The sequence below is a fragment of the Eubalaena glacialis genome, chromosome 5 (genome assembly GCF_028564815.1).
Source record: "Eubalaena glacialis isolate mEubGla1 chromosome 5, mEubGla1.1.hap2.+ XY, whole genome shotgun sequence".
Classification (NCBI taxonomy): domain Eukaryota; kingdom Metazoa; phylum Chordata; class Mammalia; order Artiodactyla; family Balaenidae; genus Eubalaena; species Eubalaena glacialis.
The window spans coordinates 98,557,149-98,629,237 of NC_083720.1; positions in this window are offsets into that span (position 1 = coordinate 98,557,149).

The following is a 72,089-nucleotide window of genomic DNA, read 5'->3' on the forward strand; positions in this document are numbered from 1 at the left end:
CAAGAGTGTCCAGCCTAATGTCTCATCCAGCTGTGGGTCTAGATATGGTCAATCCAGGTTGCATCAGAGCCCCTGAACGGATTTTGTAAGAATTTCTCTCTCTGTCACTGTCTTTGTTTTAGGGGTTTTTTTTTTAAGTAATTTATTTTTATAATGGGGTTTAGCTGCTTTTCACTGCTGTGTTGATGCCGCTTTACACCCTCTTGATTCACTTCCAGAGAGATATCAATACATAGGTTTTCAGATTCTTACTAGTCAGATATATTCTTGTGCGGTGAATAGGGGGTGTTGCGTCCAGTTCACTGAGCAGGGAGTAGGTCTTGTCTATTACATATTTGGCTTATGGAACGGTATCTGAGTTAATTTCAAACCCTTGTTTTATGCATCACCCCACCTGACCTTTCCCTTTAAGCAGCCATAGTGTGTTTTGTAAACGTGTGACTCTGTTCTGTTTTGTAATTCAGTTCAAGGGTAGCGATTTTGACATTCCCTCTGTAAGTGATATCTTAGGATAAGTGTCTTTTTCTGTGTGACTTATTTCACTTAGAGTCATCGTACCTAAATCCACTCATCATGCTGCTACTAGCCTTATGACATTGATTTCATGGCTGAGGGATATTCCATTGTGCATAAGTACCACAACTTCTTCCTGGGCTATTTAAGGTGTACCGAAGTGGAGGTTCTTGTAAACAGAGCAGCCCTACACTTTGGGGTGCCTGTGTCTTGTGGATTTTCAGTTTTCGCAATGTATATGCCCATGAGTGGAAGTGCCCTATGCTCTCTAAGCTGTGTTTATTCCATGTTTCAGGACACACCGTACACTTCTCCAGAGTGGCTGTTGGCAATTTACATCCCGCCCATCAGCGTAGCAAGGCTCCCATGTCTCCATGGCCTGTCTTGCATTTCTGGTTTTTACACTTTTTTCAGCATGGCCCTTTTGACCGATGGCACGCGAGACTTCTTTGTAGTGCCGATTTGCCTTTCCGGCTTGTTTGGTTGGCCAAAAAGGGCGTATGCGTTTTTTCCTGAATATATTCAGGAAAAAACGCATACGCCCTTTTTGGCCAAGGGCATCATTGTCGACGTTTCGCCGCTTTTCATGTGCTTTAAGGCGAGTCGAATCTACCTCCTGAAATCTGTTTGCTGCAATTCTGCCTTGCTTTCAAATCCTCTTCGTTGCCTTCCCTCAATATATTTGTGGACGAGAGTTATCCTTTATAACTCTGCAGGTTTGTGAATTGCAGTGCCCCTGAGCTCCATTTGTCAACTCGCTTGTTTGGGAGCTGGCCGCAAAAGCGCAGGATTGCTTCAGGCCCTATTCTGGTTCCGGGGGGGCAGGCTGAGCCTGTGGTTCATTCTTCTTCCTGATGGGAAAAGAGAGTGACCTGTGCCTGTCCCAACACCGAGAGCTCGTCTCTCATTGGTTCCCCCTCTTCCCGTTCATCCTCAGGACAAATTGCAACCTGTACGAAACAGGAGGTTAACGGTGCTGATTCTCCAAGTAGGGAGATTGTTAGTAAAGCGGCTGGAATGGCGAACCCGAGCACAAGGAGAGGAGAAGTGAGGTGCGTTTTAGAAACCTTTCCCGATCACACGGTGTACCATCTTCTGGGTTTCCCATGCATGTTTTCGTTGTAGGAAGATGCCCTTGAACCTGGAGATTTGGGACCCATGGGATGGGTAGCACGCAGTATTACTTTAAAGGGTCTGCGTTTGCTCACCCAACCTCACCAATCCTCTCAGCCCCAAGAGTGTCCAGCCTAATGTCTCATCCAGCTGTGGGTCTAGATATGGTCAATCCAGGTTGCATCAGAGCCCCTGAACGGATTTTGTAAGAATTTCTCTCTCTGTCACTGTCTTTGTTTTAGGGGTTTTTTTTTTAAGTAATTTATTTTTATAATGGGGTTTAGCTGCTTTTCACTGCTGTGTTGATGCCGCTTTACACCCTCTTGATTCACTTCCAGAGAGATATCAATACATAGGTTTTCAGATTCTTACTAGTCAGATATATTCTTGTGCGGTGAATAGGGGGTGTTGCGTCCAGTTCACTGAGCAGGGAGTAGGTCTTGTCTATTACATATTTGGCTTATGGAACGGTATCTGAGTTAATTTCAAACCCTTGTTTTATGCATCACCCCACCTGACCTTTCCCTTTAAGCAGCCATAGTGTGTTTTGTAAACGTGTGACTCTGTTCTGTTTTGTAATTCAGTTCAAGGGTAGCGATTTTGACATTCCCTCTGTAAGTGATATCTTAGGATAAGTGTCTTTTTCTGTGTGACTTATTTCACTTAGAGTCATCGTACCTAAATCCACTCATCATGCTGCTACTAGCCTTATGACATTGATTTCATGGCTGAGGGATATTCCATTGTGCATAAGTACCACAACTTCTTCCTGGGCTATTTAAGGTGTACCGAAGTGGAGGTTCTTGTAAACAGAGCAGCCCTACACTTTGGGGTGCCTGTGTCTTGTGGATTTTCAGTTTTCGCAATGTATATGCCCATGAGTGGAAGTGCCCTATGCTCTCTAAGCTGTGTTTATTCCATGTTTCAGGACACACCGTACACTTCTCCAGAGTGGCTGTTGGCAATTTACATCCCGCCCATCAGCGTAGCAAGGCTCCCATGTCTCCATGGCCTGTCCTGCATTTCTGGTTTTTACACTTTTTTCAGCATGGCCCTTTTGACCGATGGCAAGCGAGACTTCTTTGTAGTGCCGATTTGCCTTTCCGGCTTGCTTGGTTGGCCAAAAAGGGCGTATGCGTTTTTTCCTGAATATATTCAGGAAAAAACGCATACGCCCTTTTTGGCCAAGGGCATCATTGTCGACGTTTTGCCGCTTTTCATGGGCTTTAAAGGCGAGTCGAATCTACCTCCTGAAATCTGTTTGCTGCAATTCTGCCTTGCTTTCAAATCCTCTTCGTTGCCTTCCCTCAATATATTTGTGGACGAGAGTTATCCTTTATAACTCTGCAGGTTTGTGAATTGCAGTGCCCCTGAGCTCCATTTGTCAACTCGCATGTTTGGGAGCTAGCCGCAAAAGCGCAGGATTGCTTCAGGCCCTTTTCTGGTTCGGGGGGGCAGGCTGATCCTGTGGTTCATTCTTCTTCCTGATGGGAAATTAGAGTGACCTGTGCCTGTCCCAACACCGAGAGCTCGTCTCTCATTGGTTCCCCCTCTTCCCGTTTATCCTCAGGACAAATTGCAACCTGTACGAAACAGGAGGTTAACGGTGCTGATTCTCCAAGTAGGGAGATTGTTAGTAAAGCGGCTGGAATGGCGAACCCGAGCACAAGGAGAGGAGAAGTGAGGTGCGTTTTAGAAACCTTTCCCGATCACACGGTGTACCATCTTCTGGGTTTCCCATGCATGTTTTCGTTGTAGGAAGATGCCCTTGAACCTGGAGATTTGGGACCCATGGGATGGGTAGCACGCAGTATTACTTTAAAGGGTCTGCGTTTGCTCACCCAACCTCACCAATCCTCTCAGCCCCAAGAGTGTCCAGCCTAATGTCTCATCCAGCTGTGGGTCTAGATATGGTCAATCCAGGTTGCATCAGAGCCCCTGAACGGATTTTGTAAGAATTTCTCTCTCTGTCACTGTCTTTGTTTTAGGGGTTTTTTTTTTAAGTAATTTATTTTTATAATGGGGTTTAGCTGCTTTTCACTGCTGTGTTGATGCCGCTTTACACCCTCTTGATTCACTTCCAGAGAGATATCAATACATAGGTTTTCAGATTCTTACTAGTCAGATATATTCTTGTGCGGTGAATAGGGGGTGTTGCGTCCAGTTCACTGAGCAGGGAGTAGGTCTTGTCTATTACATATTTGGCTTATGGAACGGTATCTGAGTTAATTTCAAACCCTTGTTTTATGCATCACCCCACCTGACCTTTCCCTTTAAGCAGCCATAGTGTGTTTTGTAAACGTGTGACTCTGTTCTGTTTTGTAATTCAGTTCAAGGGTAGCGATTTTGACATTCCCTCTGTAAGTGATATCTTAGGATAAGTGTCTTTTTCTGTGTGACTTATTTCACTTAGAGTCATCGTACCTAAATCCACTCATCATGCTGCTACTAGCCTTATGACATTGATTTCATGGCTGAGGGATATTCCATTGTGCATAAGTACCACAACTTCTTCCTGGGCTATTTAAGGTGTACCGAAGTGGAGGTTCTTGTAAACAGAGCAGCCCTACACTTTGGGGTGCCTGTGTCTTGTGGATTTTCAGTTTTCGCAATGTATACGCCCATGAGTGGAAGTGCCCTATGCTCTCTAAGCTGTGTTTATTCCATGTTTCAGGACACACCGTACACTTCTCCAGAGTGGCTGTTGGCAATTTACATCCCGCCCATCAGCGTAGCAAGGCTCCCATGTCTCCATGGCCTGTCTTGCATTTCTGGTTTTTACACTTTTTTCAGCATGGCCCTTTTGACCGATGGCACGCGAGACTTCTTTGTAGTGCCGATTTGCCTTTCCGGCTTGCTTGGTTGGCCAAAAAGGGCGTATGCGTTTTTTCCTGAATATATTCAGGAAAAAACGCATACGCCCTTTTTGGCCAAGGGCATCATTGTCGACGTTTTGCCGCTTTTCATGGGCTTTAAAGGCGAGTCGAATCTACCTCCTGAAATCTGTTTGCTGCAATTCTGCCTTGCTTTCAAATCCTCTTCGTTGCCTTCCCTCAATATATTTGTGGACGAGAGTTATCCTTTATAACTCTGCAGGTTTGTGAATTGCAGTGCCCCTGAGCTCCATTTGTCAACTCGCTTGTTTGGGAGCTGGCCGCAAAAGCGCAGGATTGCTTCAGGCCCTATTCTGGTTCCGGGGGGGCAGGCTGAGCCTGTGGTTCATTCTTCTTCCTGATGGGAAAAGAGAGTGACCTGTGCCTGTCCCAACACCGAGAGCTCGTCTCTCATTGGTTCCCCCTCTTCCCGTTCATCCTCAGGACAAATTGCAACCTGTACGAAACAGGAGGTTAACGGTGCTGATTCTCCAAGTAGGGAGATTGTTAGTAAAGCGGCTGGAATGGCGAACCCGAGCACAAGGAGAGGAGAAGTGAGGTGCGTTTTAGAAACCTTTCCCGATCACACGGTGTACCATCTTCTGGGTTTCCCATGCATGTTTTCGTTGTAGGAAGATGCCCTTGAACCTGGAGATTTGGGACCCATGGGATGGGTAGCACGCAGTATTACTTTAAAGGGTCTGCATTTGCTCACCCAACCTCACCAATCCTCTCAGCCCCAAGAGTGTCCAGCCTAATGTCTCATCCAGCTGTGGGTCTAGATATGGTCAATCCAGGTTGCATCAGAGCCCCTGAACGGATTTTGTAAGAATTTCTCTCTCTGTCACTGTCTTTGTTTTAGGGGTTTTTTTTTTAAGTAATTTATTTTTATAATGGGGTTTAGCTGCTTTTCACTGCTGTGTTGATGCCGCTTTACACCCTCTTGATTCACTTCCAGAGAGATATCAATACATAGGTTTTCAGATTCTTACTAGTCAGATATATTCTTGTGCGGTGAATAGGGGGTGTTGCGTCCAGTTCACTGAGCAGGGAGTAGGTCTTGTCTATTACATAGTTGGCTTATGGAACGGTATCTGAGTTAATTTCAAACCCTTGTTTTATGCATCACCCCACCTGACCTTTCCCTTTAAGCAGCCATAGTGTGTTTTGTAAACGTGTGACTCTGTTCTGTTTTGTAATTCAGTTCAAGGGTAGCGATTTTGACATTCCCTCTGTAAGTGATATCTTAGGATAAGTGTCTTTTTCTGTGTGACTTATTTCACTTAGAGTCATCGTACCTAAATCCACTCATCATGCTGCTACTAGCCTTATGACATTGATTTCATGGCTGAGGGATATTCCATTGTGCATAAGTACCACAACTTCTTCCTGGGCTATTTAAGGTGTACCGAAGTGGAGGTTCTTGTAAACAGAGCAGCCCTACACTTTGGGGTGCCTGTGTCTTGTGGATTTTCAGTTTTCGCAATGTATATGCCCATGAGTGGAAGTGCCCTATGCTCTCTAAGCTGTGTTTATTCCATGTTTCAGGACACACCGTACACTTCTCCAGAGTGGCTGTTGGCAATTTACATCCCGCCCATCAGCGTAGCAAGGCTCCCATGTCTCCATGGCCTGTCCTGCATTTCTGGTTTTTACACTTTTTTCAGCATGGCCCTTTTGACCGATGGCAAGCGAGACTTCTTTGTAGTGCCGATTTGCCTTTCCGGCTTGCTTGGTTGGCCAAAAAGGGCGTATGCGTTTTTTCCTGAATATATTCAGGAAAAAACGCATACGCCCTTTTTGGCCAAGGGCATCATTGTCGACGTTTTGCCGCTTTTCATGGGCTTTAAAGGCGAGTCGAATCTACCTCCTGAAATCTGTTTGCTGCAATTCTGCCTTGCTTTCAAATCCTCTTCGTTGCCTTCCCTCAATATATTTGTGGACGAGAGTTATCCTTTATAACTCTGCAGGTTTGTGAATTGCAGTGCCCCTGAGCTCCATTTGTCAACTCGCATGTTTGGGAGCTAGCCGCAAAAGCGCAGGATTGCTTCAGGCCCTTTTCTGGTTCGGGGGGGCAGGCTGATCCTGTGGTTCATTCTTCTTCCTGATGGGAAATTAGAGTGACCTGTGCCTGTCCCAACACCGAGAGCTCGTCTCTCATTGGTTCCCCCTCTTCCCGTTTATCCTCAGGACAAATTGCAACCTGTACGAAACAGGAGGTTAACGGTGCTGATTCTCCAAGTAGGGAGATTGTTAGTAAAGCGGCTGGAATGGCGAACCCGAGCACAAGGAGAGGAGAAGTGAGGTGCGTTTTAGAAACCTTTCCCGATCACACGGTGTACCATCTTCTGGGTTTCCCATGCATGTTTTCGTTGTAGGAAGATGCCCTTGAACCTGGAGATTTGGGACCCATGGGATGGGTAGCACGCAGTATTACTTTAAAGGGTCTGCGTTTGCTCACCCAACCTCACCAATCCTCTCAGCCCCAAGAGTGTCCAGCCTAATGTCTCATCCAGCTGTGGGTCTAGATATGGTCAATCCAGGTTGCATCAGAGCCCCTGAACGGATTTTGTAAGAATTTCTCTCTCTGTCACTGTCTTTGTTTTAGGGTTTTTTTTTTTAAGTAATTTATTTTTATAATGGGGTTTAGCTGCTTTTCACTGCTGTGTTGATGCTGCTTTACACCCTCTTGATTCACTTCCAGAGAGATATCAATACATAGGTTTTCAGATTCTTACTAGTCAGATATATTCTTGTGCGGTGAATAGGGGGTGTTGCGTCCAGTTCACTGAGCAGGGAGTAGGTCTTGTCTATTACATATTTGGCTTATGGAACGGTATCTGAGCTAATTTCAAACCCTTGTTTTATGCATCACCCCACCTGACCTTTCCCGTTAAGCAGCCATCGTGTGTTTTGTAAACGTGTGACTCTGTTCTGTTTTGTAATTCAGTTCAAGGGTAGCGATTTTGACATTCCCTCTGTACGTGATATCTTAGGATAAGTGTCTTTTTTTGTGACTTATTTCACTTAGAGTCATCGTACCTAAATCCACTCATCATGCTGCTACTAGCCTTATGACATTGATTTCATGGCTGAGGGATATTCCATTGTGCATAAGTACCACAACTTCTTCCTGGGCTATTTAAGGTGTACCGAAGTGGAGGTTCTTGTAAACAGAGCAGCCCTACACATTGGGGTCCCTGTGTCTTGTGGATTTTCAGTTTTCGCAATGTATACGCCCATGAGTGGAAGTGCCCTATGCTCTCTAAGCTGTGTTTATTCCATGTTTCAGGACACACCGTACACTTCTCCAGAGTGGCTGTTGGCAATTTACATCCCGCCCATCAGCGTAGCAAGGCTCCCATGTCTCCATGGCCTGTCTTGCATTTCTGGTTTTTACACTTTTTTCAGCATGGCCCTTTTGACCGATGGCACGCGAGACTTCTTTGTAGTGCCGATTTGCCTTTCCGGCTTGCTTGGTTGGCCAAAAAGGGCGTATGCGTTTTTTCCTGAATATATTCAGGAAAAAACGCATACGCCCTTTTTGGCCAAGGGCATCATTGTCGACGTTTTGCCGCTTTTCATGGGCTTTAAAGGCGAGTCGAATCTACCTCCTGAAATCTGTTTGCTGCAATTCTGCCTTGCTTTCAAATCCTCTTCGTTGCCTTCCCTCAATATATTTGTGGACGAGAGTTATCCTTTATAACTCTGCAGGTTTGTGAATTGCAGTGCCCCTGAGCTCCATTTGTCAACTCGCTTGTTTGGGAGCTGGCCGCAAAAGCGCAGGATTGCTTCAGGCCCTATTCTGGTTCCGGGGGGGCAGGCTGAGCCTGTGGTTCATTCTTCTTCCTGATGGGAAAAGAGAGTGACCTGTGCCTGTCCCAACACCGAGAGCTCGTCTCTCATTGGTTCCCCCTCTTCCCGTTCATCCTCAGGACAAATTGCAACCTGTACGAAACAGGAGGTTAACGGTGCTGATTCTCCAAGTAGGGAGATTGTTAGTAAAGCGGCTGGAATGGCGAACCCGAGCACAAGGAGAGGAGAAGTGAGGTGCGTTTTAGAAACCTTTCCCGATCACACGGTGTACCATCTTCTGGGTTTCCCATGCATGTTTTCGTTGTAGGAAGATGCCCTTGAACCTGGAGATTTGGGACCCATGGGATGGGTAGCACGCAGTATTACTTTAAAGGGTCTGCGTTTGCTCACCCAACCTCACCAATCCTCTCAGCCCCAAGAGTGTCCAGCCTAATGTCTCATCCAGCTGTGGGTCTAGATATGGTCAATCCAGGTTGCATCAGAGCCCCTGAACGGATTTTGTAAGAATTTCTCTCTCTGTCACTGTCTTTGTTTTAGGGTTTTTTTTTTTAAGTAATTTATTTTTATAATGGGGTTTAGCTGCTTTTCACTGCTGTGTTGATGCCGCTTTACACCCTCTTGATTCACTTCCAGAGAGATATCAATACATAGGTTTTCAGATTCTTACTAGTCAGATATATTCTTGTGCGGTGAATAGGGGGTGTTGCGTCCAGTTCACTGAGCAGGGAGTAGGTCTTGTCTATTACATATTTGGCTTATGGAACGGTATCTGAGTTAATTTCAAACCCTTGTTTTATGCATCACCCCACCTGACCTTTCCCTTTAAGCAGCCATAGTGTGTTTTGTAAACGTGTGACTCTGTTCTGTTTTGTAATTCAGTTCAAGGGTAGCGATTTTGACATTCCCTCTGTAAGTGATATCTTAGGATAAGTGTCTTTTTCTGTGTGACTTATTTCACTTAGAGTCATCGTACCTAAATCCACTCATCATGCTGCTACTAGCCTTATGACATTGATTTCATGGCTGAGGGATATTCCATTGTGCATAAGTACCACAACTTCTTCCTGGGCTATTTAAGGTGTACCGAAGTGGAGGTTCTTGTAAACAGAGCAGCCCTACACTTTGGGGTGCCTGTGTCTTGTGGATTTTCAGTTTTCGCAATGTATACACCCATGAGTGGAAGTGCCCTATGCTCTCTAAGCTGTGTTTATTCCATGTTTCAGGACACACCGTACACTTCTCCAGAGTGGCTGTTGGCAATTTACATCCCGCCCATCAGCGTAGCAAGGCTCCCATGTCTCCATGGCCTGTCCTGCATTTCTGGTTTTTACACTTTTTTCAGCATGGCCCTTTTGACCGATGGCAAGCGAGACTTCTTTGTAGTGCCGATTTGCCTTTCCGGCTTGCTTGGTTGGCCAAAAAGGGCGTATGCGTTTTTTCCTGAATATATTCAGGAAAAAACGCATACGCCCTTTTTGGCCAAGGGCATCATTGTCGACGTTTTGCCGCTTTTCATGGGCTTTAAAGGCGAGTCGAATATACCTCCTGAAATCTGTTTGCTGCAATTCTGCCTTGCTTTCAAATCCTCTTCGTTGCCTTCCCTCAATATATTTGTGGACGAGAGTTATCCTTTATAACTCTGCAGGTTTGTGAATTGCAGTGCCCCTGAGCTCCATTTGTCAACTCGCATGTTTGGGAGCTAGCCGCAAAAGCGCAGGATTGCTTCAGGCCCTATTCTGGTTCGGGGGGGCAGGCTGAGCCTGTGGTTCATTCTTCTTCCTGATGGGAAATTAGAGTGACCTGTGCCTGTCCCAACACCGAGAGCTCGTCTCTCATTGGTTCCCCCTCTTCCCGTTTATCCTCAGGACAAATTGCAACCTGTACGAAACAGGAGGTTAACGGTGCTGATTCTCCAAGTAGGGAGATTGTTAGTAAAGCGGCTGGAATGGCGAACCCGAGCACAAGGAGAGGAGAAGTGAGGTGCGTTTTAGAAACCTTTCCCGATCACACGGTGTACCATCTTCTGGGTTTCCCATGCATGTTTTCGATGTAGGAAGATGCCCTTGAACCTGGAGATTTGGGACCCATGGGATGGGTAGCACGCAGTATTACTTTAAAGGGTCTGCGTTTGCTCACCCAACCTCACCAATCCTCTCAGCCCCAAGAGTGTCCAGCCTAATGTCTCATCCAGCTGTGGGTCTAGATATAGTCAATCCAGGTTGCATCAGAGCCCCTGAACGGATTTTGTAAGAATTTCTCTCTCTGTCACTGTCTTTGTTTTAGGGGGTTTTTTTTAAGTAATTTATTTTTATAATGGGGTTTAGCTGCTTTTCACTGCTGTGTTGATGCTGCTTTACACCCTCTTGATTCACTTCCAGAGAGATATCAATACATAGGTTTTCAGATTCTTACTAGTCAGATATATTCTTGTGCGGTGAATAGGGGGTGTTGCGTCCAGTTCACTGAGCAGGGAGTAGGTCTTGTCTATTACATATTTGGCTTATGGAACGGTATCTGAGCTAATTTCAAACCCTTGTTTTATGCATCACCCCACCTGACCTTTCCCGTTAAGCAGCCATCGTGTGTTTTGTAAACGTGTGACTCTGTTCTGTTTTGTAATTCAGTTCAAGGGTAGCGATTTTGACATTCCCTCTGTACGTGATATCTTAGGATAAGTGTCTTTTTTTGTGACTTATTTCACTTAGAGTCATCGTACCTAAATCCAGTCATCATGCTGCTACTAGCCTTATGACATTGATTTCATGGCTGAGGGATATTCCATTGTGCATAAGTACCACAACTTCTTCCTGGGCTATTTAAGGTGTACCGAAGTGGAGGTTCTTGTAAACAGAGCAGCCCTACACATTGGGGTCCCTGTGTCTTGTGGATTTTCAGTTTTCGCAATGTATATGCCCATGACTGGAAGTGCCCTATGCTCTCTAAGCTGTGTTTATTACATGTTTCAGGACACACCGTACACTTCTCCAGAGTGGCTGTTGGCAATTTACATCCCGCCCATCAGCGTAGCAAGGCTCCCATGTCTCCATGGCCTGTCCTGCATTTCTGGTTTTTACACTTTTTTCAGCATGGCCCTTTTGACCGATGGCACGCGAGACTTCTTTGTAGTGCCGATTTGCCTTTCCGGCTTGCTTGGTTGGCGAAAAAGGGCGTATGCGTTTTTTCCTGAATATATTCAGGAAAAAACGCATACGCCCTTTTTGGCCAAGGGCATCATTGTCGACGTTTTGCCGCTTTTCATGGGCTTTAAAGGCGAGTCGAATCTACCTCCTGAAATCTGTTTGCTGCAATTCTGCCTTGCTTTCAAATCCTCTTCGTTGCCTTCCCTCAATATATTTGTGGACGAGAGTTATCCTTTATAACTCTGCAGGTTTGTGAATTGCAGTGCCCCTGAGCTCCATTTGTCAACTCGCTTGTTTGGGAGCTGGCCGCAAAAGCGCAGGATTGCTTCAGGCCCTATTCTGGTTCCGGGGGGGCAGGCTGAGCCTGTGGTTCATTCTTCTTCCTGATGGGAAAAGAGAGTGACCTGTGCCTGTCCCAACACCGAGAGCTCGTCTCTCATTGGTTCCCCCTCTTCCCGTTCATCCTCAGGACAAATTGCAACCTGTACGAAACAGGAGGTTAACGGTGCTGATTCTCCAAGTAGGGAGATTGTTAGTAAAGCGGCTGGAATGGCGAACCCGAGCACAAGGAGAGGAGACGTGAGGTGCGTTTTAGAAACCTTTCCCGATCACACGGTGTACCATCTTCTGGGTTTCCCATGCATGTTTTCGTTGTAGGAAGATGCCCTTGAACCTGGAGATTTGGGACCCATGGGATGGGTAGCACGCAGTATTACTTTAAAGGGTCTGCGTTTGCTCACCCAACCTCACCAATCCTCTCAGCCCCAAGAGTGTCCAGCCTAATGTCTCATCCAGCTGTGGGTCTAGATATGGTCAATCCAGGTTGCATCAGAGCCCCTGAACGGATTTTGTAAGAATTTCTCTCTCTGTCACTGTCTTTGTTTTAGGGGTTTTTTTTTTAAGTAATTTATTTTTATAATGGGGTTTAGCTGCTTTTCACTGCTGTGTTGATGCCGCTTTACACCCTCTTGATTCACTTCCAGAGAGATATCAATACATAGGTTTTCAGATTCTTACTAGTCAGATATATTCTTGTGCGGTGAATAGGGGGTGTTGCGTCCAGTTCACTGAGCAGGGAGTAGGTCTTGTCTATTACATATTTGGCTTATGGAACGGTATCTGAGTTAATTTCAAACCCTTGTTTTATGCATCACCCCACCTGACCTTTCCCTTTAAGCAGCCATAGTGTGTTTTGTAAACGTGTGACTCTGTTCTGTTTTGTAATTCAGTTCAAGGGTAGCGATTTTGACATTCCCTCTGTAAGTGATATCTTAGGATAAGTGTCTTTTTCTGTGTGACTTATTTCACTTAGAGTCATCGTACCTAAATCCACTCATCATGCTGCTACTAGCCTTATGACATTGATTTCATGGCTGAGGGATATTCCATTGTGCATAAGTACCACAACTTCTTCCTGGGCTATTTAAGGTGTACCGAAGTGGAGGTTCTTGTAAACAGAGCAGCCCTACACTTTGGGGTGCCTGTGTCTTGTGGATTTTCAGTTTTCGCAATGTATATGCCCATGAGTGGAAGTGCCCTATGCTCTCTAAGCTGTGTTTATTCCATGTTTCAGGACACACCGTACACTTCTCCAGAGTGGCTGTTGGCAATTTACATCCCGCCCATCAGCGTAGCAAGGCTCCCATGTCTCCATGGCCTGTCCTGCATTTCTGGTTTTTACACTTTTTTCAGCATGGCCCTTTTGACCGATGGCAAGCGAGACTTCTTTGTAGTGCCGATTTGCCTTTCCGGCTTGCTTGGTTGGCCAAAAAGGGCGTATGCATTTTTTCCTGAATATATTCAGGAAAAAACGCATACGCCCTTTTTGGCCAAGGGCATCATTGTCGACGTTTTGCCGCTTTTCATGGGCTTTAAAGGCGAGTCGAATCTACCTCCTGAAATCTGTTTGCTGCAATTCTGCCTTGCTTTCAAATCCTCTTCGTTGCCTTCCCTCAATATATTTGTGGACGAGAGTTATCCTTTATAACTCTGCAGGTTTGTGAATTGCAGTGCCCCTGAGCTCCATTTGTCAACTCGCATGTTTGGGAGCTAGCCGCAAAAGCGCAGGATTGCTTCAGGCCCTTTTCTGGTTCGGGGGGGCAGGCTGATCCTGTGGTTCATTCTTCTTCCTGATGGGAAATTAGAGTGACCTGTGCCTGTCCCAACACCGAGAGCTCGTCTCTCATTGGTTCCCCCTCTTCCCGTTTATCCTCAGGACAAATTGCAACCTGTACGAAACAGGAGGTTAACGGTGCTGATTCTCCAAGTAGGGAGATTGTTAGTAAAGCGGCTGGAATGGCGAACCCGAGCACAAGGAGAGGAGAAGTGAGGTGCGTTTTAGAAACCTTTCCCGATCACACGGTGTACCATCTTCTGGGTTTCCCATGCATGTTTTCGTTGTAGGAAGATGCCCTTGAACCTGGAGATTTGGGACCCATGGGATGGGTAGCACGCAGTATTACTTTAAAGGGTCTGCGTTTGCTCACCCAACCTCACCAATCCTCTCAGCCCCAAGAGTGTCCAGCCTAATGTCTCATCCAGCTGTGGGTCTAGATATGGTCAATCCAGGTTGCATCAGAGCCCCTGAACGGATTTTGTAAGAATTTCTCTCTCTGTCACTGTCTTTGTTTTAGGGGTTTTTTTTTTAAGTAATTTATTTTTATAATGGGGTTTAGCTGCTTTTCACTGCTGTGTTGATGCTGCTTTACACCCTCTTGATTCACTTCCAGAGAGATATCAATACATAGGTTTTCAGATTCTTACTAGTCAGATATATTCTTGTGCGGTGAATAGGGGGTGTTGCGTCCAGTTCACTGAGCAGGGAGTAGGTCTTGTCTATTACATATTTGGCTTATGAAACGGTATCTGAGCTAATTTCAAACCCTTGTTTTATGCATCACCCCACCTGACCTTTCCCGTTAAGCAGCCATCGTGTGTTTTGTAAACGTGTGACTCTGTTCTGTTTTGTAATTCAGTTCAAGGGTAGCGATTTTGACATTCCCTCTGTACGTGATATCTTAGGATAAGTGTCTTTTTTTGTGACTTATTTCACTTAGAGTCATCGTACCTAAATCCACTCATCATGCTGCTACTAGCCTTATGACATTGATTTCATGGCTGAGGGATATTCCATTGTGCATAAGTACCACAACTTCTTCCTGGGCTATTTAAGGTGTACCGAAGTGGAGGTTCTTGTAAACAGAGCAGCCCTACACATTGGGGTCCCTGTGTCTTGTGGATTTTCAGTTTTCGCAATGTATACGCCCATGAGTGGAAGTGCCCTATGCTCTCTAAGCTGTGTTTATTACATGTTTCAGGACACACCGTACACTTCTCCAGAGTGGCTGTTGGCAATTTACATCCCGCCCATCAGCGTAGCAAGGCTCCCATGTCTCCATGGCCTGTCTTGCATTTCTGGTTTTTACACTTTTTTCAGCATGGCCCTTTTGACCGATGGCACGCGAGACTTCTTTGTAGTGCCGATTTGCCTTTCCGGCTTGCTTGGTTGGCCAAAAAGGGCGTATGCGTTTTTTCCTGAATATATTCAGGAAAAAACGCATACGCCCTTTTTGGCCAAGGGCATCATTGTCGACGTTTTGCCGCTTTTCATGGGCTTTAAAGGCGAGTCGAATCTACCTCCTGAAATCTGTTTGCTGCAATTCTGCCTTGCTTTCAAATCCTCTTCGTTGCCTTCCCTCAATATATTTGTGGACGAGAGTTATCCTTTATAACTCTGCAGGTTTGTGAATTGCAGTGCCCCTGAGCTCCATTTGTCAACTCGCTTGTTTGGGAGCTGGCCGCAAAAGCGCAGGATTGCTTCAGGCCCTATTCTGGTTCCGGGGGGGCAGGCTGAGCCTGTGGTTCATTCTTCTTCCTGATGGGAAAAGAGAGTGACCTGTGCCTGTCCCAACACCGAGAGCTCGTCTCTCATTGGTTCCCCCTCTTCCCGTTCATCCTCAGGACAAATTGCAACCTGTACGAAACAGGAGGTTAACGGTGCTGATTCTCCAAGTAGGGAGATTGTTAGTAAAGCGGCTGGAATGGCGAACCCGAGCACAAGGAGAGGAGACGTGAGGTGCGTTTTAGAAACCTTTCCCGATCACACGGTGTACCATCTTCTGGGTTTCCCATGCATGTTTTCGTTGTAGGAAGATGCCCTTGAACCTGGAGATTTGGGACCCATGGGATGGGTAGCACGCAGTATTACTTTAAAGGGTCTGCGTTTGCTCACCCAACCTCACCAATCCTCTCAGCCCCAAGAGTGTCCAGCCTAATGTCTCATCCAGCTGTGGGTCTAGATATGGTCAATCCAGGTTGCATCAGAGCCCCTGAACGGATTTTGTAAGAATTTCTCTCTCTGTCACTGTCTTTGTTTTAGGGGTTTTTTTTTTAAGTAATTTATTTTTATAATGGGGTTTAGCTGCTTTTCACTGCTGTGTTGATGCCGCTTTACACCCTCTTGATTCACTTCCAGAGAGATATCAATACATAGGTTTTCAGATTCTTACTAGTCAGATATATTCTTGTGCGGTGAATAGGGGGTGTTGCGTCCAGTTCACTGAGCAGGGAGTAGGTCTTGTCTATTACATATTTGGCTTATGGAACGGTATCTGAGTTAATTTCAAACCCTTGTTTTATGCATCACCCCACCTGACCTTTCCCTTTAAGCAGCCATAGTGTGTTTTGTAAACGTGTGACTCTGTTCTGTTTTGTAATTCAGTTCAAGGGTAGCGATTTTGACATTCCCTCTGTAAGTGATATCTTAGGATAAGTGTCTTTTTCTGTGTGACTTATTTCACTTAGAGTCATCGTACCTAAATCCACTCATCATGCTGCTACTAGCCTTATGACATTGATTTCATGGCTGAGGGATATTCCATTGTGCATAAGTACCACAACTTCTTCCTGGGCTATTTAAGGTGTACCGAAGTGGAGGTTCTTGTAAACAGAGCAGCCCTACACTTTGGGGTGCCTGTGTCTTGTGGATTTTCAGTTTTCGCAATGTATATGCCCATGAGTGGAAGTGCCCTATGCTCTCTAAGCTGTGTTTATTCCATGTTTCAGGACACACCGTACACTTCTCCAGAGTGGCTGTTGGCAATTTACATCCCGCCCATCAGCGTAGCAAGGCTCCCATGTCTCCATGGCCTGTCTTGCATTTCTGGTTTTTACACTTTTTTCAGCATGGCCCTTTTGACCGATGGCACGCGAGACTTCTTTGTAGTGCCGATTTGCCTTTCCGGCTTGTTTGGTTGGCCAAAAAGGGCGTATGCGTTTTTTCCTGAATATATTCAGGAAAAAACGCATACGCCCTTTTTGGCCAAGGGCATCATTGTCGACGTTTCGCCGCTTTTCATGTGCTTTAAGGCGAGTCGAATCTACCTCCTGAAATCTGTTTGCTGCAATTCTGCCTTGCTTTCAAATCCTCTTCGTTGCCTTCCCTCAATATATTTGTGGACGAGAGTTATCCTTTATAACTCTGCAGGTTTGTGAATTGCAGTGCCCCTGAGCTCCATTTGTCAACTCGCTTGTTTGGGAGCTGGCCGCAAAAGCGCAGGATTGCTTCAGGCCCTATTCTGGTTCCGGGGGGGCAGGCTGAGCCTGTGGTTCATTCTTCTTCCTGATGGGAAAAGAGAGTGACCTGTGCCTGTCCCAACACCGAGAGCTCGTCTCTCATTGGTTCCCCCTCTTCCCGTTCATCCTCAGGACAAATTGCAACCTGTACGAAACAGGAGGTTAACGGTGCTGATTCTCCAAGTAGGGAGATTGTTAGTAAAGCGGCTGGAATGGCGAACCCGAGCACAAGGAGAGGAGAAGTGAGGTGCGTTTTAGAAACCTTTCCCGATCACACGGTGTACCATCTTCTGGGTTTCCCATGCATGTTTTCGTTGTAGGAAGATGCCCTTGAACCTGGAGATTTGGGACCCATGGGATGGGTAGCACGCAGTATTACTTTAAAGGGTCTGCGTTTGCTCACCCAACCTCACCAATCCTCTCAGCCCCAAGAGTGTCCAGCCTAATGTCTCATCCAGCTGTGGGTCTAGATATGGTCAATCCAGGTTGCATCAGAGCCCCTGAACGGATTTTGTAAGAATTTCTCTCTCTGTCACTGTCTTTGTTTTAGGGGTTTTTTTTTTAAGTAATTTATTTTTATAATGGGGTTTAGCTGCTTTTCACTGCTGTGTTGATGCCGCTTTACACCCTCTTGATTCACTTCCAGAGAGATATCAATACATAGGTTTTCAGATTCTTACTAGTCAGATATATTCTTGTGCGGTGAATAGGGGGTGTTGCGTCCAGTTCACTGAGCAGGGAGTAGGTCTTGTCTATTACATATTTGGCTTATGGAACGGTATCTGAGTTAATTTCAAACCCTTGTTTTATGCATCACCCCACCTGACCTTTCCCTTTAAGCAGCCATAGTGTGTTTTGTAAACGTGTGACTCTGTTCTGTTTTGTAATTCAGTTCAAGGGTAGCGATTTTGACATTCCCTCTGTAAGTGATATCTTAGGATAAGTGTCTTTTTCTGTGTGACTTATTTCACTTAGAGTCATCGTACCTAAATCCACTCATCATGCTGCTACTAGCCTTATGACATTGATTTCATGGCTGAGGGATATTCCATTGTGCATAAGTACCACAACTTCTTCCTGGGCTATTTAAGGTGTACCGAAGTGGAGGTTCTTGTAAACAGAGCAGCCCTACACTTTGGGGTGCCTGTGTCTTGTGGATTTTCAGTTTTCGCAATGTATATGCCCATGAGTGGAAGTGCCCTATGCTCTCTAAGCTGTGTTTATTCCATGTTTCAGGACACACCGTACACTTCTCCAGAGTGGCTGTTGGCAATTTACATCCCGCCCATCAGCGTAGCAAGGCTCCCATGTCTCCATGGCCTGTCCTGCATTTCTGGTTTTTACACTTTTTTCAGCATGGCCCTTTTGACCGATGGCAAGCGAGACTTCTTTGTAGTGCCGATTTGCCTTTCCGGCTTGCTTGGTTGGCCAAAAAGGGCGTATGCGTTTTTTCCTGAATATATTCAGGAAAAAACGCATACGCCCTTTTTGGCCAAGGGCATCATTGTCGACGTTTTGCCGCTTTTCATGGGCTTTAAAGGCGAGTCGAATCTACCTCCTGAAATCTGTTTGCTGCAATTCTGCCTTGCTTTCAAATCCTCTTCGTTGCCTTCCCTCAATATATTTGTGGACGAGAGTTATCCTTTATAACTCTGCAGGTTTGTGAATTGCAGTGCCCCTGAGCTCCATTTGTCAACTCGCATGTTTGGGAGCTAGCCGCAAAAGCGCAGGATTGCTTCAGGCCCTTTTCTGGTTCGGGGGGGCAGGCTGATCCTGTGGTTCATTCTTCTTCCTGATGGGAAATTAGAGTGACCTGTGCCTGTCCCAACACCGAGAGCTCGTCTCTCATTGGTTCCCCCTCTTCCCGTTTATCCTCAGGACAAATTGCAACCTGTACGAAACAGGAGGTTAACGGTGCTGATTCTCCAAGTAGGGAGATTGTTAGTAAAGCGGCTGGAATGGCGAACCCGAGCACAAGGAGAGGAGAAGTGAGGTGCGTTTTAGAAACCTTTCCCGATCACACGGTGTACCATCTTCTGGGTTTCCCATGCATGTTTTCGTTGTAGGAAGATGCCCTTGAACCTGGAGATTTGGGACCCATGGGATGGGTAGCACGCAGTATTACTTTAAAGGGTCTGCGTTTGCTCACCCAACCTCACCAATCCTCTCAGCCCCAAGAGTGTCCAGCCTAATGTCTCATCCAGCTGTGGGTCTAGATATGGTCAATCCAGGTTGCATCAGAGCCCCTGAACGGATTTTGTAAGAATTTCTCTCTCTGTCACTGTCTTTGTTTTAGGGGTTTTTTTTTTAAGTAATTTATTTTTATAATGGGGTTTAGCTGCTTTTCACTGCTGTGTTGATGCCGCTTTACACCCTCTTGATTCACTTCCAGAGAGATATCAATACATAGGTTTTCAGATTCTTACTAGTCAGATATATTCTTGTGCGGTGAATAGGGGGTGTTGCGTCCAGTTCACTGAGCAGGGAGTAGGTCTTGTCTATTACATATTTGGCTTATGGAACGGTATCTGAGTTAATTTCAAACCCTTGTTTTATGCATCACCCCACCTGACCTTTCCCTTTAAGCAGCCATAGTGTGTTTTGTAAACGTGTGACTCTGTTCTGTTTTGTAATTCAGTTCAAGGGTAGCGATTTTGACATTCCCTCTGTAAGTGATATCTTAGGATAAGTGTCTTTTTCTGTGTGACTTATTTCACTTAGAGTCATCGTACCTAAATCCACTCATCATGCTGCTACTAGCCTTATGACATTGATTTCATGGCTGAGGGATATTCCATTGTGCATAAGTACCACAACTTCTTCCTGGGCTATTTAAGGTGTACCGAAGTGGAGGTTCTTGTAAACAGAGCAGCCCTACACTTTGGGGTGCCTGTGTCTTGTGGATTTTCAGTTTTCGCAATGTATACGCCCATGAGTGGAAGTGCCCTATGCTCTCTAAGCTGTGTTTATTCCATGTTTCAGGACACACCGTACACTTCTCCAGAGTGGCTGTTGGCAATTTACATCCCGCCCATCAGCGTAGCAAGGCTCCCATGTCTCCATGGCCTGTCTTGCATTTCTGGTTTTTACACTTTTTTCAGCATGGCCCTTTTGACCGATGGCACGCGAGACTTCTTTGTAGTGCCGATTTGCCTTTCCGGCTTGCTTGGTTGGCCAAAAAGGGCGTATGCGTTTTTTCCTGAATATATTCAGGAAAAAACGCATACGCCCTTTTTGGCCAAGGGCATCATTGTCGACGTTTTGCCGCTTTTCATGGGCTTTAAAGGCGAGTCGAATCTACCTCCTGAAATCTGTTTGCTGCAATTCTGCCTTGCTTTCAAATCCTCTTCGTTGCCTTCCCTCAATATATTTGTGGACGAGAGTTATCCTTTATAACTCTGCAGGTTTGTGAATTGCAGTGCCCCTGAGCTCCATTTGTCAACTCGCTTGTTTGGGAGCTGGCCGCAAAAGCGCAGGATTGCTTCAGGCCCTATTCTGGTTCCGGGGGGGCAGGCTGAGCCTGTGGTTCATTCTTCTTCCTGATGGGAAAAGAGAGTGACCTGTGCCTGTCCCAACACCGAGAGCTCGTCTCTCATTGGTTCCCCCTCTTCCCGTTCATCCTCAGGACAAATTGCAACCTGTACGAAACAGGAGGTTAACGGTGCTGATTCTCCAAGTAGGGAGATTGTTAGTAAAGCGGCTGGAATGGCGAACCCGAGCACAAGGAGAGGAGAAGTGAGGTGCGTTTTAGAAACCTTTCCCGATCACACGGTGTACCATCTTCTGGGTTTCCCATGCATGTTTTCGTTGTAGGAAGATGCCCTTGAACCTGGAGATTTGGGACCCATGGGATGGGTAGCACGCAGTATTACTTTAAAGGGTCTGCGTTTGCTCACCCAACCTCACCAATCCTCTCAGCCCCAAGAGTGTCCAGCCTAATGTCTCATCCAGCTGTGGGTCTAGATATGGTCAATCCAGGTTGCATCAGAGCCCCTGAACGGATTTTGTAAGAATTTCTCTCTCTGTCACTGTCTTTGTTTTAGGGGTTTTTTTTTTAAGTAATTTATTTTTATAATGGGGTTTAGCTGCTTTTCACTGCTGTGTTGATGCCGCTTTACACCCTCTTGATTCACTTCCAGAGAGATATCAATACATAGGTTTTCAGATTCTTACTAGTCAGATATATTCTTGTGCGGTGAATAGGGGGTGTTGCGTCCAGTTCACTGAGCAGGGAGTAGGTCTTGTCTATTACATATTTGGCTTATGGAACGGTATCTGAGTTAATTTCAAACCCTTGTTTTATGCATCACCCCACCTGACCTTTCCCTTTAAGCAGCCATAGTGTGTTTTGTAAACGTGTGACTCTGTTCTGTTTTGTAATTCAGTTCAAGGGTAGCGATTTTGACATTCCCTCTGTAAGTGATATCTTAGGATAAGTGTCTTTTTCTGTGTGACTTATTTCACTTAGAGTCATCGTACCTAAATCCACTCATCATGCTGCTACTAGCCTTATGACATTGATTTCATGGCTGAGGGATATTCCATTGTGCATAAGTACCACAACTTCTTCCTGGGCTATTTAAGGTGTACCGAAGTGGAGGTTCTTGTAAACAGAGCAGCCCTACACTTTGGGGTGCCTGTGTCTTGTGGATTTTCAGTTTTCGCAATGTATATGCCCATGAGTGGAAGTGCCCTATGCTCTCTAAGCTGTGTTTATTCCATGTTTCAGGACACACCGTACACTTCTCCAGAGTGGCTGTTGGCAATTTACATCCCGCCCATCAGCGTAGCAAGGCTCCCATGTCTCCATGGCCTGTCCTGCATTTCTGGTTTTTACACTTTTTTCAGCATGGCCCTTTTGACCGATGGCAAGCGAGACTTCTTTGTAGTGCCGATTTGCCTTTCCGGCTTGCTTGGTTGGCCAAAAAGGGCGTATGCGTTTTTTCCTGAATATATTCAGGAAAAAACGCATACGCCCTTTTTGGCCAAGGGCATCATTGTCGACGTTTTGCCGCTTTTCATGGGCTTTAAAGGCGAGTCGAATCTACCTCCTGAAATCTGTTTGCTGCAATTCTGCCTTGCTTTCAAATCCTCTTCGTTGCCTTCCCTCAATATATTTGTGGACGAGAGTTATCCTTTATAACTCTGCAGGTTTGTGAATTGCAGTGCCCCTGAGCTCCATTTGTCAACTCGCATGTTTGGGAGCTAGCCGCAAAAGCGCAGGATTGCTTCAGGCCCTTTTCTGGTTCGGGGGGGCAGGCTGATCCTGTGGTTCATTCTTCTTCCTGATGGGAAATTAGAGTGACCTGTGCCTGTCCCAACACCGAGAGCTCGTCTCTCATTGGTTCCCCCTCTTCCCGTTTATCCTCAGGACAAATTGCAACCTGTACGAAACAGGAGGTTAACGGTGCTGATTCTCCAAGTAGGGAGATTGTTAGTAAAGCGGCTGGAATGGCGAACCCGAGCACAAGGAGAGGAGAAGTGAGGTGCGTTTTAGAAACCTTTCCCGATCACACGGTGTACCATCTTCTGGGTTTCCCATGCATGTTTTCGTTGTAGGAAGATGCCCTTGAACCTGGAGATTTGGGACCCATGGGATGGGTAGCACGCAGTATTACTTTAAAGGGTCTGCGTTTGCTCACCCAACCTCACCAATCCTCTCAGCCCCAAGAGTGTCCAGCCTAATGTCTCATCCAGCTGTGGGTCTAGATATGGTCAATCCAGGTTGCATCAGAGCCCCTGAACGGATTTTGTAAGAATTTCTCTCTCTGTCACTGTCTTTGTTTTAGGGTTTTTTTTTTTAAGTAATTTATTTTTATAATGGGGTTTAGCTGCTTTTCACTGCTGTGTTGATGCTGCTTTACACCCTCTTGATTCACTTCCAGAGAGATATCAATACATAGGTTTTCAGATTCTTACTAGTCAGATATATTCTTGTGCGGTGAATAGGGGGTGTTGCGTCCAGTTCACTGAGCAGGGAGTAGGTCTTGTCTATTACATATTTGGCTTATGGAACGGTATCTGAGCTAATTTCAAACCCTTGTTTTATGCATCACCCCACCTGACCTTTCCCGTTAAGCAGCCATCGTGTGTTTTGTAAACGTGTGACTCTGTTCTGTTTTGTAATTCAGTTCAAGGGTAGCGATTTTGACATTCCCTCTGTACGTGATATCTTAGGATAAGTGTCTTTTTTTGTGACTTATTTCACTTAGAGTCATCGTACCTAAATCCACTCATCATGCTGCTACTAGCCTTATGACATTGATTTCATGGCTGAGGGATATTCCATTGTGCATAAGTACCACAACTTCTTCCTGGGCTATTTAAGGTGTACCGAAGTGGAGGTTCTTGTAAACAGAGCAGCCCTACACATTGGGGTCCCTGTGTCTTGTGGATTTTCAGTTTTCGCAATGTATACGCCCATGAGTGGAAGTGCCCTATGCTCTCTAAGCTGTGTTTATTACATGTTTCAGGACACACCGTACACTTCTCCAGAGTGGCTGTTGGCAATTTACATCCCGCCCATCAGCGTAGCAAGGCTCCCATGTCTCCATGGCCTGTCTTGCATTTCTGGTTTTTACACTTTTTTCAGCATGGCCCTTTTGACCGATGGCACGCGAGACTTCTTTGTAGTGCCGATTTGCCTTTCCGGCTTGCTTGGTTGGCCAAAAAGGGCGTATGCGTTTTTTCCTGAATATATTCAGGAAAAAACGCATACGCCCTTTTTGGCCAAGGGCATCATTGTCGACGTTTTGCCGCTTTTCATGGGCTTTAAAGGCGAGTCGAATCTACCTCCTGAAATCTGTTTGCTGCAATTCTGCCTTGCTTTCAAATCCTCTTCGTTGCCTTCCCTCAATATATTTGTGGACGAGAGTTATCCTTTATAACTCTGCAGGTTTGTGAATTGCAGTGCCCCTGAGCTCCATTTGTCAACTCGCTTGTTTGGGAGCTGGCCGCAAAAGCGCAGGATTGCTTCAGGCCCTATTCTGGTTCCGGGGGGGCAGGCTGAGCCTGTGGTTCATTCTTCTTCCTGATGGGAAAAGAGAGTGACCTGTGCCTGTCCCAACACCGAGAGCTCGTCTCTCATTGGTTCCCCCTCTTCCCGTTCATCCTCAGGACAAATTGCAACCTGTACGAAACAGGAGGTTAACGGTGCTGATTCTCCAAGTAGGGAGATTGTTAGTAAAGCGGCTGGAATGGCGAACCCGAGCACAAGGAGAGGAGAAGTGAGGTGCGTTTTAGAAACCTTTCCCGATCACACGGTGTACCATCTTCTGGGTTTCCCATGCATGTTTTCGTTGTAGGAAGATGCCCTTGAACCTGGAGATTTGGGACCCATGGGATGGGTAGCACGCAGTATTACTTTAAAGGGTCTGCGTTTGCTCACCCAACCTCACCAATCCTCTCAGCCCCAAGAGTGTCCAGCCTAATGTCTCATCCAGCTGTGGGTCTAGATATGGTCAATCCAGGTTGCATCAGAGCCCCTGAACGGATTTTGTAAGAATTTCTCTCTCTGTCACTGTCTTTGTTTTAGGGTTTTTTTTTTTAAGTAATTTATTTTTATAATGGGGTTTAGCTGCTTTTCACTGCTGTGTTGATGCTGCTTTACACCCTCTTGATTCACTTCCAGAGAGATATCAATACATAGGTTTTCAGATTCTTACTAGTCAGATATATTCTTGTGCGGTGAATAGGGGGTGTTGCGTCCAGTTCACTGAGCAGGGAGTAGGTCTTGTCTATTACATATTTGGCTTATGGAACGGTATCTGAGCTAATTTCAAACCCTTGTTTTATGCATCACCCCACCTGACCTTTCCCGTTAAGCAGCCATCGTGTGTTTTGTAAACGTGTGACTCTGTTCTGTTTTGTAATTCAGTTCAAGGGTAGCGATTTTGACATTCCCTCTGTACGTGATATCTTAGGATAAGTGTCTTTTTTTGTGACTTATTTCACTTAGAGTCATCGTACCTAAATCCACTCATCATGCTGCTACTAGCCTTATGACATTGATTTCATGGCTGAGGGATATTCCATTGTGCATAAGTACCACAACTTCTTCCTGGGCTATTTAAGGTGTACCGAAGTGGAGGTTCTTGTAAACAGAGCAGCCCTACACATTGGGGTCCCTGTGTCTTGTGGATTTTCAGTTTTCGCAATGTATACGCCCATGAGTGGAAGTGCCCTATGCTCTCTAAGCTGTGTTTATTACATGTTTCAGGACACACCGTACACTTCTCCAGAGTGGCTGTTGGCAATTTACATCCCGCCCATCAGCGTAGCAAGGCTCCCATGTCTCCATGGCCTGTCTTGCATTTCTGGTTTTTACACTTTTTTCAGCATGGCCCTTTTGACCGATGGCACGCGAGACTTCTTTGTAGTGCCGATTTGCCTTTCCGGCTTGCTTGGTTGGCCAAAAAGGGCGTATGCGTTTTTTCCTGAATATATTCAGGAAAAAACGCATACGCCCTTTTTGGCCAAGGGCATCATTGTCGACGTTTTGCCGCTTTTCATGGGCTTTAAAGGCGAGTCGAATCTACCTCCTGAAATCTGTTTGCTGCAATTCTGCCTTGCTTTCAAATCCTCTTCGTTGCCTTCCCTCAATATATTTGTGGACGAGAGTTATCCTTTATAACTCTGCAGGTTTGTGAATTGCAGTGCCCCTGAGCTCCATTTGTCAACTCGCATGTTTGGGAGCTAGCCGCAAAAGCGCAGGATTGCTTCAGGCCCTTTTCTGGTTCGGGGGGGCAGGCTGATCCTGTGGTTCATTCTTCTTCCTGATGGGAAATTAGAGTGACCTGTGCCTGTCCCAACACCGAGAGCTCGTCTCTCATTGGTTCCCCCTCTTCCCGTTTATCCTCAGGACAAATTGCAACCTGTACGAAACAGGAGGTTAACGGTGCTGATTCTCCAAGTAGGGAGATTGTTAGTAAAGCGGCTGGAATGGCGAACCCGAGCACAAGGAGAGGAGAAGTGAGGTGCGTTTTAGAAACCTTTCCCGATCACACGGTGTACCATCTTCTGGGTTTCCCATGCATGTTTTCGTTGTAGGAAGATGCCCTTGAACCTGGAGATTTGGGACCCATGGGATGGGTAGCACGCAGTATTACTTTAAAGGGTCTGCGTTTGCTCACCCAACCTCACCAATCCTCTCAGCCCCAAGAGTGTCCAGCCTAATGTCTCATCCAGCTGTGGGTCTAGATATGGTCAATCCAGGTTGCATCAGAGCCCCTGAACGGATTTTGTAAGAATTTCTCTCTCTGTCACTGTCTTTGTTTTAGGGGTTTTTTTTTTAAGTAATTTATTTTTATAATGGGGTTTAGCTGCTTTTCACTGCTGTGTTGATGCCGCTTTACACCCTCTTGATTCACTTCCAGAGAGATATCAATACATAGGTTTTCAGATTCTTACTAGTCAGATATATTCTTGTGCGGTGAATAGGGGGTGTTGCGTCCAGTTCACTGAGCAGGGAGTAGGTCTTGTCTATTACATATTTGGCTTATGGAACGGTATCTGAGTTAATTTCAAACCCTTGTTTTATGCATCACCCCACCTGACCTTTCCCTTTAAGCAGCCATAGTGTGTTTTGTAAACGTGTGACTCTGTTCTGTTTTGTAATTCAGTTCAAGGGTAGCGATTTTGACATTCCCTCTGTAAGTGATATCTTAGGATAAGTGTCTTTTTCTGTGTGACTTATTTCACTTAGAGTCATCGTACCTAAATCCACTCATCATGCTGCTACTAGCCTTATGACATTGATTTCATGGCTGAGGGATATTCCATTGTGCATAAGTACCACAACTTCTTCCTGGGCTATTTAAGGTGTACCGAAGTGGAGGTTCTTGTAAACAGAGCAGCCCTACACTTTGGGGTGCCTGTGTCTTGTGGATTTTCAGTTTTCGCAATGTATACGCCCATGAGTGGAAGTGCCCTATGCTCTCTAAGCTGTGTTTATTCCATGTTTCAGGACACACCGTACACTTCTCCAGAGTGGCTGTTGGCAATTTACATCCCGCCCATCAGCGTAGCAAGGCTCCCATGTCTCCATGGCCTGTCTTGCATTTCTGGTTTTTACACTTTTTTCAGCATGGCCCTTTTGACCGATGGCACGCGAGACTTCTTTGTAGTGCCGATTTGCCTTTCCGGCTTGCTTGGTTGGCCAAAAAGGGCGTATGCGTTTTTTCCTGAATATATTCAGGAAAAAACGCATACGCCCTTTTTGGCCAAGGGCATCATTGTCGACGTTTTGCCGCTTTTCATGGGCTTTAAAGGCGAGTCGAATCTACCTCCTGAAATCTGTTTGCTGCAATTCTGCCTTGCTTTCAAATCCTCTTCGTTGCCTTCCCTCAATATATTTGTGGACGAGAGTTATCCTTTATAACTCTGCAGGTTTGTGAATTGCAGTGCCCCTGAGCTCCATTTGTCAACTCGCTTGTTTGGGAGCTGGCCGCAAAAGCGCAGGATTGCTTCAGGCCCTATTCTGGTTCCGGGGGGGCAGGCTGAGCCTGTGGTTCATTCTTCTTCCTGATGGGAAAAGAGAGTGACCTGTGCCTGTCCCAACACCGAGAGCTCGTCTCTCATTGGTTCCCCCTCTTCCCGTTCATCCTCAGGACAAATTGCAACCTGTACGAAACAGGAGGTTAACGGTGCTGATTCTCCAAGTAGGGAGATTGTTAGTAAAGCGGCTGGAATGGCGAACCCGAGCACAAGGAGAGGAGAAGTGAGGTGCGTTTTAGAAACCTTTCCCGATCACACGGTGTACCATCTTCTGGGTTTCCCATGCATGTTTTCGTTGTAGGAAGATGCCCTTGAACCTGGAGATTTGGGACCCATGGGATGGGTAGCACGCAGTATTACTTTAAAGGGTCTGCGTTTGCTCACCCAACCTCACCAATCCTCTCAGCCCCAAGAGTGTCCAGCCTAATGTCTCATCCAGCTGTGGGTCTAGATATGGTCAATCCAGGTTGCATCAGAGCCCCTGAACGGATTTTGTAAGAATTTCTCTCTCTGTCACTGTCTTTGTTTTAGGGGTTTTTTTTTTAAGTAATTTATTTTTATAATGGGGTTTAGCTGCTTTTCACTGCTGTGTTGATGCCGCTTTACACCCTCTTGATTCACTTCCAGAGAGATATCAATACATAGGTTTTCAGATTCTTACTAGTCAGATATATTCTTGTGCGGTGAATAGGGGGTGTTGCGTCCAGTTCACTGAGCAGGGAGTAGGTCTTGTCTATTACATATTTGGCTTATGGAACGGTATCTGAGTTAATTTCAAACCCTTGTTTTATGCATCACCCCACCTGACCTTTCCCTTTAAGCAGCCATAGTGTGTTTTGTAAACGTGTGACTCTGTTCTGTTTTGTAATTCAGTTCAAGGGTAGCGATTTTGACATTCCCTCTGTAAGTGATATCTTAGGATAAGTGTCTTTTTCTGTGTGACTTATTTCACTTAGAGTCATCGTACCTAAATCCACTCATCATGCTGCTACTAGCCTTATGACATTGATTTCATGGCTGAGGGATATTCCATTGTGCATAAGTACCACAACTTCTTCCTGGGCTATTTAAGGTGTACCGAAGTGGAGGTTCTTGTAAACAGAGCAGCCCTACACTTTGGGGTGCCTGTGTCTTGTGGATTTTCAGTTTTCGCAATGTATATGCCCATGAGTGGAAGTGCCCTATGCTCTCTAAGCTGTGTTTATTCCATGTTTCAGGACACACCGTACACTTCTCCAGAGTGGCTGTTGGCAATTTACATCCCGCCCATCAGCGTAGCAAGGCTCCCATGTCTCCATGGCCTGTCCTGCATTTCTGGTTTTTACACTTTTTTCAGCATGGCCCTTTTGACCGATGGCAAGCGAGACTTCTTTGTAGTGCCGATTTGCCTTTCCGGCTTGCTTGGTTGGCCAAAAAGGGCGTATGCGTTTTTTCCTGAATATATTCAGGAAAAAACGCATACGCCCTTTTTGGCCAAGGGCATCATTGTCGACGTTTTGCCGCTTTTCATGGGCTTTAAAGGCGAGTCGAATCTACCTCCTGAAATCTGTTTGCTGCAATTCTGCCTTGCTTTCAAATCCTCTTCGTTGCCTTCCCTCAATATATTTGTGGACGAGAGTTATCCTTTATAACTCTGCAGGTTTGTGAATTGCAGTGCCCCTGAGCTCCATTTGTCAACTCGCATGTTTGGGAGCTAGCCGCAAAAGCGCAGGATTGCTTCAGGCCCTTTTCTGGTTCGGGGGGGCAGGCTGATCCTGTGGTTCATTCTTCTTCCTGATGGGAAATTAGAGTGACCTGTGCCTGTCCCAACACCGAGAGCTCGTCTCTCATTGGTTCCCCCTCTTCCCGTTTATCCTCAGGACAAATTGCAACCTGTACGAAACAGGAGGTTAACGGTGCTGATTCTCCAAGTAGGGAGATTGTTAGTAAAGCGGCTGGAATGGCGAACCCGAGCACAAGGAGAGGAGAAGTGAGGTGCGTTTTAGAAACCTTTCCCGATCACACGGTGTACCATCTTCTGGGTTTCCCATGCATGTTTTCGTTGTAGGAAGATGCCCTTGAACCTGGAGATTTGGGACCCATGGGATGGGTAGCACGCAGTATTACTTTAAAGGGTCTGCGTTTGCTCACCCAACCTCACCAATCCTCTCAGCCCCAAGAGTGTCCAGCCTAATGTCTCATCCAGCTGTGGGTCTAGATATGGTCAATCCAGGTTGCATCAGAGCCCCTGAACGGATTTTGTAAGAATTTCTCTCTCTGTCACTGTCTTTGTTTTAGGGTTTTTTTTTTTAAGTAATTTATTTTTATAATGGGGTTTAGCTGCTTTTCACTGCTGTGTTGATGCTGCTTTACACCCTCTTGATTCACTTCCAGAGAGATATCAATACATAGGTTTTCAGATTCTTACTAGTCAGATATATTCTTGTGCGGTGAATAGGGGGTGTTGCGTCCAGTTCACTGAGCAGGGAGTAGGTCTTGTCTATTACATATTTGGCTTATGGAACGGTATCTGAGCTAATTTCAAACCCTTGTTTTATGCATCACCCCACCTGACCTTTCCCGTTAAGCAGCCATCGTGTGTTTTGTAAACGTGTGACTCTGTTCCGTTTTGTAATTCAGTTCAAGGGTAGCGATTTTGACATTCCCTCTGTACGTGATATCTTAGGATAAGTGTCTTTTTTTGTGACTTATTTCACTTAGAGTCATCGTACCTAAATCCACTCATCATGCTGCTACTAGCCTTATGACATTGATTTCATGGCTGAGGGATATTCCATTGTGCATAAGTACCACAACTTCTTCCTGGGCTATTTAAGGTGTACCGAAGTGGAGGTTCTTGTAAACAGAGCAGCCCTACACATTGGGGTCCCTGTGTCTTGTGGATTTTCAGTTTTCGCAATGTATACGCCCATGAGTGGAAGTGCCCTATGCTCTCTAAGCTGTGTTTATTACATGTTTCAGGACACACCGTACACTTCTCCAGAGTGGCTGTTGGCAATTTACATCCCGCCCATCAGCGTAGCAAGGCTCCCATGTCTCCATGGCCTGTCTTGCATTTCTGGTTTTTACACTTTTTTCAGCATGGCCCTTTTGACCGATGGCACGCGAGACTTCTTTGTAGTGCCGATTTGCCTTTCCGGCTTGCTTGGTTGGCCAAAAAGGGCGTATGCGTTTTTTCCTGAATATATTCAGGATAAAACGCATACGCCCTTTTTGGCCAAGGGCATCATTGTCGACGTTTTGCCGCTTTTCATGGGCTTTAAAGGCGAGTCGAATCTACCTCCTGAAATCTGTTTGCTGCAATTCTGCCTTGCTTTCAAATCCTCTTCGTTGCCTTCCCTCAATATATTTGTGGACGAGAGTTATCCTTTATAACTCTGCAGGTTTGTGAATTGCAGTGCCCCTGAGCTCCATTTGTCAACTCGCTTGTTTGGGAGCTGGCCGCAAAAGCGCAGGATTGCTTCAGGCCCTATTCTGGTTCCGGGGGGGCAGGCTGAGCCTGTGGTTCATTCTTCTTCCTGATGGGAAAAGAGAGTGACCTGTGCCTGTCCCAACACCGAGAGCTCGTCTCTCATTGGTTCCCCCTCTTCCCGTTCATCCTCAGGACAAATTGCAACCTGTACGAAACAGGAGGTTAACGGTGCTGATTCTCCAAGTAGGGAGATTGTTAGTAAAGCGGCTGGAATGGCGAACCCGAGCACAAGGAGAGGAGAAGTGAGGTGCGTTTTAGAAACCTTTCCCGATCACACGGTGTACCATCTTCTGGGTTTCCCATGCATGTTTTCGTTGTAGGAAGATGCCCTTGAACCTGGAGATTTGGGACCCATGGGATGGGTAGCACGCAGTATTACTTTAAAGGGTCTGCGTTTGCTCACCCAACCTCACCAATCCTCTCAGCCCCAAGAGTGTCCAGCCTAATGTCTCATCCAGCTGTGGGTCTAGATATGGTCAATCCAGGTTGCATCAGAGCCCCTGAACGGATTTTGTAAGAATTTCTCTCTCTGTCACTGTCTTTGTTTTAGGGGTTTTTTTTTTAAGTAATTTATTTTTATAATGGGGTTTAGCTGCTTTTCACTGCTGTGTTGATGCCGCTTTACACCCTCTTGATTCACTTCCAGAGAGATATCAATACATAGGTTTTCAGATTCTTACTAGTCAGATATATTCTTGTGCGGTGAATAGGGGGTGTTGCGTCCAGTTCACTGAGCAGGGAGTAGGTCTTGTCTATTACATATTTGGCTTATGGAACGGTATCTGAGTTAATTTCAAACCCTTGTTTTATGCATCACCCCACCTGACCTTTCCCTTTAAGCAGCCATAGTGTGTTTTGTAAACGTGTGACTCTGTTCTGTTTTGTAATTCAGTTCAAGGGTAGCGATTTTGACATTCCCTCTGTAAGTGATATCTTAGGATAAGTGTCTTTTTCTGTGTGACTTATTTCACTTAGAGTCATCGTACCTAAATCCACTCATCATGCTGCTACTAGCCTTATGACATTGATTTCATGGCTGAGGGATATTCCATTGTGCATAAGTACCACAACTTCTTCCTGGGCTATTTAAGGTGTACCGAAGTGGAGGTTCTTGTAAACAGAGCAGCCCTACACTTTGGGGTGCCTGTGTCTTGTGGATTTTCAGTTTTCGCAATGTATATGCCCATGAGTGGAAGTGCCCTATGCTCTCTAAGCTGTGTTTATTCCATGTTTCAGGACACACCGTACACTTCTCCAGAGTGGCTGTTGGCAATTTACATCCCGCCCATCAGCGTAGCAAGGCTCCCATGTCTCCATGGCCTGTCCTGCATTTCTGGTTTTTACACTTTTTTCAGCATGGCCCTTTTGACCGATGGCAAGCGAGACTTCTTTGTAGTGCCGATTTGCCTTTCCGGCTTGCTTGGTTGGCCAAAAAGGGCGTATGCGTTTTTTCCTGAATATATTCAGGAAAAAACGCATACGCCCTTTTTGGCCAAGGGCATCATTGTCGACGTTTTGCCGCTTTTCATGGGCTTTAAAGGCGAGTCGAATCTACCTCCTGAAATCTGTTTGCTGCAATTCTGCCTTGCTTTCAAATCCTCTTCGTTGCCTTCCCTCAATATATTTGTGGACGAGAGTTATCCTTTATAACTCTGCAGGTTTGTGAATTGCAGTGCCCCTGAGCTCCATTTGTCAACTCGCATGTTTGGGAGCTAGCCGCAAAAGCGCAGGATTGCTTCAGGCCCTTTTCTGGTTCGGGGGTCAGGCTGATCCTGTGGTTCATTCTTCTTCCTGATGGGAAATTAGAGTGACCTGTGCCTGTCCCAACACCGAGAGCTCGTCTCTCATTGGTTCCCCCTCTTCCCGTTTATCCTCAGGACAAATTGCAACCTGTACGAAACAGGAGGTTAACGGTGCTGATTCTCCAAGTAGGGAGATTGTTAGTAAAGCGGCTGGAATGGCGAACCCGAGCACAAGGAGAGGAGAAGTGAGGTGCGTTTTAGAAACCTTTCCCGATCACACGGTGTACCATCTTCTGGGTTTCCCATGCATGTTTTCGTTGTAGGAAGATGCCCTTGAACCTGGAGATTTGGGACCCATGGGATGGGTAGCACGCAGTATTACTTTAAAGGGTCTGCGTTTGCTCACCCAACCTCACCAATCCTCTCAGCCCCAAGAGTGTCCAGCCTAATGTCTCATCCAGCTGTGGGTCTAGATATGGTCAATCCAGGTTGCATCAGAGCCCCTGAACGGATTTTGTAAGAATTTCTCTCTCTGTCACTGTCTTTGTTTTAGGGGTTTTTTTTTTAAGTAATTTATTTTTATAATGGGGTTTAGCTGCTTTTCACTGCTGTGTTGATGCTGCTTTACACCCTCTTGATTCACTTCCAGAGAGATATCAATACATAGGTTTTCAGATTCTTACTAGTCAGATATATTCTTGTGCGGTGAATAGGGGGTGTTGCGTCCAGTTCACTGAGCAGAGAGTAGGTCTTGTCTATTACATATTTGGCTTATGAAACGGTATCTGAGCTAATTTCAAACCCTTGTTTTATGCATCACCCCACCTGACCTTTCCCGTTAAGCAGCCATCGTGTGTTTTGTAAACGTGTGACTCTGTTCTGTTTTGTAATTCAGTTCAAGGGTAGCGATTTTGACATTCCCTCTGTACGTGATATCTTAGGATAAGTGTCTTTTTTTGTGACTTATTTCACTTAGAGTCATCGTACCTAAATCCACTCATCATGCTGCTACCAGCCTTATGACATTGATTTCATGGCTGAGGGATATTCCATTGTGCATAAGTACCACAACTTCTTCCTGGGCTATTTAAGGTGTACCGAAGTGGAGGTTCTTGTAAACAGAGCAGCCCTACACATTGGGGTCCCTGTGTCTTGTGGATTTTCAGTTTTCGCAATGTATACGCCCATGAGTGGAAGTGCCCTATGCTCTCTAAGCTGTGTTTATTACATGTTTCAGGACACACCGTACACTTCTCCAGAGTGGCTGTTGGCAATTTACATCCCGCCCATCAGCGTAGCAAGGCTCCCATGTCTCCATGGCCTGTCTTGCATTTCTGGTTTTTACACTTTTTTCAGCATGGCCCTTTTGACCGATGGCACGCGAGACTTCTTTGTAGTGCCGATTTGCCTTTCCGGCTTGCTTGGTTGGCCAAAAAGGGCGTATGCGTTTTTTCCTGAATATATTCAGGAAAAAACGCATACGCCCTTTTTGGCCAAGGGCATCATTGTCGACGTTTTGCCGCTTTTCATGGGCTTTAAAGGCGAGTCGAATCTACCTCCTGAAATCTGTTTGCTGCAATTCTGCCTTGCTTTCAAATCCTCTTCGTTGCCTTCCCTCAATATATTTGTGGACGAGAGTTATCCTTTATAACTCTGCAGGTTTGTGAATTGCAGTGCCCCTGAGCTCCATTTGTCAACTCGCTTGTTTGGGAGCTGGCCGCAAAAGCGCAGGATTGCTTCAGGCCCTATTCTGGTTCCGGGGGGGCAGGCTGAGCCTGTGGTTCATTCTTCTTCCTGATGGGAAAAGAGAGTGACCTGTGCCTGTCCCAACACCGAGAGCTCGTCTCTCATTGGTTCCCCCTCTTCCCGTTCATCCTCAGGACTAATTGCAACCTGTACGAAACAGGAGGTTAACGGTGCTGATTCTCCAAGTAGGGAGATTGTTAGTAAAGCGGCTGGAATGGCGAACCCGAGCACAAGGAGAGGAGAAGTGAGGTGCGTTTTAGAAACCTTTCCCGATCACACGGTGTACCATCTTCTGGGTTTCCCATGCATGTTTTCGTTGTAGGAAGATGCCCTTGAACCTGGAGATTTGGGACCCATGGGATGGGTAGCACGCAGTATTACTTTAAAGGGTCTGCGTTTGCTCACCCAACCTCACCAATCCTCTCAGCCCCAAGAGTGTCCAGCCTAATGTCTCATCCAGCTGTGGGTCTAGATATGGTCAATCCAGGTTGCATCAGAGCCCCTGAACGGATTTTGTAAGAATTTCTCTCTCTGTCACTGTCTTTGTTTTAGGGTTTTTTTTTTTTTAAGTAATTTATTTTTATAATGGGGTTTAGCTGCTTTTCACTGCTGTGTTGATGCTGCTTTACACCCTCTTGATTCACTTCCAGAGAGATATCAATACATAGGTTTTCAGATTCTTACTAGTCAGATATATTCTTGTGCGGTGAATAGGGGGTGTTGCGTCCAGTTCACTGAGCAGGGAGTAGGTCTTGTCTATTACATATTTGGCTTATGAAACGGTATCTGAGCTAATTTCAAACCCTTGTTTTATGCATCACCCCACCTGACCTTTCCCGAATGTATCCAATCCTCACACCTGCCCGTTTGGTGAACCATAAGTTTGTTTAATGAATCTGTGATTGCCTTTCTCTGTGGAAATATCTTCATTGGTATCAAATTTTAGGGAACACCTATAAGTGATATGACAGGACATGTGTCTTTCGCTTTCTCACTTACCACAATTTGCCTGATTACTTCTAGACTCATCTATGGTGCTGCAAATGGCATTGTTTCATTTTTTCGCTAGCTAATATTCCCTCTCGACACGTAGCAGTTCTTCTTTGTCCACCCATCTGTTGGTGGACTTTTTGGTTACTTCCATATCTTGGCTATTGTAATACTGTGCAGTGCAGATTTGCCTGCCTGTGTCTTTCCAATTCTGTCTTCTTAGATTATAGACCCAGGAATGGGCCTGCTGGATCATATGGTAGCTCAATGTTTACCTTTGAAGGACCCCTCCATTCTGTTCTCATTAATGGCTCTTTCCAGGTTACATCCCTCTTAAAGTTGAGGGTATGCATTTCTCCACAACACCTTCAGCATTTATTGTTTATAGCTTTCTTGCTGATGGTGATCCTGACTGGTGTGAGCTGATACCTCTTTGTGGTTGAATTTGCATGTGGCTCATAATCCGTTGAAATTGAGCTTTAAGGCATGTCGTTTTTATTTTCCGAACTGTGATTAGAGCTTAGTTCTTCAAAGTGTTTTCTTAAAGTATGTGTCACATTTTGAAATGTTTTGGCCATTACCTCCCTCAAGACATTTTGAGGGCAGGTTTCATTTACGGCCCTGCAGTACTTGTTCATATGAAGTGAGCATTAGCCCAGGCTTTAAAGCTGCTTTTGCAGGTAACGGCCAGAGGGCAGCATCCTTTCTACGTCCCCCACTCTGTTAACTAGGGAAACAGACCTCCCGGCCAGTGGTGTTCCTCCCTTATAAATTAGAGTGCAATGTGCCCGGATAAACCCACAAAAGCTGATGTCTCCTTGCTTTTATTTTTTAAATTTAATTTATATTTTTGATTGGAGTAGTATTGCATTGTGTACATGGACCACTTCTTCTTGGTGCATTCCTCTGTTGATGGACATTTTCGTTGCTTCCAAGTGTTGGCTATGGTAAATATTGCTGGAGTGCAGCATTGCCAGCCTGTGACTTTTTGATTCTCATTTTCTCAGGGGATAGGCCCAGCAGTGGGTGTGACTGATTGATTGGTAGCTCAATGTGTCCCTTTTCAAAGCACCTCCATTGTATTTTCATTAGTGGCTCTTCCCACGTCCCCCTTAGAGCCGAGGGTACGCATTTCTCCACAATCCCTTCAGCATTTATTGTTTGCCGCATTTCTGCTAATGGCCATTCTGACTGCTGTGATCTGATAGGTTTTTGTAACTTGGGTTTGCCTGTCTTTAAAAATTCCTAAAACTCATCATTTCTCCACGCCTTTTCCTTTCTGTTAAAAAACAAAGCAGAAAAAAGTGTGAGTACAATATACGTCTTGAAATTGCCTTCTTGGAAGGTTGCCCTCTTTTGAAGTGTTTGGTCGATTTTCGACCCCAGGATTTTTTTGGAGGGCAGGTGTTATTTACAGAACTGCAAGTTTGGTGAATACTTAGTGATCTTTAGCAATGGGTTTAAAGCTGCGGTTATGCGAATCGGCCACATGGAGGCAGCATTTCTCCATTGCCAAATCTGGGTACTAGGACAGCAGAGCCTTTCTGGAAGTCGTGTTCCTAAGTTGTAAATTAGAATGGAATGTGCCAGGAGAAACCGCGGTAAGTTTATGTCTCATTACTTCTTCTTGGTTTATTTCAAATTGTTTTAATCGGGGTAAGGATTAGAATATTCTTTGTCCTAGGTGTACACAATCTGGTTCATTTGTACATCATATATGTCTATTAATGAACATATCCTCTTCCCATGTAAAATATTACGGAGTGTTACGGAGACCTCCCTTGCTATATGGTCGGTCTTTTTGATATATGTCTATAATATATATTTGTATCTGTAGAGTAACACTACTCTTAATTTTTCCATTCCCCCCACCTTTCCTTTTAGATGAGCATAGTTTGCTTTCTAAGTCTTTGAGTGTCTTTCTCTGTGGAAATACGTTCATTTGTGTCATTTATTAGATAACGCCTATAAGTGATATCATAGGATATAGGTCTTCTGCTTTCCGACTTACCTCATGTTTTGTGATTATCTCCAGGCTCGCCTGTGGTGCCTCAAAGAGCAGTGTTTCATTGTTTTGAATGGCTAATATGCCATCGTGTACATGGACCCCTTCTTCTTTATCCAGTCCCCTGTGGATAGACATTTTGGTTGCTTCACTGTCTTGGCTGTTGTGAATAAGGCTGCAGTGCAGCTTTTGCAGCCTGTGTCTTCTCAGTTCTGGTCTTCTCAAGTGAGAGGCCCAGTGGTGTGCCTGCTGGATTGAAAGGTACCTCAATTTTTACTTTTCAACGCAGCTCCTTTCTGTTCTCATTATTGGCTGTTACCAGTTTACATCTCACCAGCAGGTAGAGGGTCCACAGTTGTCTAAAACCCCTTCAGCATTTATTGTTTGTAGACGTTTTGCTGATGGTCAGTCGACTGGTGAGACTTGAAACCTTTTTGTAGATTAGATTGCTTGAGTCTAATGCTTCCTGAGGTTGAGCTTCTATCCATTTTGGTTTTTTTTAAAACAGAGGTAGTAAAACTGACCTCTTCATACTATCTTATTGAAAAATTTGCCTGCTTTGAATGTTTTTGTCCATTCCCTATGTCAGCACCGTTTTGCGGGCAGGTGTCCTTTACAGCCCCGAGTCCTTGTGAATGTTAAGTGACCATTAGCTGTGGGTTTTAAGCCGCTCTAGCCGGAAACGGCCACAAGGCGGCAGCATTTCTCCTTTACCAAATCTGGTTACTAGGGCAACAGAGCCTTAATGGAAGTGGTGGTGTAGGTTGTAAATTAGAATGGAATGTGCCAGGAAAAAGCCCTTTAAGTTTATGTCTCATTACTTCTTGTTCGTATTTGTAACTTAATATTGATTTTTTATCACAGCAAATTTGATTACAATGTTTTGTTTGTTCTAGGTGGGCAAGATGTGGTTCTTTCATACATATACATATATCAATTCTTCTTCGGATCCTTTTCCCATGTAGGTTATGGCACAGTGTTGAGTGGTCTTCTCTTGGTATTCCGTAGGTCTTTGGTGATTATATATTTCACATGTGTTTGTATATCTCTGTTAACCCCAATATCGGAATGTATCCAATCCTCACACCTGCCCGTTTGGTGAACCATAAGTGTGTTTAATGAATCTGTGATTGCCTTTCTCTGTGGAAATATCTTCATTGGTATCAAATTTTAGGGAACACCTATAAGTGATATGACAGGACATGTGTCTTTCGCTTTCTCACTTCCCACAATTTGCCTGATTACTTCTAGACTCATCTATGGTGCTGCAAATGGCATTGTTTCATTTTTTCGCTAGCTAATATTCCCTCTCGACACGTAGCAGTTCTTCTTTGTCCACCCATCTGTTGGTGGACTTTTTGGTTACTTCCATATCTTGGCTATTGTAATACTGTGCAGTGCAGATTTGCCTGCCTGTGTCTTTCCAATTCTGTCTTCTTAGATTATAGACCCAGGAATGGGCCTGCTGGATCATATGGTAGCTCAATGTTTACCTTTGAAGGACCCCTCCATTCTGTTCTCATTAATGGCTCTTTCCAGGTTACATCCCTCTTAAAGTTGAGGGTATGCATTTCTCCACAACACCTTCAGCATTTATTGTTTATAGCTTTCTTGCTGATGGTGATCCTGACTGGTGTGAGCTGATACCTCTTTGTGGTTGAATTTGCATGTGGCTCATAATCCGTTGAAATTGAGCTTTAAGGCATGTCGTTTTTATTTTCCGAACTGTGATTAGAGCTTAGTTCTTCAAAGTGTTTTCTTAAAGTATGTGTCACATTTTGAAATGTTTTGGCCATTACCTCCCTCAAGACATTTTGAGGGCAGGTTTCATTTACGGCCCTGCAGTACTTGTTCATATGAAGTGAGCATTAGCCCAGGCTTTAAAGCTGCTTTTGCAGGTAACGGCCAGAGGGCAGCATCCTTTCTACGTCCCCCACTCTGTTAACTAGGGAAACAGACCTCCCGGCCAGTGGTGTTCCTCCCTTATAAATTAGAGTGCAATGTGCCCGGATAAACCCACAAAAGCTGATGTCTCCTTGCTTTTATTTTTTAAATTTAATTTATATTTTTGATTGGAGTAGTATTGCATTGTGTACATGGACCACTTCTTCTTGGTGCATTCCTCTGTTGATGGACATTTTCGTTGCTTCCAAGTGTTGGATATGGTAAGTATTGCTGGAGTGCAGCATTGCCAGCCTGTGACTTTTTGATTCTCATTTTCTCAGGGGATAGGCCCAGCAGTGGGTGTGACTGATTGATTGGTAGCTCAATGTGTCCCTTTTCAAAGCACCTCCATTGTATTTTCATTAGTGGCTCTTCCCACGTCCCCCTTAGAGCCGAGGGTACGCATTTCTCCACAATCCCTTCAGCATTTATTGTTTGCCGCATTTCTGCTAATGGCCATTCTGACTGCTGTGATCTGATAGGTTTTTGTAACTTGGGTTTGCCTGTCTTTAAAAATTCCTAAAACTCATCATTTCTCCACGCCTTTTCCTTTCTGTTAAAAAACAAAACAGACAAAAGTGTGAGTACAATATACGTCTTGAAATTGCCTTCTTGGAAGGTTGCCCTCTTTTGAAGTGTTTGGTCGATTTTCGACCCCAGGATTTTTTTGGAGGGCAGGTGTTATTTACAGAACTGCAAGTTTGGTGAATACTTAGTGATCTTTAGCAATGGGTTTAAAGCTGCGGTTATGCGAATCGGCCACATGGAGGCAGCATTTCTCCATTGCCAAATCTGGGTACTAGGACAGCAGAGCCTTTCTGGAAGTCGTGTTCCTAAGTTGTAAATTAGAATGGAATGTGCCAGGAGAAACCGCGGTAAGTTTATGTCTCATTACTTCTTCTTGGTTTATTTCAAATTGTTTTAATCGGGGTAAGGATTAGAATATTCTTTGTCCTAGGTGTACACAATCTGGTTCATTTGTACATCATATATGTCTATTAATGAACATATCCTCTTCCCATGTAAAATATTACGGAGTGTTACGGAGACCTCCCTTGCTATATGGTCGGTCTTTTTGATATATGTCTATAATATATATTTGTATCTGTAGAGTAACACTACTCTTAATTTTTCCATTCCCCCCACCTTTCCTTTTAGATGAGCATAGTTTGCTTTCTAAGTCTTTGAGTGTCTTTCTCTGTGGAAATACGTTCATTTGTGTCATTTATTAGATAACGCCTATAAGTGATATCATAGGATATAGGTCTTCTGCTTTCCGACTTACCTCATGTTTTGTGATTATCTCCAGGCTCACCTGTGGTGCCTCAAAGAGCAGTGTTTCATTGTTTTGAATGGCTAATATGCCATCGTGTACATGGACCCCTTCTTCTTTATCCAGTCCCCTGTGGATAGACATTTTGGTTGCTTCACTGTCTTGGCTGTTGTGAATAAGGCTGCAGTGCAGCTTTTGCAGCCTGTGTCTTCTCAGTTCTGGTCTTCTCAAGTGAGAGGCCCAGTGGTGTGCCTGCTGGATTGAAAGGTACCTCAATTTTTACTTTTCAACGCAGCTCCTTTCTGTTCTCATTATTGGCTGTTACCAGTTTACATCTCACCAGCAGGTAGAGGGTCCACAGTTGTCTAAAACCCCTTCAGCATTTATTGTTTGTAGACGTTTTGCTGATGGTCAGTCGACTGGTGAGACTTGAAACCTTTTTGTAGATTAGATTGCTTGAGTCTAATGCTTCCTGAGGTTGAGCTTCTATCCATTTTGGTTTTTTTTAAAACAGAGGTAGTAAAACTGACCTCTTCATACTATCTTATTGAAAAATTTGCCTGCTTTGAATGTTTTTGTCCATTCCCTATGTCAGCACCGTTTTGCGGGCAGGTGTCCTTTACAGCCCCGAGTCCTTGTGAATGTTAAGTGACCATTAGCTGTGGGTTTTAAGCCGCTCTAGCCGGAAACGGCCACAAGGCGGCAGCATTTCTCCTTTACCAAATCTGGTTACTAGGGCAACAGAGCCTTAATGGAAGTGGTGGTGTAGGTTGTAAATTAGAATGGAATGTGCCAGGAAAAAGCCCTTTAAGTTTATGTCTCATTACTTCTTGTTCGTATTTGTAACTTAATATTGATTTTTTATCACAGCAAATTTGATTACAATGTTTTGTTTGTTCTAGGTGGGCAAGATGTGGTTCTTTCATACATATACATATATCAATTCTTCTTCGGATCCTTTTCCCATGTAGGTTATGGCACAGTGTTGAGTGGTCTTCTCTTGGTATTCCGTAGGTCTTTGGTGATTATATATTTCACATGTGTTTGTATATCTCTGTTAACCCCAATATCGGAATGTATCCAATCCTCACACCTGCCCGTTTGGTGAACCATAAGTGTGTTTAATGAATCTGTGATTGCCTTTCTCTGTGGAAATATCTTCATTGGTATCAAATTTTAGGGAACACCTATAAGTGATATGACAGGACATGTGTCTTTCGCTTTCTCACTTCCCACACTTTGCCTGATTACTTCTAGACTCATCTATGGTGCTGCAAATGGCATTGTTTCATTTTTTCGCTAGCTAATATTCGCTCTCGACACGTAGCAGTTCTTCTTTGTCCACCCATCTGTTGGTGGACTTTTCGGTTACTTCCATATCTTGGCTATTGTAATACTGTGCAGTGCAGATTTACCTGCCTGTGTCTTTCCAATTCTGTCTTCTTAGATTATAGACCCAGGAATGGGCCTGCTGGATCACATGGTAGCTCAATGTTTACCTTTGAAGGACCCCTCCATTCTGTTCTCATTAATGGCTCTTTCTTGTAGTAAGTGAGAAAGCGAAAGACACATATCCTATCTTATCACTTTTCGGAGTTATCTAAAAATTGATACGAATGAAGATATTTCCACAGAGAAAGGCAATCACAGATTCATTAAAAAAAACTTATGGTTCACCAAATAGAAAGGTATGAGGATTGGATACATTACCATGTTGGGGTTAACTGAGATATACAGACCATGTGAAATATATAATCACCAAAGACCTATGGAAGACCAGGAGAAGACTACTCAACATTGTGTCACAACCTACATGGGAAAAGGATGCGAGGAAGAATAGATACATGTATATGTGTGAAAGAACCACACCTTGCACACCTAGAACAAACAAACCATTGTAATCAAATTTCCTGTGATAAAAAATAACAAGTAAATTACAAATATGAACAAGAAGTAATGAGACATAAACTTAAAGGGCTTTTTCCTGGCACATTCCATTCTAATTTACAACCTAGAACACCACTTCCATTAAGGCTCTGTTTCCCTAGTAACCAAATTTACTAAAGGAGAACTGCTGCCACCTTGTGGCCGTTTCCTGCAAGAGCAGCTTTAAACTCATAGCTAATGGTCACTTAACATTCACAAGGACTCAGGGCTGTAAAGGACACCTGCCCTAAAAAATGGTGCTGAAGTAGGGAATGGACAGAAAAATTCAAAACAGGCCAATGTTTCAAGAAGAGAGTATGAAGAGGTAAGTTTTACTCACTCTCTTTTACAAAAAAAAAGGATAATGGATAAAAGCTCAACCTCAGGAAGTGTTAGACCCATGCAATGTAATCTACAAAAAGTTTCAACTCACACCAGTCGACTGACCATCAGCAAAAAGTCTACAAACAGTAAATGCTGAAGGGGTTTTAGAGAACTGTGTACCCTCTACCTGCTGGTGAGACGTAAAGTGGTAACAGCCAATAATGAGAACAGAAAGGAGCTGTGTTGAAAAGTAAAAATGGAGGTACCATTCAATCCAGCAGGCTCACCACTGGACCTCTCACCTGAGAAGACAAGAATCGAGAAGACACAGGCTGCAAAAGCTGCAGAGCAGCCTTATTCACAATAGCCAAGACAGTGAAGCAACCAAAATGTCCATCAACAGGTGAATGGATAAAGAAGAAGTGGTCCATGTACACAATGGAATATTAGCCATGGAAAACAATGAACCATTGCTCTTTGAGGCACCACAAATGAGTCTGGAGATAATCACAAAACATGAGGTAAGTCGGAAAGCAAAAGACCTATATTCTATGATATCACTTATAGGCGTTATCTGATAACTGACGCAAAGGAACATATTTCCACAGAGAAAGATACTCACAGACTTAGAAAACAAACTACACTCATCTAAAAGGAGAGGTGGGGGAAATGGACAAATTAAGATTTCTGTTACTATATGTATACAAATACATATTATATACACATCTCAAAAACACCGACCATACAGCAAGGGAGGTCTGCGGAACCCTCTGTAACATTTAACATGGGAAGAGGATCTGTACGTGAATAGACATATATAATGTACAAATGAACCAGATTGTGTACACCTAGGACAAACAATATTCTAAGCTTTACCCCGATTAAAAAAAAAAATTAAAAACCAAGAAGAAATAATGAGCCATAAACTTCTGGGGGTTTCTCCATGCACATTCCATTGTAATTTACAAGCTAGGAACACGACTTTCAGAAAGGCTCTGCTGCCCTAGTACCCAGATTTGGGAATGGAGAAATGCTGCCTCCTTGAGGCCACTTCCCACAGCAGCAGCTTTAAACCCATTGCTAAAGGTCACTAAATATTCACCAAACTTGCAGTTCGGTAAATGACACCTGCCCTCTAAAAAAATTCTGGGGTGGAAAATCGACCAAAAATTTCAAAAGAGGGCAACCTTCCAAGAAGACAATTTCAAGAGTTACATTGTACTCACAATTGTTTCCTTTTTTTTTAACAGGAAAGAAAACGGCGTAGAAAAATGATGAGTTGTACGAATTTTCAAAGACATGCAAACCCAAATTACAAAACCCTATCAGGTCACAGCAGCCAGAAGGTCCATTAGCATAAATGCTGCAAACAATAAATGCTGAAGCGATTGTGGAGAAACGCGTACCCTCTATTCTAAGGGGGACGTGGTAAGAGCCACTAATGAAAACACAAAGAAGGTGCTTTGAAAAGGGAAACACTGTGCTACCAGTCAATCAATCACACCCACTGCTGGGCCTATCCCCTGAGAAAATGAGAATCAAAAAGTCACAGGCTGGCAATCCTGCACTCCAACAATATTTACCATAGCCAACACTTGGAAGCAATGAAAATGTCCATCAACCGAGGAATGCACAAAGTAGACGTGGTCCATGTACACAATGGAATATTACTCCAATAAAAAATAAAAATTAATTTTAAAAATCCAACAAAAGTAAGGAGACATCAGCTTTTGTGGGTTTGTCCAGGCACACTCCACTCTAATTTATAACCGAGAAACACCACAGGCCGCAAGGGCTTTTCCCTAGTTACCAGGGTGGGGAACATAGAAAGGCTGCCGCCCTCTGGCAGTTACCTGCAAAAGCAGCTTTAAAGCCTGTGCTAATGGTCATTTCATATGAACAAGTACTGCAGGACTGTAAATGAAACCTGCCCTCAACATGTCTTGAGGGAGGTAATGGCCAAAAAATTTCAAAATGTGACACATACTTTAAGAAAACACTTTGAAGATCTAAGGGGGGGTAATCACAGCTTGAAAAACAAAAAGGACATGCCTTAAAGCGCAATTTCAACGGATTATGAGGCACATGCGAATTCAACCACAAAGAGGTATCAGCTCACACTTGTCAGAATAACCATCAGCAAGAAGACTACAAACAATAAACGCTGAAGGTGTTGTGGAGAAATGCATACCCTCAACTTTAAGTGGCACGTAACTTGGAAAGAGCCACTAATGAGAACAGAATGGAGGTGCCTTCAAAAGGTAAACATTGAGCTCCCATATGATCCAGCAGGCCCACTCCTGGACCTATAATCTAAGAAGACAGAATTGGAAAGACACAGGCAGGCAAATCTGCAGTGCACAGTATTACAATAGCCAAGATGTGGAAGTAACCAAAAAGTCCACCAACAGATGGGTGGACAAAGAAGAACTGCTACATGTCGAGAGGGAATATTAGCTAGCGAAAAAATGAAACAATGCCATTTGCAGCACCATAGATGAGTCTAGACGTAATCACGCCACTTGTAGTAAGTGAGAAAGCGAAAGACACATATCCTATCTTATCACTTTTCGGAGTTATCTAAAAATTGATACGAATGAAGATATTTCCACAGAGAAAGGCAATCACAGATTCATTAAAAAAAACTTATGGTTCACCAAATAGAAAGGTATGAGGATTGGATACATTACCATGTTGGGGTTAACTGAGATATACAGACCATGTGAAATATATAATCACCAAAGACCTACGGAAGACCAGGAGAAGACTACTCAACATTGTGTCACAACCTACATGGGAAAAGGATGCGAGGAAGAATAGATACATGTATATGTGTGAAAGAACCACATCTTGCACACCTAGAACAAACAAACCATTGTAATCAAATTTGCTGTGATAAAAAATAAAAAGTAAATTACAAATATGAACAAGAAGTAACGAGACATAAAGTTAAAGGGCTTTTTCCTGGCACATTCCATTCTAATTTACAACCTAGAACACCACTTCCATTAAGGCTCTGTTTCCCTAGTAACCAAATTTACGAAAGGAGAACTGCTGCCACCGTGTGGCCGTTTCCTGCAAGAGCAGCTTTAAACTCACAGCTAATGGTCACTTAACATTCACAAGGACTCAGGGCTGTAAAGGACACCTGCCCTAAAAAATGGTGCTGAAGTAGGGAATGGACAGAAAAATTCAAAACAGGCCAATGTTTCAAGAAGAGAGTATGAAGAGGTAAGTTTTACTCACTCTCTTTTACAAAAAAAAGGATAATGGATAAAAGCTCAACCTCAGGAAGTGTTAGACCCATGCAATCTAATCTACAAAAAGTTTCAACTCACACCAGTCGACTGACCATCAGCAAAAAGTCTACAAACAGTAAATGCTGAAGGGGTTTTAGAGAACTGTGTACCCTCTACCTGCTGGTGAGACGTAAAGTGGTAACAGCCAATAATGAGAACAGAAAGGAGCTGTGTTGAAAAGTAAAAATGGAGGTACCATTCAATCCAGCAGGCGCACCACTGGACCTCTCACCTGAGAAGACAAGAATCGAGAAGACACAGGCTGCAAAAGCTGCAGAGCAGCCTTATTCACAATAGCCAAGACAGTGAAGCAACCAAAATGTCCATCAACAGGTGAATGGATAAAGAAGAAGTGGTCCATGTACACAATGGAATATTAGCCATGGAAAACAATGAACCATTGCTCTTTGAGGCACCACAAATGAGTCTGGAGATAATCACAAAACATGAGGTAAGTCGGAAAGCAAAAGACCTATATTCTATGATATCACTTATAGGCGTTATCTGATAACTGACGCAAAGGAACATATTTCCACAGAGAAAGATACTCACAGACGTAGAAAACAAACTACGCTCATCTAAAAGGAGAGGTGGGGGAAATGGACAAATTAAGATTAGTGTTACTATATGTATACAAATACATATTATATACACATCTCAAAAACACCGACCATACAGCAAGGGAGGTCTGCGGAACCCTCTGTAACATTTTACATGGGAAGAGGATCTGTACGTGAATAGACATATATAATGTACAAATGAACCAGATTGTGTACACCTAGGACAAACAATATTCTAAGCTTTACCCCGATTAAAAAAAAAAATTAAAAACCAAGAAGAAATAATGAGACATAAACTTCTGGGGGTTTCTCCATGCACATTCCATTGTAATTTACAAGCTAGGAACACGACTTTCAGAAAGGCTCTGCTGCCCTAGTACCCAGATTTGGGAATGGAGAAATGCTGCCTCCTTGAGGCCACTTCCCACAGCAGCAGCTTTAAACCCATTGCTAAAGGTCACTAAATATTCACCAAACTTGCAGTTCGGTAAATGACACCTGCCCTCTAAAAAAATTCTGGGGTGGAAAATCGACCAAAAATTTCAAAAGAGGGCAACCTTCCAAGAAGACAATTTCAAGAGTTACATTGTACTCACAATTGTTTCCTTTTTTTTTTAACAGGAAATAAAACGGCGTAGAAAAATGATGAGTTGTACGAATTTTCAAAGACATGCAAACCCAAATTACAAAACCCTATCAGCTCACAGCAGCCAGAAGGTCCATTAGCATAAATGCTGCAAACAATAAATGCTGAAGCGATTGTGGAGAAACGCGTACCCTCTATTCTAAGGGGGACGTGGTAAGAGCCACTAATGAAAACACAAAGAAGGTGCTTTGAAAAGGGAAACACTGTGCTACCAGTCAATCAATCACACCCACTGCTGGGCCTATCCCCTGAGAAAATGAGAATCAAAAAGTCACAGGCTGGCAATCCTGCACTCCAACAATATTTACCATAGCCAACACTTGGAAGCAATGAAAATGTCCATCAACCGAGGAATGCACAAAGTAGACGTGGTCCATGTACACAATGGAATATTACTCCAATAAAAAATAAAAATTAATTTTAAAAATCCAACAAAAGTAAGGAGACATCAGCTTTTGTGGGTTTGTCCAGGCACACTCCACTCTAATTTATAACCGAGAAACACCACAGGCCGCAAGGGCTTTTCCCTAGTTACCAGGGTGGGGAACATAGAAAGGCTGCCGCCCTCTGGCAGTTACCTGCAAAAGCAGCTTTAAAGCCTGTGCTAATGGTCATTTCATATGAACAAGTACTGCAGGACTGTAAATGAAACCTGCCCTCAACATGTCTTGAGGGAGGTAATGGCCAAAAAATTTCAAAATGTGACACATACTTTAAGAAAACACTTTGAAGATCTAAGGGGGGGTAATCACAGCTTGAAAAACAAAAAGGACATGCCTTAAAGCGCAATTTCAACGGATTATGAGGCACATGCGAATTCAACCACAGAGAGGTATCAGCTCACACTTGTCAGAATAACCATCAGCAAGAAGACTACAAACAATAAACGCTGAAGGTGTTGTGGAGAAATGCATACCCTCAACTTTAAGTGGCACGTAACTTGGAAAGAGCCACTAATGAGAACAGAATGGAGGTGCCTTCAAAAGGTAAACATTGAGCTCCCATATGATCCAGCAGGCCCACTCCTGGACCTATAATCTAAGAAGACAGAATTGGAAAGACACAGGCAGGCAAATCTGCAGTGCACAGTATTACAATAGCCAAGATGTGGAAGTAACCAAAAAGTCCACCAACAGATGGGTGGACAAAGAAGAACTGCTACGTGTCGAGAGGGAATATTAGCTAGCGAAAAAATGAAACAATGCCATTTGCAGCACCATAGATGAGTCTAGACGTAATCACGCCACTTGTAGTAAGTGAGAAAGCGAAAGACACATATCCTATCTTATCACTTTTCGGAGTTATCTGAAAATTGATACGAATGAAGATATTTCCACAGAGAAAGGCAATCACAGATTCATTAAAAAAAACTTATGGTTCACCAAATAGAAAGGTATGAGGATTGGATACATTACCATGTTGGGGTTAACTGAGATATACAGACCATGTGAAATATATAATCACCAAAGACCTACGGAAGACCAGGAGAAGACTACTCAACATTGTGTCATAACCTACATGGGAAAAGGATGCGAGGAAGAATAGATACATGTATATGTGTGAAAGAACCACATCTTGCACACCTAGAACAAACAAACCATTGTAATCAAATTTGCTGTGATAAAAAATAAAAAGTAAATTACAAATATGAACAAGAAGTAACGAGACATAAACTTAAAGGGCTTTTTCCTGGCACATTCCATTCTAATTTACAACCTAGAACACCACTTCCATTAAGGCTCTGTTTCCCTAGTAACCAAATTTACGAAAGGAGAACTGCTGCCACCGTGTGGCCGTTTCCTGCAAGAGCAGCTTTAAACTCACAGCTAATGGTCACTTAACATTCACAAGGACTCAGGGCTGTAAAGGACACCTGCCCTAAAAAATGGTGCTGAAGTAGGGAATGGACAGAAAAATTCAAAACAGGCCAATGTTTCAAGAAGAGAGTATGAAGAGGTAAGTTTTACTCACTCTCTTTTACAAAAAAAAGGATAATGGATAAAAGCTCAACCTCAGGAAGTGTTAGACCCATGCAATCTAATCTACAAAAAGTTTCAACTCACACCAGTCGACTGACCATCAGCAAAAAGTCTACAAACAGTAAATGCTGAAGGGGTTTTAGAGAACTGTGTACCCTCTACCTGCTGGTGAGACGTAAAGTGGTAACAGCCAATAATGAGAACAGAAAGGAGCTGTGTTGAAAAGTAAAAATGGAGGTACCATTCAATCCAGCAGGCGCACCACTGGACCTCTCACCTGAGAAGACAAGAATCGAGAAGACACAGGCTGCAAAAGCTGCAGAGCAGCCTTATTCACAATAGCCAAGACAGTGAAGCAACCAAAATGTCCATCAACAGGTGAATGGATAAAGAAGAAGTGGTCCATGTACACAATGGAATATTAGCCATGGAAAACAATGAACCATTGCTCTTTGAGGCACCACAAATGAGTCTGGAGATAATCACAAAACATGAGGTAAGTCGGAAAGCAAAAGACCTATATTCTATGATATCACTTATAGGCGTTATCTGATAACTGACGCAAAGGAACATATTTCCACAGAGAAAGATACTCACAGACGTAGAAAACAAACTACGCTCATCTAAAAGGAGAGGTGGGGGAAATGGACAAATTAAGATTAGTGTTACTATATGTATACAAATACATATTATATACACATCTCAAAAACACCGACCATACAGCAAGGGAGGTCTGCGGAACCCTCTGTAACATTTTACATGGGAAGAGGATCTGTACGTGAATAGACATATATAATGTACAAATGAACCAGATTGTGTACACCTAGGACAAACAATATTCTAAGCTTTACCCCGATTAAAAAAAAAAATTAAAAACCAAGAAGAAATAATGAGACATAAACTTCTGGGGGTTTCTCCATGCACATTCCATTGTAATTTACAAGCTAGGAACACGACTTTCAGAAAGGCTCTGCTGCCCTAGTACCCAGATTTGGGAATGGAGAAATGCTGCCTCCTTGAGGCCACTTCCCACAGCAGCAGCTTTAAACCCATTGCTAAAGGTCACTAAATATTCACCAAACTTGCAGTTCGGTAAATGACACCTGCCCTCTAAAAAAATTCTGGGGTGGAAAATCGACCAAAAATTTCAAAAGAGGGCAACCTTCCAAGAAGACAATTTCAAGAGTTACATTGTACTCACAATTGTTTCCTTTTTTTTTTAACAGGAAATAAAACGGCGTAGAAAAATGATGAGTTGTACGAATTTTCAAAGACATGCAAACCCAAATTACAAAACCCTATCAGCTCACAGCAGCCAGAAGGTCCATTAGCATAAATGCTGCAAACAATAAATGCTGAAGCGATTGTGGAGAAACGCGTACCCTCTATTCTAAGGGGGACGTGGTAAGAGCCACTAATGAAAACACAAAGAAGGTGCTTTGAAAAGGGAAACACTGTGCTACCAGTCAATCAATCACACCCACTGCTGGGCCTATCCCCTGAGAAAATGAGAATCAAAAAGTCACAGGCTGGCAATCCTGCACTCCAACAATATTTACCATAGCCAACACTTGGAAGCAATGAAAATGTCCATCAACCGAGGAATGCACAAAGTAGACGTGGTCCATGTACACAATGGAATATTACTCCAATAAAAAATAAAAATTAATTTTAAAAATCCAACAAAAGTAAGGAGACATCAGCTTTTGTGGGTTTGTCCAGGCACACTCCACTCTAATTTATAACCGAGAAACACCACAGGCCGCAAGGGCTTTTCCCTAGTTACCAGGGTGGGGAACATAGAAAGGCTGCCGCCCTCTGGCAGTTACCTGCAAAAGCAGCTTTAAAGCCTGTGCTAATGGTCATTTCATATGAACAAGTACTGCAGGACTGTAAATGAAACCTGCCCTCAACATGTCTTGAGGGAGGTAATGGCCAAAAAATTTCAAAATGTGACACATACTTTAAGAAAACACTTTGAAGATCTAAGGGGGGGTAATCACAGCTTGAAAAACAAAAAGGACATGCCTTAAAGCGCAATTTCAACGGATTATGAGGCACATGCGAATTCAACCACAAAGAGGTATCAGCTCACACTTGTCAGAATAACCATCAGCAAGAAGACTACAAACAATAAACGCTGAAGGTGTTGTGGAGAAATGCATACCCTCAACTTTAAGTGGCACGTAACTTGGAAAGAGCCACTAATGAGAACAGAATGGAGGTGCCTTCAAAAGGTAAACATTGAGCTCCCATATGATCCAGCAGGCCCACTCCTGGACCTATAATCTAAGAAGACAGAATTGGAAAGACACAGGCAGGCAAATCTGCAGTGCACAGTATTACAATAGCCAAGATGTGGAAGTAACCAAAAAGTCCACCAACAGATGGGTGGACAAAGAAGAACTGCTACGTGTCGAGAGGGAATATTAGCTAGCGAAAAAATGAAACAATGCCATTTGCAGCACCATAGATGAGTCTAGACGTAATCACGCCACTTGTAGTAAGTGAGAAAGCGAAAGACACATATCCTATCTTATCACTTTTCGGAGTTATCTGAAAATTGATACGAATGAAGATATTTCCACAGAGAAAGGCAATCACAGATTCATTAAAAAAAACTTATGGTTCACCAAATAGAAAGGTATGAGGATTGGATACATTACCATGTTGGGGTTAACTGAGATATACAGACCATGTGAAATATATAATCACCAAAGACCTACGGAAGACCAGGAGAAGACTACTCAACATTGTGTCATAACCTACATGGGAAAAGGATGCGAGGAAGAATAGATACATGTATATGTGTGAAAGAACCACATCTTGCACACCTAGAACAAACAAACCATTGTAATCAAATTTGCTGTGATAAAAAATAAAAAGTAAATTACAAATATGAACAAGAAGTAACGAGACATAAAGTTAAAGGGCTTTTTCCTGGCACATTCCATTCTAATTTACAACCTAGAACACCACTTCCATTAAGGCTCTGTTTCCCTAGTAACCAAATTTACGAAAGGAGAACTGCTGCCACCGTGTGGCCGTTTCCTGCAAGAGCAGCTTTAAACTCACAGCTAATGGTCACTTAACATTCACAAGGACTCAGGGCTGTAAAGGACACCTGCCCTAAAAAATGGTGCTGAAGTAGGGAATGGACAGAAAAATTCAAAACAGGCCAATGTTTCAAGAAGAGAGTATGAAGAGGTAAGTTTTACTCACTCTCTTTTACAAAAAAAAGGATAATGGATAAAAGCTCAACCTCAGGAAGTGTTAGACCCATGCAATCTAATCTACAAAAAGTTTCAACTCACACCAGTCGACTGACCATCAGCAAAAAGTCTACAAACAGTAAATGCTGAAGGGGTTTTAGAGAACTGTGTACCCTCTACCTGCTGGTGAGACGTAAAGTGGTAACAGCCAATAATGAGAACAGAAAGGAGCTGTGTTGAAAAGTAAAAATGGAGGTACCATTCAATCCAGCAGGCGCACCACTGGACCTCTCACCTGAGAAGACAAGAATCGAGAAGACACAGGCTGCAAAAGCTGCAGAGCAGCCTTATTCACAATAGCCAAGACAGTGAAGCAACCAAAATGTCCATCAACAGGTGAATGGATAAAGAAGAAGTGGTCCATGTACACAATGGAATATTAGCCATGGAAAACAATGAACCATTGCTCTTTGAGGCACCACAAATGAGTCTGGAGATAATCACAAAACATGAGGTAAGTCGGAAAGCAAAAGACCTATATTCTATGATATCACTTATAGGCGTTATCTGATAACTGACGCAAAGGAACATATTTCCACAGAGAAAGATACTCACAGACGTAGAAAACAAACTACGCTCATCTAAAAGGAGAGGTGGGGGAAATGGACAAATTAAGATTAGTGTTACTATATGTATACAAATACATATTATATACACATCTCAAAAACACCGACCATACAGCAAGGGAGGTCTGCGGAACCCTCTGTAACATTTTACATGGGAAGAGGATCTGTACGTGAATAGACATATATAATGTACAAATGAACCAGATTGTGTACACCTAGGACAAACAATATTCTAAGCTTTACCCCGATTAAAAAAAAAAATTAAAAACCAAGAAGAAATAATGAGACATAAACTTCTGGGGGTTTCTCCATGCACATTCCATTGTAATTTACAAGCTAGGAACACGACTTTCAGAAAGGCTCTGCTGCCCTAGTACCCAGATTTGGGAATGGAGAAATGCTGCCTCCTTGAGGCCACTTCCCACAGCAGCAGCTTTAAACCCATTGCTAAAGGTCACTAAATATTCACCAAACTTGCAGTTCGGTAAATGACACCTGCCCTCTAAAAAAATTCTGGGGTGGAAAATCGACCAAAAATTTCAAAAGAGGGCAACCTTCCAAGAAGACAATTTCAAGAGTTACATTGTACTCACAATTGTTTCCTTTTTTTTTTAACAGGAAATAAAACGGCGTAGAAAAATGATGAGTTGTACGAATTTTCAAAGACATGCAAACCCAAATTACAAAACCCTATCAGCTCACAGCAGCCAGAAGGTCCATTAGCATAAATGCTGCAAACAATAAATGCTGAAGCGATTGTGGAGAAACGCGTACCCTCTATTCTAAGGGGGACGTGGTAAGAGCCACTAATGAAAACACAAAGAAGGTGCTTTGAAAAGGGAAACACTGTGCTACCAGTCAATCAATCACACCCACTGCTGGGCCTATCCCCTGAGAAAATGAGAATCAAAAAGTCACAGGCTGGCAATCCTGCACTCCAACAATATTTACCATAGCCAACACTTGGAAGCAATGAAAATGTCCATCAACCGAGGAATGCACAAAGTAGACGTGGTCCATGTACACAATGGAATATTACTCCAATAAAAAATAAAAATTAATTTTAAAAATCCAACAAAAGTAAGGAGACATCAGCTTTTGTGGGTTTGTCCAGGCACACTCCACTCTAATTTATAACCGAGAAACACCACAGGCCGCAAGGGCTTTTCCCTAGTTACCAGGGTGGGGAACATAGAAAGGCTGCCGCCCTCTGGCAGTTACCTGCAAAAGCAGCTTTAAAGCCTGTGCTAATGGTCATTTCATATGAACAAGTACTGCAGGACTGTAAATGAAACCTGCCCTCAACATGTCTTGAGGGAGGTAATGGCCAAAAAATTTCAAAATGTGACACATACTTTAAGAAAACACTTTGAAGATCTAAGGGGGGGTAATCACAGCTTGAAAAACAAAAAGGACATGCCTTAAAGCGCAATTTCAACGGATTATGAGGCACATGCGAATTCAACCACAAAGAGGTATCAGCTCACACTTGTCAGAATAACCATCAGCAAGAAGACTACAAACAATAAACGCTGAAGGTGTTGTGGAGAAATGCATACCCTCAACTTTAAGTGGCACGTAACTTGGAAAGAGCCACTAATGAGAACAGAATGGAGGTGCCTTCAAAAGGTAAACATTGAGCTCCCATATGATCCAGCAGGCCCACTCCTGGACCTATAATCTAAGAAGACAGAATTGGAAAGACACAGGCAGGCAAATCTGCAGTGCACAGTATTACAATAGCCAAGATGTGGAAGTAACCAAAAAGTCCACCAACAGATGGGTGGACAAAGAAGAACTGCTACATGTCGAGAGGGAATATTAGCTAGCGAAAAAATGAAACAATGCCATTTGCAGCACCATAGATGAGTCTAGACGTAATCACGCCACTTGTAGTAAGTGAGAAAGCGAAAGACACATATCCTATCTTATCACTTTTCGGAGTTATCTAAAAATTGATACGAATGAAGATATTTCCACAGAGAAAGGCAATCACAGATTCATTAAAAAAAACTTATGGTTCACCAAATAGAAAGGTATGAGGATTGGATACATTACCATGTTGGGGTTAACTGAGATATACAGACCATGTGAAATATATAATCACCAAAGACCTACGGAAGACCAGGAGAAGACTACTCAACATTGTGTCATAACCTACATGGGAAAAGGATGCGAGGAAGAATAGATACATGTATATGTGTGAAAGAACCACATCTTGCACACCTAGAACAAACAAACCATTGTAATCAAATTTGCTGTGATAAAAAATAAAAAGTAAATTACAAATATGAACAAGAAGTAACGAGACATAAAGTTAAAGGGCTTTTTCCTGGCACATTCCATTCTAATTTACAACCTAGAACACCACTTCCATTAAGGCTCTGTTTCCCTAGTAACCAAATTTACGAAAGGAGAACTGCTGCCACCGTGTGGCCGTTTCCTGCAAGAGCAGCTTTAAACTCACAGCTAATGGTCACTTAACATTCACAAGGACTCAGGGCTGTAAAGGACACCTGCCCTAAAAAATGGTGCTGAAGTAGGGAATGGACAGAAAAATTCAAAACAGGCCAATGTTTCAAGAAGAGAGTATGAAGAGGTAAGTTTTACTCACTCTCTTTTACAAAAAAAAGGATAATGGATAAAAGCTCAACCTCAGGAAGTGTTAGACCCATGCAATCTAATCTACAAAAAGTTTCAACTCACACCAGTCGACTGACCATCAGCAAAAAGTCTACAAACAGTAAATGCTGAAGGGGTTTTAGAGAACTGTGTACCCTCTACCTGCTGGTGAGACGTAAAGTGGTAACAGCCAATAATGAGAACAGAAAGGAGCTGTGTTGAAAAGTAAAAATGGAGGTACCATTCAATCCAGCAGGCGCACCACTGGACCTCTCACCTGAGAAGACAAGAATCGAGAAGACACAGGCTGCAAAAGCTGCAGAGCAGCCTTATTCACAATAGCCAAGACAGTGAAGCAACCAAAATGTCCATCAACAGGTGAATGGATAAAGAAGAAGTGGTCCATGTACACAATGGAATATTAGCCATGGAAAACAATGAACCATTGCTCTTTGAGGCACCACAAATGAGTCTGGAGATAATCACAAAACATGAGGTAAGTCGGAAAGCAAAAGACCTATATTCTATGATATCACTTATAGGCGTTATCTGATAACTGACGCAAAGGAACATATTTCCACAGAGAAAGATACTCACAGACGTAGAAAACAAACTACGCTCATCTAAAAGGAGAGGTGGGGGAAATGGACAAATTAAGATTAGTGTTACTATATGTATACAAATACATATTATATACACATCTCAAAAACACCGACCATACAGCAAGGGAGGTCTGCGGAACCCTCTGTAACATTTTACATGGGAAGAGGATCTGTACGTGAATAGACATATATAATGTACAAATGAACCAGATTGTGTACACCTAGGACAAACAATATTCTAAGCTTTACCCCGATTAAAAAAAAAAATTAAAAACCAAGAAGAAATAATGAGCCATAAACTTCTGGGGGTTTCTCCATGCACATTCCATTGTAATTTACAAGCTAGGAACACGACTTTCAGAAAGGCTCTGCTGCCCTAGTACCCAGATTTGGGAATGGAGAAATGCTGCCTCCTTGAGGCCACTTCCCACAGCAGCAGCTTTAAACCCATTGCTAAAGGTCACTAAATATTCACCAAACTTGCAGTTCGGTAAATGACACCTGCCCTCTAAAAAAATTCTGGGGTGGAAAATCGACCAAAAATTTCAAAAGAGGGCAACCTTCCAAGAAGACAATTTCAAGAGTTATATTGTACTCACAATTGTTTCCTTTTTTTTTTTCACAGGAAAGAAAACGGCGTAGAAAAATGATGAGTTGTACGAATTTTCAAAGACATGCAAACCCAAATTACAAAAACCTATCAGCTCACAGCAGCCAGAAGGTCCATTAGCATAAATGCTGCAAACAATAAATGCTGAAGCGATTGTGGAGAAACGCGTACCCTCTATTCTAAGGGGGACGTGGTAAGAGCCACTAATGAAAACACAAAGAAGGTGCTTTGAAAAGGGAAACACTGTGCTACCAGTCAATCAATCACACCCACTGCTGGGCCTATCCCCTGAGAAAATGAGAATCAAAAAGTCACAGGCTGGCAATCCTGCACTCCAACAATATTTACCATAGCCAACACTTGGAAGCAATGAAAATGTCCATCAACCGAGGAATGCACAAAGTAGACGTGGTCCATGTACACAATGGAATATTACTCCAATAAAAAATAAAAATTAATTTTAAAAATCCAACAAAAGTAAGGAGACATCAGCTTTTGTGGGTTTGTCCAGGCACACTCCACTCTAATTTATAACCGAGAAACACCACAGGCCGCAAGGGCTTTTCCCTAGTTACCAGGGTGGGGAACATAGAAAGGCTGCCGCCCTCTGGCAGTTACCTGCAAAAGCAGCTTTAAAGCCTGTGCTAATGGTCATTTCATATGAACAAGTACTGCAGGACTGTAAATGAAACCTGCCCTCAACATGTCTTGAGGGAGGTAATGGCCAAAAAATTTCAAAATGTGACACATACTTTAAGAAAACACTTTGAAGATCTAAGGGGGGGTAATCACAGCTTGAAAAACAAAAAGGACATGCCTTAAAGCGCAATTTCAACGGATTATGAGGCACATGCGAATTCAACCACAGAGAGGTATCAGCTCACACTTGTCAGAATAACCATCAGCAAGAAGACTACAAACAATAAACGCTGAAGGTGTTGTGGAGAAATGCATACCCTCAACTTTAAGTGGCACGTAACTTGGAAAGAGCCACTAATGAGAACAGAATGGAGGTGCCTTCAAAAGGTAAACATTGAGCTCCCATATGATCCAGCAGGCCCACTCCTGGACCTATAATCTAAGAAGACAGAATTGGAAAGACACAGGCAGGCAAATCTGCAGTGCACAGTATTACAATAGCCAAGATGTGGAAGTAACCAAAAAGTCCACCAACAGATGGGTGGACAAAGAAGAACTGCTACATGTCGAGAGGGAATATTAGCTAGCAAAAAAATGAAACAATGCCATTTGCAGCACCATAGATGAGTCTAGACGTAATCACGCCACTTGTAGTAAGTGAGAAAGCGAAAGACACATATCCTATCTTATCACTTTTCAGAGTTATCTGAAAATTGATACGAATGAAGATATTTCCACAGAGAAAGGCAATCACAGATTCATTAAAAAAAACTTATGGTTCACCAAATAGAAAGGTATGAGGATTGGATACATTACCATGTTGGGGTTAACTGAGATATACAGACCATGTGAAATATATAATCACCAAAGACCTACGGAAGACCAGGAGAAGACTACTCAACATTGTGTCACAACCTACATGGGAAAAGGATGCGAGGAAGAATAAATACATGTATATGTGTGAAAGAACCACACCTTGCACACCTAGAACAAACAAACCATTGTAATCAAATTTGCTGTGATAAAGAATAAAAAGTAAATTACAAATATGAACAAGAAGTAATGAGACATAAACTTAAAGGCTTTTTCCTGGCACATTCCATTCTAATTTACAACCTAGAACACCACTTCCATTAAGGCTCTGTTTCCCTAGTAACCAAATTTACGAAAGGAGAACTGCTGCCACCGTGTGGCCGTTTCCTGCAAGAGCAGCTTTAAACTCACAGCTAATGGTCACTTAACATTCACAAGGACTCAGGGCTGTAAAGGACACCTGCCCTAAAAAGTGGTGCTGAAGTAGGGAATGGACAGAAAAATTCAAAACAGGCCAATGTTTCAAGAAGAGAGTATGAAGAGGTAAGTTTTACTCACTCTCTTTTACAAAAAAAAGGATAATGGATAAAAGCTCAACCTCAGGAAGTGTTAGACCCATGCAATCTAATCTACAAAAAGTTTCAACTCACACCAGTCGACTGACCATCAGCAAAAAGTCTACAAACAGTAAATGCTGAAGGGGTTTTAGAGAACTGTGTACCCTCTACCTGCTGGTGAGACGTAAAGTGGTAACAGCCAATAATGAGAACAGAAAGGAGCTGTGTTGAAAAGTAAAAATGGAGGTACCATTCAATCCAGCAGGCGCACCACTGGACCTCTCACCTGAGAAGACAAGAATCGAGAAGACACAGGCTGCAAAAGCTGCAGAGCAGCCTTATTCACAATAGCCAAGACAGTGAAGCAACCAAAATGTCCATCAACAGGTGAATGGATAAAGAAGAAGTGGTCCATGTACACAATGGAATATTAGCCATGGAAAACAATGAACCATTGCTCTTTGAGGCACCACAAATGAGTCTGGAGATAATCACAAAACATGAGGTAAGTCGGAAAGCAAAAGACCTATATTCTATGATATCACTTATAGGCGTTATCTGATAACTGACGCAAAGGAACATATTTCCACAGAGAAAGATACTCACAGACTTAGAAAACAAACTACGCTCATCTAAAAGGAGAGGTGGGGGAAATGGATAAATTAAGATTAGTGTTACTATATGTATACAAATACATATTATATACACATCTCAAAAACACCGACCATACAGCAAGGGAGGTCTGCGGAACCCTCTGTAACATTTTACATGGGAAGAGGATCTGTACGTGAATAGACATATATAATGTACAAATGAACCAGATTGTGTACACCTAGGACAAACAATATTCTAAGCTTTACCCCGATTAAAAAAAAAATTTAAAAACCAAGAAGAAATAATGAGCCATAAACTTCTGGGGGTTTCTCCATGCACATTCCATTGTAATTTACAAGCTAGGAACACGACTTTCAGAAAGGCTCTGCTGCCCTAGTACCCAGATTTGGGAATGGAGAAATGCTGCCTCCTTGAGGCCACTTCCCACAGCAGCAGCTTTAAACCCATTGCTAAAGGTCACTAAATATTCACCAAACTTGCAGTTCGGTAAATGACACCTGCCCTCTAAAAAAATTCTGGGGTGGAAAATCGACCAAAAATTTCAAAAGAGGGCAACCTTCCAAGAAGACAAGTTCAAGAGTTATATTGTACTCACAATTGTTTCCTTTTTTTTTTAACAGGAAAGAAAACGGCGTAGAAAAATGATGAGTTGTACGAATTTTCAAAGACATGCAAACCCAAATTACAAAAACCTATCAGCTCACAGCAGCCAGAAGGTCCATTAGCATAAATGCTGCAAACAATAAATGCTGAAGCGATTGTGGAGAAACGCGTACCCTCTATTCTAAGGGGGACGTGGTAAGAGCCACTAATGAAAACACAAAGAAGGTGCTTTGAAAAGGGAAACACTGTGCTACCAGTCAATCAATCACACCCACTGCTGGGCCTATCCCCTGAGAAAATGAGAATCAAAAAGTCACAGGCTGGCAATCCTGCACTCCAACAATATTTACCATAGCCAACACTTGGAAGCAATGAAAATGTCCATCAACCGAGGAATGCACAAAGTAGACGTGGTCCATGTACACAATGGAATATTACTCCAATAAAAAATAAAAATTAATTTTAAAAATCCAACAAAAGTAAGGAGACATCAGCTTTTGTGGGTTTGTCCAGGCACACTCCACTCTAATTTATAACCGAGAAACACCACAGGCCGCAAGGGCTTTTCCCTAGTTACCAGGGTGGGGAACATAGAAAGGCTGCCGCCCTCTGGCAGTTACCTGCAAAAGCAGCTTTAAAGCCTGTGCTAATGGTCATTTCATATGAACAAGTACTGCAGGACTGTAAATGAAACCTGCCCTCAACATGTCTTGAGGGAGGTAATGGCCAAAAAATTTCAAAATGTGACACATACTTTAAGAAAACACTTTGAAGATCTAAGGGGGGGTAATCACAGCTTGAAAAACAAAAAGGACATGCCTTAAAGCGCAATTTCAACGGATTATGAGGCACATGCGAATTCAACCACAAAGAGGTATCAGCTCACACTTGTCAGAATAACCATCAGCAAGAAGACTACAAACAATAAACGCTGAAGGTGTTGTGGAGAAATGCATACCCTCAACTTTAAGTGGCACGTAACTTGGAAAGAGCCACTAATGAGAACAGAATGGAGGTGCCTTCAAAAGGTAAACATTGAGCTCCCATATGATCCAGCAGGCCCACTCCTGGACCTATAATCTAAGAAGACAGAATTGGAAAGACACAGGCAGGCAAATCTGCAGTGCACAGTATTACAATAGCCAAGATGTGGAAGTAACCAAAAAGTCCACCAACAGATGGGTGGACAAAGAAGAACTGCTACATGTCGAGAGGGAATATTAGCTAGCGAAAAAATGAAACAATGCCATTTGCAGCACCATAGATGAGTCTAGACGTAATCACGCCACTTGTAGTAAGTGAGAAAGCGAAAGACACATATCCTATCTTATCACTTTTCGGAGTTATCTAAAAATTGATACGAATGAAGATATTTCCACAGAGAAAGGCAATCACAGATTCATTAAAAAAAACTTATGGTTCACCAAATAGAAAGGTATGAGGATTGGATACATTACCATGTTGGGGTTAACTGAGATATACAGACCATGTGAAATATATAATCACCAAAGACCTATGGAAGACCAGGAGAAGACTACTCAACATTGTGTCATAACCTACATGGGAAAAGGATGCGAGGAAGAATAGATACATGTATATGTGTGAAAGAACCACATCTTGCACACCTAGAACAAACAAACCATTGTAATCAAATTTGCTGTGATAAAAAATAAAAAGTAAATTACAAATATGAACAAGAAGTAACGAGACATAAACTTAAAGGGCTTTTTCCTGGCACATTCCATTCTAATTTACAACCTAGAACACCACTTCCATTAAGGCTCTGTTTCCCTAGTAACCAAATTTACTAAAGGAGAACTGCTGCCACCGTGTGGCCGTTTCCTGCAAGAGCAGCTTTAAACTCACAGCTAATGGTCACTTAACATTCACAAGGACTCAGGGCTGTAAAGGACACCTGCCCTAAAAAGTGGTGCTGAAGTAGGGAATGGACAGAAAAATTCAAAACAGGCCAATGTTTCAAGAAGAGAGTATGAAGAGGTAAGTTTTACTCACTCTCTTTTACAAAAAAAAGGATAATGGATAAAAGCTCAACCTCAGGAAGTGTTAGACCCATGCAATCTAATCTACAAAAAGTTTCAACTCACACCAGTCGACTGACCATCAGCAAAAAGTCTACAAACAGTAAATGCTGAAGGGGTTTTAGAGAACTGTGTACCCTCTACCTGCTGGTGAGACGTAAAGTGGTAACAGCCAATAATGAGAACAGAAAGGAGCTGTGTTGAAAAGTAAAAATGGAGGTACCATTCAATCCAGCAGGCGCACCACTGGACCTCTCACCTGAGAAGACAAGAATCGAGAAGACACAGGCTGCAAAAGCTGCAGAGCAGCCTTATTCACAATAGCCAAGACAGTGAAGCAACCAAAATGTCCATCAACAGGTGAATGGATAAAGAAGAAGTGGTCCATGTACACAATGGAATATTAGCCATGGAAAACAATGAACCATTGCTCTTTGAGGCACCACAAATGAGTCTGGAGATAATCACAAAACATGAGGTAAGTCGGAAAGCAAAAGACCTATATTCTATGATATCACTTATAGGCGTTATCTGATAACTGACGCAAAGGAACATATTTCCACAGAGAAAGATACTCACAGACTTAGAAAACAAACTACGCTCATCTAAAAGGAGAGGTGGGGGAAATGGACAAATTAAGATTAGTGTTACTATATGTATACAAATACATATTATATACACATCTCAAAAACACCGACCATACAGCAAGGGAGGTCTGCGGAACCCTCTGTAACATTTTACATGGGAAGAGGATCTGTACGTGAATAGACATATATAATGTACAAATGAACCAGATTGTGTACACCTAGGACAAACAATATTCTAAGCTTTACCCCGATTAAAAAAAAAATTTAAAAACCAAGAAGAAATAATGAGCCATAAACTTCTGGGGGTTTCTCCATGCACATTCCATTGTAATTTACAAGCTAGGAACACGACTTTCAGAAAGGCTCTGCTGCCCTAGTACCCAGATTTGGGAATGGAGAAATGCTGCCTCCTTGAGGCCACTTCCCACAGCAGCAGCTTTAAACCCATTGCTAAAGGTCACTAAATATTCACCAAACTTGCAGTTCGGTAAATGACACCTGCCCTCTAAAAAAATTCTGGGGTGGAAAATCGACCAAAAATTTCAAAAGAGGGCAACCTTCCAAGAAGACAATTTCAAGAGTTATATTGTACTCACAATTGTTTCCTTTTTTTTTAACAGGAAAGAAAACGGCGTAGAAAAATGATGAGTTGTACGAATTTTCAAAGACATGCAAACCCAAATTACAAAAACCTATCAGCTCACAGCAGCCAGAAGGTCCATTAGCAGAAATGCTGCAAACAATAAATGCTGAAGCGATTGTGGAGAAACGCGTACCCTCTATTCTAAGGGGGACGTGGTAAGAGCCACTAATGAAAACACAAAGAAGGTGCTTTGAAAAGGGAAACACTGTGCTACCAGTCAATCAATCACACCCACTGCTGGGCCTATCCCCTGAGAAAATGAGAATCAAAAAGTCACAGGCTGGCAATCCTGCACTCCAACAATATTTACCATAGCCAACACTTGGAAGCAATGAAAATGTCCATCAACCGAGGAATGCACAAAGTAGACGTGGTCCATGTACACAATGGAATATTACTCCAATAAAAAATAAAAATTAATTTTAAAAATCCAACAAAAGTAAGGAGACATCAGCTTTTGTGGGTTTGTCCAGGCACACTCCACTCTAATTTATAACCGAGAAACACCACAGGCCGCAAGGGCTTTTCCCTAGTTACCAGGGTGGGGAACATAGAAAGGCTGCCGCCCTCTGGCAGTTACCTGCAAAAGCAGCTTTAAAGCCTGTGCTAATGGTCATTTCATATGAACAAGTACTGCAGGACTGTAAATGAAACCTGCCCTCAACATGTCTTGAGGGAGGTAATGGCCAAAAAATTTCAAAATGTGACACATACTTTAAGAAAACACTTTGAAGATCTAAGGGGGGGTAATCACAGCTTGAAAAACAAAAAGGACATGCCTTAAAGCGCAATTTCAACGGATTATGAGGCACATGCGAATTCAACCACAAAGAGGTATCAGCTCACACTTGTCAGAATAACCATCAGCAAGAAGACTACAAACAATAAACGCTGAAGGTGTTGTGGAGAAATGCATACCCTCAACTTTAAGTGGCACGTAACTTGGAAAGAGCCACTAATGAGAACAGAATGGAGGTGCCTTCAAAAGGTAAACATTGAGCTCCCATATGATCCAGCAGGCCCACTCCTGGACCTATAACCTAAGAAGACAGAATTGGAAAGACACAGGCAGGCAAATCTGCAGTGCACAGTATTACAATAGCCAAGATGTGGAAGTAACCAAAAAGTCCACCAACAGATGGGTGGACAAAGAAGAACTGCTACATGTCGAGAGGGAATATTAGCTAGCGAAAAAATGAAACAATGCCATTTGCAGCACCATAGATGAGTCTAGACGTAATCACGCCACTTGTAGTAAGTGAGAAAGCGAAAGACACATATCCTATCTTATCACTTTTCGGAGTTATCTAAAAATTGATACGAATGAAGATATTTCCACAGAGAAAGGCAATCACAGATTCATTAAAAAAAACTTATGGTTCACCAAATAGAAAGGTATGAGGATTGGATACATTACCATGTTGGGGTTAACTGAGATATACAGACCATGTGAAATATATAATCACCAAAGACCTACGGAAGACCAGGAGAAGACTACTCAACATTGTGTCACAACCTACATGGGAAAAGGATGCGAGGAAGAATAAATACATGTATATGTGTGAAAGAACCACACCTTGCACACCTAGAACAAACAAACCATTGTAATCAAATTTGCTGTGATAAAGAATAAAAAGTAAATTACAAATATGAACAAGAAGTAATGAGACATAAACTTAAAGGCTTTTTCCTGGCACATTCCATTCTAATTTACAACCTAGAACACCACTTCCATTAAGGCTCTGTTTCCCTAGTAACCAAATTTACTAAAGGAGAACTGCTGCCACCTTGTGGCCGTTTCCTGCAAGAGCAGCTTTAAACTCACAGCTAATGGTCACTTAACATTCACAAGGACTCAGGGCTGTAAAGGACACCTGCCCTAAAAAGTGGTGCTGAAGTAGGGAATGGACAGAAAAATTCAAAACAGGCCAATGTTTCAAGAAGAGAGTATGAAGAGGTAAGTTTTACTCACTCTCTTTTACAAAAAAAAGGATAATGGATAAAAGCTCAACCTCAGGAAGTGTTAGACCCATGCAATCTAATCTACAAAAAGTTTCAACTCACACCAGTCGACTGACCATCAGCAAAAAGTCTACAAACAGTAAATGCTGAAGGGGTTTTAGAGAACTGTGTACCCTCTACCTGCTGGTGAGACGTAAAGTGGTAACAGCCAATAATGAGAACAGAAAGGAGCTGTGTTGAAAAGTAAAAATGGAGGTACCATTCAATCCAGCAGGCGCACCACTGGACCTCTCACCTGAGAAGACAAGAATCGAGAAGACACAGGCTGCAAAAGCTGCAGAGCAGCCTTATTCACAATAGCCAAGACAGTGAAGCAACCAAAATGTCCATCAACAGGTGAATGGATAAAGAAGAAGTGGTCCATGTACACAATGGAATATTAGCCATGGAAAACAATGAACCATTGCTCTTTGAGGCACCACAAATGAGTCTGGAGATAATCACAAAACATGAGGTAAGTCGGAAAGCAAAAGACCTATATTCTATGATATCACTTATAGGCGTTATCTGATAACTGACGCAAAGGAACATATTTCCACAGAGAAAGATACTCACAGACTTAGAAAACAAACTACGCTCATCTAAAAGGAGAGGTGGGGGAAATGGATAAATTAAGATTAGTGTTACTATATGTATACAAATACATATTATATACACATCTCAAAAACACCGACCATACAGCAAGGGAGGTCTGCGGAACCCTCTGTAACATTTTACATGGGAAGAGGATCTGTACGTGAATAGACATATATAATGTACAAATGAACCAGATTGTGTACACCTAGGACAAACAATATTCTAAGCTTTACCCCGATTAAAAAAAAAATTTAAAAACCAAGAAGAAATAATGAGCCATAAACTTCTGGGGGTTTCTCCATGCACATTCCATTGTAATTTACAAGCTAGGAACACGACTTTCAGAAAGGCTCTGCTGCCCTAGTACCCAGATTTGGGAATGGAGAAATGCTGCCTCCTTGAGGCCACTTCCCACAGCAGCAGCTTTAAACCCATTGCTAAAGGTCACTAAATATTCACCAAACTTGCAGTTCGGTAAATGACACCTGCCCTCTAAAAAAATTCTGGGGTGGAAAATCGACCAAAAATTTCAAAAGAGGGCAACCTTCCAAGAAGACAATTTCAAGAGTTATATTGTACTCACAATTGTTTCCTTTTTTTTTAACAGGAAAGAAAACGGCGTAGAAAAATGATGAGTTGTACGAATTTTCAAAGACATGCAAACCCAAATTACAAAAACCTATCAGCTCACAGCAGCCAGAAGGTCCATTAGCATAAATGCTGCAAACAATAAATGCTGAAGCGATTGTGGAGAAACGCGTACCCTCTATTCTAAGGGGGACGTGGTAAGAGCCACTAATGAAAACACAAAGAAGGTGCTTTGAAAAGGGAAACACTGTGCTACCAGTCAATCAATCACACCCACTGCTGGGCCTATCCCCTGAGAAAATGAGAATCAAAAAGTCACAGGCTGGCAATCCTGCACTCCAACAATATTTACCATAGCCAACACTTGGAAGCAATGAAAATGTCCATCAACCGAGGAATGCACAAAGTAGACGTGGTCCATGTACACAATGGAATATTACTCCAATAAAAAATAAAAATTAATTTTAAAAATCCAACAAAAGTAAGGAGACATCAGCTTTTGTGGGTTTGTCCAGGCACACTCCACTCTAATTTATAACCGAGAAACACCACAGGCCGCAAGGGCTTTTCCCTAGTTACCAGGGTGGGGAACATAGAAAGGCTGCCGCCCTCTGGCAGTTACCTGCAAAAGCAGCTTTAAAGCCTGTGCTAATGGTCATTTCATATGAACAAGTACTGCAGGACTGTAAATGAAACCTGCCCTCAACATGTCTTGAGGGAGGTAATGGCCAAAAAATTTCAAAATGTGACACATACTTTAAGAAAACACTTTGAAGATCTAAGGGGGGGTAATCACAGCTTGAAAAACAAAAAGGACATGCCTTAAAGCGCAATTTCAACGGATTATGAGGCACATGCGAATTCAACCACAAAGAGGTATCAGCTCACACTTGTCAGAATAACCATCAGCAAGAAGACTACAAACAATAAACGCTGAAGGTGTTGTGGAGAAATGCATACCCTCAACTTTAAGTGGCACGTAACTTGGAAAGAGCCACTAATGAGAACAGAATGGAGGTGCCTTCAAAAGGTAAACATTGAGCTCCCATATGATCCAGCAGGCCCACTCCTGGACCTATAACCTAAGAAGACAGAATTGGAAAGACACAGGCAGGCAAATCTGCAGTGCACAGTATTACAATAGCCAAGATGTGGAAGTAACCAAAAAGTCCACCAACAGATGGGTGGACAAAGAAGAACTGCTACATGTCGAGAGGGAATATTAGCTAGCGAAAAAATGAAACAATGCCATTTGCAGCACCATAGATGAGTCTAGACGTAATCACGCCACTTGTAGTAAGTGAGAAAGCGAAAGACACATATCCTATCTTATCACTTTTCGGAGTTATCTAAAAATTGATACGAATGAAGATATTTCCACAGAGAAAGGCAATCACAGATTCATTAAAAAAAACTTATGGTTCACCAAATAGAAAGGTATGAGGATTGGATACATTACCATGTTGGGGTTAACTGAGATATACAGACCATGTGAAATATATAATCACCAAAGACCTACGGAAGACCAGGAGAAGACTACTCAACATTGTGTCACAACCTACATGGGAAAAGGATGCGAGGAAGAATAAATACATGTATATGTGTGAAAGAACCACACCTTGCACACCTAGAACAAACAAACCATTGTAATCAAATTTGCTGTGATAAAGAATAAAAAGTAAATTACAAATATGAACAAGAAGTAATGAGACATAAACTTAAAGGCTTTTTCCTGGCACATTCCATTCTAATTTACAACCTAGAACACCACTTCCATTAAGGCTCTGTTTCCCTAGTAACCAAATTTACTAAAGGAGAACTGCTGCCACCTTGTGGCCGTTTCCTGCAAGAGCAGCTTTAAACTCACAGCTAATGGTCACTTAACATTCACAAGGACTCAGGGCTGTAAAGGACACCTGCCCTAAAAAGTGGTGCTGAAGTAGGGAATGGACAGAAAAATTCAAAACAGGCCAATGTTTCAAGAAGAGAGTATGAAGAGGTAAGTTTTACTCACTCTCTTTTACAAAAAAAAGGATAATGGATAAAAGCTCAACCTCAGGAAGTGTTAGACCCATGCAATCTAATCTACAAAAAGTTTCAACTCACACCAGTCGACTGACCATCAGCAAAAAGTCTACAAACAGTAAATGCTGAAGGGGTTTTAGAGAACTGTGTACCCTCTACCTGCTGGTGAGACGTAAAGTGGTAACAGCCAATAATGAGAACAGAAAGGAGCTGTGTTGAAAAGTAAAAATGGAGGTACCATTCAATCCAGCAGGCGCACCACTGGACCTCTCACTTGAGAAGACAAGAATCGAGAAGACACAGGCTGCAAAAGCTGCAGAGCAGCCTTATTCACAATAGCCAAGACAGTGAAGCAACCAAAATGTCCATCAACAGGTGAATGGATAAAGAAGAAGTGGTCCATGTACACAATGGAATATTAGCCATGGAAAACAATGAACCATTGCTCTTTGAGGCACCACAAATGAGTCTGGAGATAATCACAAAACATGAGGTAAGTCGGAAAGCAAAAGACCTATATTCTATGATATCACTTATAGGCGTTATCTGATAACTGACGCAAAGGAACATATTTCCACAGAGAAAGATACTCACAGACTTAGAAAACAAACTACGCTCATCTAAAAGGAGAGGTGGGGGAAATGGACAAATTAAGATTAGTGTTACTATATGTATACAAATACATATTATATACACATCTCAAAAACACCGACCATACAGCAAGGGAGGTCTGCGGAACCCTCTGTAACATTTTACATGGGAAGAGGATCTGTACGTGAATAGACATATATAATGTACAAATGAACCAGATTGTGTACACCTAGGACAAACAATATTCTAAGCTTTACCCCGATTAAAAAAAAAATTTAAAAACCAAGAAGAAATAATGAGCCATAAACTTCTGGGGGTTTCTCCATGCACATTCCATTGTAATTTACAAGCTAGGAACACGACTTTCAGAAAGGCTCTGCTGCCCTAGTACCCAGATTTGGGAATGGAGAAATGCTGCCTCCTTGAGGCCACTTCCCACAGCAGCAGCTTTAAACCCATTGCTAAAGGTCACTAAATATTCACCAAACTTGCAGTTCGGTAAATGACACCTGCCCTCTAAAAAAATTCTGGGGTGGAAAATCGACCAAAAATTTCAAAAGAGGGCAACCTTCCAAGAAGACAATTTCAAGAGTTATATTGTACTCACAATTGTGTCCTTTTTTTTTAACAGGAAAGAAAACGGCGTAGAAAAATGATGAGTTGTACGAATTTTCAAAGACATGCAAACCCAAATTACAAAAACCTATCAGCTCACAGCAGCCAGAAGGTCCATTAGCATAAATGCTGCAAACAATAAATGCTGAAGCGATTGTGGAGAAACGCGTACCCTCTATTCTAAGGGGGACGTGGTAAGAGCCACTAATGAAAACACAAAGAAGGTGCTTTGAAAAGGGAAACACTGTGCTACCAGTCAATCAATCACACCCACTGCTGGGCCTATCCCCTGAGAAAATGAGAATCAAAAAGTCACAGGCTGGCAATCCTGCACTCCAACAATATTTACCATAGCCAACACTTGGAAGCAATGAAAATGTCCATCAACCGAGGAATGCACAAAGTAGACGTGGTCCATGTACACAATGGAATATTACTCCAATAAAAAATAAAAATTAATTTTAAAAATCCAACAAAAGTAAGGAGACATCAGCTTTTGTGGGTTTGTCCAGGCACACTCCACTCTAATTTATAACCGAGAAACACCACAGGCCGCAAGGGCTTTTCCCTAGTTACCAGGGTGGGGAACATAGAAAGGCTGCCGCCCTCTGGCAGTTACCTGCAAAAGCAGCTTTAAAGCCTGTGCTAATGGTCATTTCATATGAACAAGTACTGCAGGACTGTAAATGAAACCTGCCCTCAACATGTCTTGAGGGAGGTAATGGCCAAAAAATTTCAAAATGTGACACATACTTTAAGAAAACACTTTGAAGATCTAAGGGGGGGTAATCACAGCTTGAAAAACAAAAAGGACATGCCTTAAAGCGCAATTTCAACGGATTATGAGGCACATGCGAATTCAACCACAAAGAGGTATCAGCTCACACTTGTCAGAATAACCATCAGCAAGAAGACTACAAACAATAAACGCTGAAGGTGTTGTGGAGAAATGCATACCCTCAACTTTAAGTGGCACGTAACTTGGAAAGAGCCACTAATGAGAACAGAATGGAGGTGCCTTCAAAAGGTAAACATTGAGCTCCCATATGATCCAGCAGGCCCACTCCTGGACCTATAATCTAAGAAGACAGAATTGGAAAGACACAGGCAGGCAAATCTGCAGTGCACAGTATTACAATAGCCAAGATGTGGAAGTAACCAAAAAGTCCACCAACAGATGGGTGGACAAAGAAGAACTGCTACATGTCGAGAGGGAATATTAGCTAGCGAAAAAATGAAACAATGCCATTTGCAGCACCATAGATGAGTCTAGACGTAATCACGCCACTTGTAGTAAGTGAGAAAGCGAAAGACACATATCCTATCTTATCACTTTTCGGAGTTATCTAAAAATTGATACGAATGAAGATATTTCCACAGAGAAAGGCAATCACAGATTCATTAAAAAAAACTTATGGTTCACCAAATAGAAAGGTATGAGGATTGGATACATTACCATGTTGGGGTTAACTGAGATATACAGACCATGTGAAATATATAATCACCAAAGACCTATGGAAGACCAGGAGAAGACTACTCAACATTGTGTCATAACCTACATGGGAAAAGGATGCGAGGAAGAATAGATACATGTATATGTGTGAAAGAACCACATCTTGCACACCTAGAACAAACAAACCATTGTAATCAAATTTGCTGTGATAAAAAATAAAAAGTAAATTACAAATATGAACAAGAAGTAACGAGACATAAACTTAAAGGGCTTTTTCCTGGCACATTCCATTCTAATTTACAACCTAGAACACCACTTCCATTAAGGCTCTGTTTCCCTAGTAACCAAATTTACGAAAGGAGAACTGCTGCCACCGTGTGGCCGTTTCCTGCAAGAGCAGCTTTAAACTCACAGCTAATGGTCACTTAACATTCACAAGGACTCAGGGCTGTAAAGGACACCTGCCCTAAAAAATGGTGCTGAAGTAGGGAATGGACAGAAAAATTCAAAACAGGCCAATGTTTCAAGAAGAGAGTATGAAGAGGTAAGTTTTACTCACTCTCTTTTACAAAAAAAAAGGATAATGGATAAAAGCTCAACCTCAGGAAGTGTTAGACCCATG